The 72089-nt window shown below is 43.7% G+C and overlaps 2 protein-coding genes across 3 annotated transcripts; one reads left to right on the top strand and one right to left on the bottom strand.

Moving 5' to 3' along the window:
- The first annotated feature begins 5322 nt into the window (after positions 1–5322).
- On the top strand, positions 5323–20367 carry GOT1 (glutamic-oxaloacetic transaminase 1). The gene is made up of 9 exons (XM_042459668.1): positions 5323–5545; positions 12092–12273; positions 14202–14325; positions 14494–14606; positions 15548–15652; positions 16567–16717; positions 16987–17152; positions 17274–17416; positions 19322–20367. The coding sequence occupies exons 1-9, from the start codon at positions 5422–5424 to the stop codon at positions 19459–19461; spliced, it is 1248 nt and encodes a 415-aa protein (XP_042315602.1). The 5' UTR covers positions 5323–5421; the 3' UTR covers positions 19462–20367.
- Positions 20368–22054: 1687 nt separating this feature from the next.
- CNNM1 (cyclin and CBS domain divalent metal cation transport mediator 1) lies at positions 22055–48811 on the bottom strand. Of its 2 annotated transcripts, XM_042460818.1 has the most exons (13): positions 47150–48811; positions 40535–40678; positions 39125–39265; positions 38287–38456; positions 36456–36555; positions 35160–35207; positions 33383–33445; positions 28628–28794; positions 26052–26232; positions 25123–25239; positions 24901–25017; positions 24475–24583; positions 22055–22779 (listed from the first exon to the last, which is right to left on the bottom strand). In XM_042460818.1, exons 1-12 carry the CDS (start codon positions 48741–48743, stop codon positions 24504–24506), a joined length of 2922 nt encoding a protein of 973 aa, XP_042316752.1. In that variant the 5' UTR covers positions 48744–48811; the 3' UTR covers positions 22055–22779; positions 24475–24503. The 2 variants fall into 2 exon arrangements, with proteins under 2 accessions (XP_042316752.1, XP_042316753.1); XM_042460819.1 differs by lacking the exon at positions 33383–33445 and having other exon boundaries at positions 22056–22779.
- Positions 48812–72089: the final 23278 nt, after the last annotated feature.

The raw sequence follows: 72089 nt of genomic DNA, 5'->3' as shown, positions 1-72089 counted from the left end.
CAAACAAATAGGTTCTAGAACAGATCAAACCGTAACTATCCCTGGAAGCCTGGATGACTAAACTGACACTGTTATACTATGGTCACACTCACATCATGAGGAAAAATGAATGATTAGAAAAGACAATGATACTAGGAAAGGTGGAAGGCAATGGAAGGAGAGGAAGACTATATGCCAGATGGTTAGTTTCGATCATGGAGGACACAGGCCTGAGAAGAGAGGATGAAGGCAGGGGGCCTTGGAAAAGTCTCATCTACAGGGTTGCCATGAGTTGAAGTCTAATGAAGGGCACTTAACAACAGCAGAGATAGGCAGAGTTTAAAAAAGCAGGCCATTTACGTCTTTGCTTGGCTGACCAAGCAAAGCTCATACAACAGTGCCCCCCTGTGGCCTTACAGACATGACTAAATCTGGAACATGCAGAACATCAGTATTGAATGATGATGTCTATGTGGTATATAAATAAACTGTATGTGATAGCAGTAGCAATAGCATTTACATTTCTATACCGCTTATCAGTGAACTCGGCACTGTTGTATCTCACCATTGCACTACCCTTCCATAGTGATGGGTTTGTGTGCTCCTGTGAGGCAAGAGGCTACGCTGACAATAGCAATGTCTGGTAGGGTTTCCCATGTCAGACAGGCTTCTGTTGAGCAGCCAGACTAAATGAGCCAAACAGCTACTGAGTGGCAGCAGTAGTGGAGGGTGACACTGGTGGAGGACCTGTCAGAGATTATGGTAGTGGCAACACAGCTGACTGTTGTTAGTACAGTACTGTGCAGAAGGAGGCATGGTAACCCCACTTTGAATGTCTTTTACCATGAAAACTTTATGATGAGAAAATTCAAAATGAAACAAGGGATAGCGTTAGAAGATGACACTCCCAGGTTGGAAGGCACACAGCAAGCTACTGGGGTACAGCAGAGGACAACTATGAGTAGAGCTGTGGCTAATGACACAATTAGGGTCAAACCAAAAAGATGTTCAGTTGCTGATGTGCTCAGATGTGAAAGAACGATGCATATTATAGGAACATGGAATGTGAGAAGCATGAGTCTGGGGAACCTAAACAGAGTAAAACTCGAAATGGAATGTATAAACATAGCAATAGGAACATTACCAATTTAAGCAGCAGCACCAGAAGGAGAGTCCTGGGTGTGACTGTTCACCCGATTGGGGGTGGAGGACCTATTCATATGGTCCGCCCTCGAAGGCTGATGGAACCCATTAGAGGCCCTAGAGGGTTTAAAGGCTGGCAGTGCCAGTGATACTGTTGAAACCTTGGTTAACACTTGGAACAACAATTTTACCAGGGCTATAGACACTATCGTTCCCAAGCGTCCTTTCCAGCCCGCCCTTAACGGCAACCCCTGGTATATTGAAGAGGGTTGGACAGTGACTTGAGCATGACTTGCAAAGATCTCGACTCATACCTGTCAGGACATGCCATAGGATTTATCTTAAATCCTATGGTGTGGTGATAGATGCAGCTAAGAAGTCTTTCTATTCTGCATCTATTGCGTCTGCAAAGTCTCGTCCGGCAGAGCTATTCAGGGTGGTTAGGGATTTAACTCAGCTATCTCCAACCCTGAATCCTTTGCTAGAACCTACAACAGCCTGCTGTGACGCTTTTAATAATCACTTCGCAGACAAAATCTCTCAGATAAGAGCCAACTTGGATGCCGGCTTTCAAACTGAGTTATTAGGAGAGGTATCCAGTATCTCCGCCTATACTGTTATTCTGGATCAATTTGAGTTTGTCAGTACCAAAGATGTGGACAAGCTTCTTGGTTGTGTGAAAAAGACGACTTGCTCTCTCGACTCTTGCCCATCTTGGCTGGCTGTCCAGGGGGGTGATGCCATTAGGTTACTATTAAAGAACATAATCGACGCATCCTTTAGGGAGGGCTATCTTCCATCTTGCCTTAAGCAGGCAGTGGTTAAACCACTTCTAAAGAAGCCTACCCTTGACCCCTGGACAGAAATAATTATAGGCCTGTTTCATTGTTGCCATATTTGGGAAAGGTAATTGAAAGAGCAGTCTCCATTCAACTCCAAGCAATCTTGGATGAAACGGATTATCTAGATCCATTTCAAACCGGTTTTAGGGCAGGCTACGGAATTGAGACGACCTTGGTCACCTTAGTCGACGATCTCCGTCTGGGCACCGACAGGGGAAGTGTGACCCTGCTGGTGCTCTTGGACCTCTCAGCAGCCTCTGATACCGTTAACCACGGTATCCTTCTGGAATGGCTGAGAGAGTTGGGAATTGGAGGCTCTGCTTTGCAGTGGTTCTGATCCTACCTCTGGGGCAGATTCCAGATGGTGTCGCTTGGGGACAGTTATTCCGTCAAGAGAGAGCTCAGGTTGGGCGTCCCTCAAGGTGCGATTCTGTCCCCAATGCTGTTCAACATTTACATGAAGCTGCAGGGTGAGATCATCCGGAGACATGGGGCGGGGTGTTATCAGTACGCTGATGACACCCAAATATACTTCTCTATGTCTAAGACTGATGCAGTGACTAAGGAAGGCATCTCTCCTCTGAATGCCTGTCTTGAATCGGTAATGGACTGAATGAGGGAAAACAAACTCAAGTTGAATCCAGGTAAGACGGAGGTACTAGTAATAGGGACTCCCAATCCAGGAATGGAGTTACGTCAGCCAGTTCTGGATGGAGTCACATGCAACGGTCAGGAGCACTTGCTTTCAGCTTCGGTTGATATGCCAACTGTGTCCCTTCCTGGAGTGGGAATACCTTGAAACAGGAGTACATGCACTCGTAATCTCTCATCTTGACTTTTGTAATGCGCTCTACATGGGGCTACCTCTGTGACAAGTTCGGAAACTTCAACTGGTACAGAATATGACAGCCAGGCTGGTTACTGGCACATCTAGATTTGCCCACATTACACCAGTTTTAAAATCCCTTCACTGGCTGCCTGTTAGTTTCCAGGCAAGATACAAAGTATTGGTTTTACCCTTTAAAGCCCTACATGGATTGGGTCCTGACTTCTTGTGGGAACGCCTTCTCCCATATCATCCTCCCTGCACTCTTCATTCTGCTGGGAAGATTCTGCTTCAACCAAAGAGGACTAGTCTTTTGGCAGTGACCCAGCGTTTCTTTTCAGCAGTTGCTCCTAGATTCTGGAATGACCTGTTGGATGAGATCCATCAGATTACCACCTTGGAAACCTTTAAGAAGGCTATTAAGATGGATCTCTTCCAGCAGGCCTTTCCAAACAAGGTCCACCTCTATTTTCCTGCTCCTCCCTCCTCTCCCCTTTTCTCCATCTCTTTTTCCATCCTATCTGGTCCCCGCTATACATTTCCATTGATTTTAACTGTGATTTTATACTACTCTTTTAATATCTGTCTGGTTTAATCTTTTTAGTATTACCATGTTTTTATACTGGGGGGATAGGGTTTTTTTAGAATTTTAACTGTATTCTCTTTTATTGTTGTAATCTGCTTGGATTCCAAGAGATTAAGCGGAATAATAATAATAATAATTAGCAAATGATACCATGCTACTAGCAGAAAATAAGGAAGACCTGGAACAATTACTGAAAAAAACATATCAAGGAAGAAAGTGCAAAAGCAGGTTTACAGCTGAACATTAAGAAAACAAAAACAATGACCACAGATGATTTACATAACTTTAAAGCAATGAAGACATTGAAATAGTTCAAGATTTTCAATACTTATCGGCTCTTTCCATCCTAATGAAGACTTCTGGAGAAACTGAAAGTTTGTTCATACAATTATTTTCTGTGGAAAATGGGATTTTTCTTACACACAGTATAACACAGCCCCCCCCCCCCCCAAGTGATAATAATCTAATGGCAATTATTTTTCTCTGCTGCAGGTAAATAATACATTGGCACCAGCAATACTGTCATAGTATGAGATTAACTACAGTATGTGGTTCCTGAACCTATTCTCAGTCCTGGCAGCCAAATGAGTTCTTGGCCTTCAAGAATACATATTGATTCATCTGTCTTTTTCAGCACTTGAGGGGATTGAAATCTGGTTTGCTTAAAGCTGTGTGGATTGGACTGAAGTTATATCTCGTCTGCCACTCTGCTTGAAACAGTTTATAAAGAAATGGTTATTGGGTGTCATTTTCACACTCAACTGGTTTGCAACTGGAATGTTTTTTAATACGTAACTGTCATCCTTGGGCCTGTGAGGGAGAGAACAGGCTGGCCCGAAGAGACAGTATTCTTGGCTGTATATTATATTGTAACATGTTTAAAATGTATATTCCCTTTGAACTTGTAAACCGCTTTGATCTCCCAGGAAAAGCGGTATAGAAATAAATATTTTATTTATTTATTTTTATTTACATATAATCCAGATATGATGTGATTGAGGCAAAAGTTATTTTTTTAAAATACCAAGGCGTAAATACAGAATTGTAAATACATTTGCACACATTGTATCCTAGCATTAGTCCAGTTACGTTCCAGTCTGAACCTCTCTGTTCTTGGTGCATTAATTAAATTGTACTTTGTAACAGTACTGAGGAATGTCTTCAATGACTGTGGAATTGTTCTAATTTTGCAGTTTTGTGGGCCACATTGTGTGCTGCTTTGTGTCTCTTTTGAAACGCCAGCAAATGAGTCATTTTTGAGGATTTTGTAAATAGTTTCACTCATTGCATAGTTACATATTTTTGGCCCATTTTACAAATTCAGACTACATTCCTGGCTCCCTGTGTATCAGGGGGAGAGTGCTGGGGAGGACCTAGGAAAACAAATGACAGTCCTTGCCCATAGAGAATCACTGGGGTATCCACTGCTGGGGAATCATGGCTTCCCTTTGGGCAAGTGTGGTTTCTCCATGGGAAAGGACTGTCATTTGTTTCAGGACGTCCCTGCTGGGGTTTCCAGCGGGATAACCTACTAGGCTGCATCGACACTGGAGAAATAACCCGGTTTGGCACCGCTTTAACTTGTTGTCTGGCTCAAGGCTATGGAATTCTGGGAGTTGGAGTTTGTTGTGGATCTCTGCTTCGCTCTGGGCCCTCAACAAACTCCAACTCCCAGAATTCCATAGTCTTGAGCCAGACAACAAGTTAAAGCGGTGCCAAACCGGGTTATTTCTCCAGCTACAACCGCCTTTGTGACTCGCTACCTCCGTTTCCTCTCCTAACCCCGCCCCTGGGAGGCCGTCATTGGCTTAGCCTTCCCTCCCTTCAAACCCTTCGCGGCGTTTGATTCGCCGCTCCGGTTGGCAACCTGAACGCTTTCCCCTGATTGGCTGTTGCCCGGGTAGTCCCTCGAGAGCGCCTCTCTGATTGGTGGATACGCGCCCTTCTCTCTCTAAGGGGAGGCCGGGGCCTTGTTGGGCCGGTGAAGGTGACACTACACTCTCCTCAGGCAGCGCTCGGCCCCGTCCTCCTCCTCTTTCCCAGCCATGGCTCCCGGAGCAGCGTCCATCTTCGCCGCCGTCCCTCAGGCCCTTCCGGTGGCCGTCTTCCAGCTCACGGCGGATTTCCGCGCAGACACTGACCCTCGCAAGGTCAACCTGGGAGTGGGAGGTGAGTGAGTGGCCCCTGGCCCTGAAGCGCCTCTTCAGGCGAGGCTGCAGGTTGAGAACGCTTTGGCCGCATCCACACTGCAGAATTAATCCGGCTTGGCACCACTTTGGCTGCGCCCACACTGTAGAAATAATCTGGTTTGATACCACTTTGGCTGCATCCACACTGCAGAAATAAAACTAGTTTGACACCACTTTGGCTGCATCCGCACTGCAGAAATATGTAATCCGTTTTGATACTACTTTGATTGTATCCACACTGCAGAATTAATCCAGTTTGACACCACTTTGGATGCATCCACAGTGCAGAAATAAACTAGTTTGACACGACTTTGGCTGCATCCACACTGCAGGAATAGTCTGGTTTGATACCACTTTGGCTGCATCCACACAGCAGAAATAAAACTAGTTTGACACTACTTTAACTGCCATGGCTTCTTGAGCTCCTAAATCAAACCATAAGCATTAGGAAAGGATGCAAATGACAAAAGCCTAGGGCTGTGCCAAGGCCCAGTGGGACCTTGAATGTCTCCAGCCATTGGAAATAAAGAGGAGGGTGTGGGGAGCAACATAGGATCCAAGAGGGAACTGATATGGATCTGGCTAATGTAGACTGATGAGAGAAAACTGGGGGTTGGTTTTTCGTGTGCCTTCAAGTCATTTCCGATTTATGGCAACCTATCATGGAGTTTTCTTAACAAGTCCCATCCTCTGAGGCTGAGAGTGTGTGACTTGGGTTTACGTGGCTGAGCCATTCGAACCCTGGTCTCCAAAATCCAAAAAGTTTGCTCTAGTTGTAGGATGGCTTCCATCCCTTTTTCTTAGCGGGATCCTCAAATGATAGCTATGGTTCCATGCCAAGAAAACTGCCATTGCTGGATTTGTGTTTGCCAAGCAGCTGTTTAATGTCCCATAGTTCTCTCGGAAGGAAAGAGAAAGAAAAGGATGGGATTTCTACCCAAATATATAGCCAAATGGGTCCGTTATAAAGGGGATTGTGTTGTTATTAGATGATTACACAACAGGCTGATTCAAGCCTACCCAAAGACCAGCATAATCCTGCTGAGAATGTTGAGAGAATTAATTAACTCTGTTTTGTTTTTGCTTCCAGCTGAAAATGCTTTCTCTGTTTTGTTTTTTTTTAAATTCATATTGATATCCTGAAGTGCTTGGACTTAATCATACAGTCTCTGAAATATTCTGTATCTTGTCTGGTGGCTCTTGAGTTTAGGAAGAAGATACACATTTGAATGCTTTCCGCTTATGCATGTCAAAAATGGTTCAAGGCTCGATAATCCCTGTTCGAAAGAACACACAATCAAAATGTAAAGGCTCCTGAACTGGGCCTTGGCACAGCCCTAGGCTTTTGTAATTTGCATCCTTTCCTAATGCTTATGGATTGATTTAGGAGCTCAGGAAGGGCTGGCTGTAATTATAAGGTTCAGCAGAGAATGTTAGCCATCTGTTTTGCTGAGAACTGGATATTTCGGTCCCCAAAACAGGGACCAGAATTTTAAGTATTTATTTGGGGGGGGGGGGGACTAGAACCATTGAGTTGAAGATGGTTTTGTTGGCCATCTGGTCAAATTTCTGTTTGATGCAGGAAATCTAAAAACAACAGTATCTCTAACATCTGTCAATGGTCTGCTGGAAGACCTCTAGTGATGGACAGCCCATGAATCACTCTTTGATTGCTATGGCTCCTTAAAGGCTGGAAAAGCTTGCAGAGCGTCTAAGAGTTAGTGTTACTCCCATAATCCCCCAGCCAACATGTGTGTTTTTCTGGAAACTATAGTTCAAATTTTTCCCCAAGATTGGATTCCCGTTGAACTGATCTTTGAGCTATCATCTCCAACCACCAAGGATTTTAGTGTTGCCGTGCTACTACCAAAAATATTCTTCCCAACCTTCACAAGGTGCAGCCCATCTCTAGCAACTAGTCCTTTGTCTAAGTAGTGAAGACCACCCCAGAAGCCAAACCTCTCCACCTACACCATCTACATAGCCAGCCATTCAGTTTTAATATCTTCTTGTTCCTCTATCCTTCACGGGCAGAATTGACGAGAATACCACCTGTGTCCCAAACCCCTACAGTTTTGAAGAGTAGTTTGGCAATGGGATTGATTGTCAAAAGAGATAGCGGAGTCTCCTTCTTTGAATGTCTTCAAAACAAGGCTGGACAGCTACCTGCTGGGGACGCTTTAGTTGGAGAGTCTGAGATTTAGTTGGATCAGGGGTTAGGTGGCCCCTGAGGCCCCTTCCAACTCTATGACTCACCACAGCATGAGTTTTCTACCGCTTTATTTATTTTTTATTTCTTTATTCTTTCATTATTCTTTATTCTACAGAAGTCAAGATTTATATAAACGTGGAATAACTTAAGTCCTATTGGTTTCAATGGACCTGCTCTAAATGTATCTATGGGGCTCTACAGACAGCCCAAAAGGAGCGGTTCTGTGCCGCCCCTGGATGTGTGGGGTTGGGGATGTGGCAACCGGACGCTACGCCTCCAGTGCGCTGGGGAAAAGAAGCCCTTAAAAGGAGCTTCTTTTGCTGGCGCTACAGGAGCACCATAATGGTCGTGCCATGCCCTCATGATGCTCCCCATGCATGGCGCTGTTTGTGCACCATGCATGAGTGACATCATCATGGCGCGCCCCCAAGATAGTGCCCACAGTGCACGGTAGGGCTTGGGAGCATGCAGACCGATCCCTACTTTTGGCCCCAGGCCTATGTCGAGAGGCAACTGACTAATAAGCTCATGTGAAAGACCCATTAAAAAAAAAAGTGTTGGAGCTACTAGCAATGGGGCTATGTGTTCCAAGGATGGATGCCTCAAGGTGGAGTACTAGATGTCTACTGGAAATCTGAAACAATATTGCTGTGGAAACTGGGTTGTGTACCCTGCCCATAGTCAAAAGACCAGTGGTGACAGATGGAAAGAAAGGAAAACTATGAGGTAAAAGAAGAGGTTGAAATTGCCAAGGGGAGATGTGTTTTAAATTGTTTTGATGTGCTTTTTAAATAGAATTAGTTAATTGCATTTAACTTTTGTAAAATAGCATTTTAGCTGGACTTGATTTTACATTTTTGTAAGCCACTTTGAGTCCCATGTTGAGAGAAAGGTGGAGCATTAATGAAAGTGTTTAATTCTTGATTTGTGACTATATCGAATCCCTTAAAAGAAGAAGTGGCATCCTTTTCATGCAGTGTCAATCCGACAGTCATCTTGTTAATTTGGTTTCCTGTCTGTTCTCTACTGTCTCAGTTAGTCCAAGTGCACCTTGTTCTTTGGACTTATTTCTTGTGCTTTCTATATTTGATCCCAACTGTGGCCTTCATGTCTTGGCTTCCTTCAGGTGTGGGGCTGTCTGGCACCTGCTGTTCTTATGACTGGTAAAGAGCTGTCAGGAGATCTGGGCTGATATCCAAGTTACTCTTGGGTCAACCCGTATGACCTTGAGCATATTATTGCCTGGGCATTGCAGAAACTGTGGAGGGGACTTTATCCTGGGACTAAAAGACAAAGTACAGACTGAGCATAGAATTTAGTAAGCTGCTTGTCTTGTAGGTTGTAAAATATGGAGTGATTTGCTTGATAACTGTCTAGCTGCTCCTCACTGCAATCACTCACTTTCTGCAGCGCTCAAAACAGAACAATTCTTAGACCGCTGTTCAGCAGTAAACTTTTAGCTCTGTCTCTGCCAGTGTCATCTGGGGACACTTGTAAGTTGTTGCTTATGACCTTTCTTGTCTATCCTCCATATCATATGCTCAAAGTTTGAACCATTCTTTCTTTATAATAGTTCGAGTTGCTGACTTCAGGCGTCTTCCCCATGTTTTTGGCCCCAAGCTCTCATCCACCTCTAGAGCCTTCCAACTTGTTAGAGCCTTATCACATGTGAAACAGGAGCTCCAATTTGAAGCAAGGGGGGGAGCAGAGTCACTTTGGATCCAAGGCAATTCACGTGATGTATTATCATACCTGAGGAACGAAATTGTGGTCTCTACTTGAGCAAAGCGGAGCCAGTGCACATTGTATTACCACACCAGAGGGATTCAACGATTCGAATTGGCACCCTTGCGCATGCTCAGTGAGGCTCTGGACGCTGTCATCCTTCCCTGCCCCCTCCTTAGTTGTCATCCTTCATTGGGGTGAAGGAGCAGGCAGGGGGTGATGGGACAGGTGGCAGGATGCAAGAGGGGGTGAGATCGGGGTGAAGGAGCAGGCAGGGGATGATGGGACAGATGTCAGGGTGGCAGAGAGGGCGAGATAAAGATGAAGGAGAAGGCAGAGGATGATGAGACAGGTCGCAGGGGTTCACTGGGGGCGAGATCAGGGTGAAGGAGCAGAGGGGATGATGGGACAGGTCCTCGGAATGACCCCCCCCCCATAGAAAGCAATCATGTCTGATAATACATCACGTTATAACGTGAATACGCATGGCTGGACCCGTAGTGACTCCGGATCTGAGCTGCAAAACCCCTCGTGTGATAAGGCCCTTACATTTTGTGACCAAACAGACATTTTAATAGCCTTTTCCCACAGTAATGAGGGGCTTGAATTTTAATAAAATAAATAAATAATAAATGCTTTATTTATATACCGCCCTTCTTCCAATCAGGGCGGTGCACAACACAAATACAGAGGCAATAAAAAAACATACATTACACCCACCTGCCGGCCAGGGGGGGGGGGGGGGGGGGGGGGGGGGGCTAACTAGAACTTGTATCGGGGAATGCTCGCTTAAACAGGAAGGTTTTCAGATCCTTCCTGAACTGGGCTAGGGAGGTAGCCGAGCGGAGCTCTATGGGCAGCGTGTTCCGGAGGGTTGGGGCCGAGATGGTAAATGTCCTCCTTGCTGTGGAGGCTAATCTTGCCCCAGGTACCCTCAGTAGCTGCTGCCCAGATGTTCTGAGTGTGCGGGGCGGATTGTATGGGGAGAGGCGGTCCTCAAGGTATCCTGGGCCCAAGCCATGTAGGGCTTTATAGGTTATAACCAACACCTTGTATTGCGCCCGGAAGCGAATAGGCAGCTAGTGCAGATCTTTAAGTACAGGTGTTATATGACTGGCTCTGGATGTACCAGTAACCAGTCTGGCTGCCATATTCTGTACCAATTGTAGCTTCCGGGTATGGTACAAGGGTTGCCCCATGTAGAGCGCGTTGCAGAAGTCCAATCGAGAGGTTACCAGAGCATGTACCACTGTTTCTAGGTCCCCTCGGCTCAGGTAGGGACGCAGCTGGCGAATAAGCCGAAGCTGATAACAGGTGCTCCTAACCGTCACATCCACCTGAGATGTAAGGTGGAGCGACGAGTCAAGGAGCACCCCCAGACTGCGTGCAGAGTCCCTCACGGGATGTTCAGGACAGGTGGAACCACCGCCATCCCTGGGCCAGGAGAACCTATCACGAGGACCTCCGTTTTCTCTGGATTCAGACTGAGTCGGTTTTCCCTCATCCAGCCCATTACTGACTCCAGACAGGCCACGAGAGGAGAGATGCCATCCCCGGTCACTGCATCAGTCGGAGACATAGAGAAGATTATTTGGGTGTCATCAGCGTACTGATAACCCCGCGTCCCATGTCTCCGGATGATCTCTACCAGCGGTTTCATGTAAATGTTGAAAAGCATGGGAGACAGAATGGCTCCTTGAGGGACCCCAGATATAAGGGCCCTCTTGTCGGAGCACACGTCTCCCAGCTGCACCATCTGGAACCTCCCAGAGAGGTAGGAACGGAACCACTGGAGCGCAGTGCCCCCGATTCCCACCTCTACCAGGCGCTCCAGAAGGATACCATGGTCTATGGTATCGAAAGCCGCTGAGATGTCCAAGAGCACCAACAGGGACACGCTTCCCCTGTCGATGCCCAGACGGAGATCATTGACCAAGGCGACCATGGCCGTCTCAACCCCGTAGCCCGCCCGAAAGCCAGTTTGAAATGGGTCCAGATAATCCGTTTCATCCAAGATCGATTGAAGCTGGATTGCAACCGCCTTCTCGATCACCTTCCCCAAAAATGGCAATAGCGGTACTGGCCGATAATTATTATGCATCAGGGGGTCGAGGGAGGGCTTTTTTAACAGCGGTTTTACAGTGGCCAATTTCAAGCTGGATGGAAATTGCCCGTCCCTCAAAGATGTATTTATAATCCGGTGTAACAACGAGGTTACCACCGGTCCCCCCTGAGCCGCTAGCCATGAGGGACAGGGATCGAGAGAGCAGGTTGTCTTCTGAACACTTCCAAGGATCTTGTCCACATCATCGGTACTAACCGACTCAAACTGATCCAGTTTAATGGAGTCCACGGAGGCTCTGGATGCCTATGCAAAAGGCATAGTAGCTATGCAAAAGGGACTGTGGGAATTGTAATGCATTGGAGACTCCCTATGTCAGAGCAGATACACTGCTGCAAAGGATTTAAATAAAAATTGGCAATTTAGAAGAGAAGGAGAGCTCTGTCTTCAGTAAGCTGTACAATACTAATGTTCATACAAGTTCAAATGTGTCTAGAATAGTAATTCCTGCCCTTTCTGTCCAACAGCTTATCGCACAGACGAGGGGCAGCCATGGGTCTTGCCGGTGGTCCGGAAGGTGGAAATGATGATTACCAAGGATACCAGCTTGAACCATGAGTACCTTCCCATCTTGGGCTTGCCAGAATTTCGTGCCAATTCCTCACGAATTGCCCTTGGAGAGGACAGTCTAGCTATCAAGGAGAACAGGGTTAGTCTGAAGAAGAAACTCCTGTTACTCATCTATTACAAGGGGGAGCAAAGTGAGGTGACATCTTCTAAGTGACATAGTCGAGGTTAGGAATATTGTATGTGGCTTTTCATGCCATGCTGTGCAGTGGGAACCTCTGGAAGCTATAGCATAGGTACTGATGGACAAGTACTTTCCTGAGGAGAAAGGAAGAACTGTTGAAACAAGCAGGCTCCAGGTAGGTTTGGATGGGGACTCTGGCTTTCCAGTTCTGGATGACAACATCTGCTGTGCTGGATAGGGCTTCTGGGAGGTGTAGTATAAAGCATTTGGTGAGCAGAGGTTCCTTCCCTCGGTCTATACAAAGTGATACTGGTAGTGGTTGGCCATGTGATGTGCTACTGAAGGACAGAAATGGGAAGGTACAGATAGAATCATAGAGTTGGAAGAGACCTCCAAAGGCCACCCAGTCCAGTCCCCTGTCATGTAGGAAGACACAGTTAAAGCACTCCAGACAGATGGCCATCCAGCCTCTGTTTAATAATCTCCAAAGGAGGAAACTCCACCTCACTCTGAGGCAGCATGTTCCATTATTGAACAGAAGGTTTAGGACAGGAAGAGGCAACACTGCAGTATGTCCTGTCAGTCTTGTATCTGTTGGTTTCATTTTAGTTGGAATGAAAGAGAAAGGGTGAAAATTCAAAATGACTTTAACAGATTAGAAAGCTGGGCCAAAACTAACAAAATGAATTTCAACACAGAGAAATGCAAGGTACTGCACTTAGGGCAAAAAATATGAAATGCATAGATATAGAATGGGGAACACCTGGCTGAATGAGACTACATGTGAAAGGGATCTAGGAGTCCGAGTAGACCACAAGTTGAACATGAGTCAACAGTGCGACGCGGCAGCTAAAAAGGCCAATATGATTCTAGGCTGCATCAACAGAAGTACAGTCATCCCTCCATATTTGCAGCTTTGATATTTGCAGATTTGATTATTCACGGATTTCATTAATATGTTCTCTCTAGGACTAGGTCCTCCAGTGCAACTCTGTGGTCAACTTTAACTAAAAGTTGCACTGAAAGACCATTTGTAGCTACTCCAGTGCCATTCTGTGGTCAGTGTATGTTGGACATTGACCACAGAGTTGCACTGGAGGACCTAGAGATTCCTAGAGAGGTGTCCTCTCAGGTAAAAACAGTGTTTTTGTTATTTGTGGTTTTTCCATATTCACGGGGGTCTTGTTCCCCTTACCCTAGCGAATAAGGAGGGACAACTGTATAGTTCATGGGAAGTAATAGTGCCACTCTATTCTGCTTTGTCAGGCCTCATCTGGAATACTGTGTCCAGTTCTGGGCACCACAGTTCAAAAAGGATGTTGACAAGTTGGTGCATGTCCAAAGGAAGGTGACAAAAATGGTGATGGGTCTGGAAACAATGCCCTATGGGTATGTTTAGCCTAAAGAAGGGGCAGTTAAGAGATATGATAGCCCTGTTTAAGTATTTGAAGGGATGCCATATTGAGGATGGAGCAAGCTTGTTTTCTGCTGCTGCAGAGAATAGGACCCGGAACAATGGATGTAAGCTACAGGAAAAGAGATTCCACCTCAACATTAGGAGGAACTTCCTAACAGTAAGTGCTGTTTGACAGTGGAACACATTCTCCTTTGGAGTGTGGTGGAGTCTCCTTCCTTGGAAGTCTTTAAACAGAGACTAGATGGGATGCTTTGATTTTGCGTTCCTGCATTGCAGGGGGTTGGACTGGATGGCCCTTGTGGTCTCTTCCAACTCTGATTCTGTGATTCTAATTTGGGAATGGCTGAGAATCCCACTGCAACAAAAAAGGAGATTATTTGTTTCTTATGGGAAGCTGAATCCTTGTTGTCAGTCTGTCTGGCATAAAAACAGAGTCTTCTTCCTAACAAATCTTTTCCTTTTATTTCAGGTGGGAGGTGTCCAGTCCTTGGGAGGCACAGGGGCACTTCGTATTGGAGCAGAGTTCTTGAGACGCTGGTACAATGGAACCAACAACACATCAACACCTGTGTATATCTCTTCTCCTTCCTGGGGTGAGTACTGAGGCCTGGCTTGCATCCTTGGCATGGTATGGAGTAGAGAGAGGGGTGGCTGGGGTCTCCATCTCCAAACATATTCCCAAACATTTCAAAATATATTCCATGCTAGGCAGTCTAGCCCTCCATGGTTGAACAACCGATGCTTCTGTTTCCTTTCCACAGAAAATCATAATTCAGTCTTCACGGATGCTGGTTTCAAGGACATCCGAAACTATCGCTACTGGGATGCTGCAAACAGAGGTCTAGACATCCAGGGATTTCTGGAGGACCTGGAGGTGGGTCATGGTGTCCTATAAGTTGGGTTTAAACTTAATAAGAGATCTGAATTGGGATTCCAGGTAGGCTTTTAGGCTTGATCAGATATGGAAACTTCCTGTGGTATAGATGTTGTGTAGAAGCTACATTTCATAGACAGCCAGAATAACTTAGTTCATTGTTGTAACTAGTGTATTAGATTTGAATTAGATTAATATTTGGTTTCGCTAGGAGAATCTTTATCTCTTGCCAGCTAGAATGCTCAAGCCTCATGCATTTGCTGGGAATCAAAGCTGTGGGCAGAGCTGAAGTGTAAACATCTGTGTATGGACTGTGCTTCTGATGCCTTCTGACCACATTGTGCCTCATGAATAGCCATTCTAGAAAGTTATGCCTCCAGTGTAACTTCCAGTCTAGAGCTATAGCCAGGAAGGAAATGTGGAGAGCTCTAGTTTTAACCATAGAAATGCCGGAGTTCATTTGTTTGGATCAGAGTCCCACATTAGTGGATTGAAAAGAATATAACAGAATAATATGCATGTGGGAGAGAGAGTGGTGTCTGTGAGGCTTACCCCATTTAATATTTTTTAAATACAGTATCCAAGGATTTTAACATCTTACTACCTACCTTTACATGGTTGAAACCTATCCAAATACTCCTAGGGGGGCATCTACACTGTAGAATTAATGCTATTTGATACAACTTTAAGTGCTATAGCTTCATTCTGTGGGATCGTAGCATTTGTAGTTGTACAAGATCTGCCAGAATGCTGATGCCTCATGAAACTACAAATCCCAGGATGCTGTAGGATGGAGCCATGGCAGTTAGAGTGATGTCAAACTGTGTTACTTCTACAGTATAGATGCATCCCAGTTTCATTCATGGTGCATTATTGAGCCTCAAACATGATTGGTTAGTGCTGCTTGGTTCAGATTTGGTTCTCTTTCTTTTTTAATTCAGAAAGCTCCAGAATTTTCTATCTTCATCCTCCATGCTTGTGCTCATAATCCAACTGGCACAGATCCCACCCAGGAGCAATGGAAACAAATTGCTGCTGTTATGAAGGTGAGTTCACTAATGGAGCCAAAGAAGATCAGTAGAGTTGTGTTTGTACTTCATGCTGTTGTGTCTGTGTGGATATGTGTATAAAGTCATGCAAAATGTACTTTAATGTTGTGGCCTGTATGAATTAAGCCAGCGAAGCTAGCTTTCAGCTTTTACATAATTTAATGTTGCTTCTACCCATTAATAAACTGAATTTCTTCATGCAGGGATCCCAATGTGTGGAAAAGCAGGTTGGGATGTGCTTCTAAAAGCATGCACTTGTGAAAACAAAGTTTCTACTGAGATTTAGACAGAGATCTGTGCAAGCTGTGTTAGTTTGCTAACAAAACCAGGTTCTGTTTTTGATAAAAACTGGTCAAACTAGCTGAAAGGATTACTGGCTACACGGGGAAATAGCTTGCTTGGCATAAATCTGGTGATTAGATATATTTACTCTAGACTGGCTAGCAATGCCTTTTACATATAACAAAGATTAGAAACTGCTGAAGCTATGTAATGGGTAAACAATGTATGGCTAGGTAATGAGATTCCCATTTACTTCTGCTTTATAACTTGTTTTATTGAGGGCTAGAGCCTTGTTTAGTTTTCCTGACAGTGGTTAAGAAAATAAAGCTTTATTCAGTTATCATGGGTCCAAAACACACTGCAGAAATAATCCAGTTTGAGTCTGCTTTAGCTGCTCTGTCTCAGTGCTAGGGAATCCTGGGAATTGTAGTTTTGACAGACATTTAGCCTTCTGTCAGAGAACTCAGGTACTACAATAAATTACAATTCCCAGAATTCCCTAGTGCTCAACCAGGGCAGTTAGAGTGGTCACAAATGGGATTATTTCAATGTGTTTTGGACCTTAGTCTCAGCCTGTTTTCCATAATACAGTGAAGCCTGAACTCCTTCTATCTTTTCTCTTTATGCAGCGCCGATACCTGTTTCCATTCTTTGACTCTGCCTACCAAGGCTTTGCCTCAGGTTCCCTGGATAAAGATGCTTGGGCTGTGCGCTACTTTGTTTCAGAAGGCTTTGAACTCTTCTGTGCCCAGTCCTTCTCAAAAAATTTTGGCCTATACAGTAAGTACTCAGTACACTTCTCCAGATGTAAACAGTTTTGTCAGTGGGACAACCCTGCTGCATCTTGAAAAATGTTATTCTTAAAAATTTTATATGGTATGATTTTTGATATTGTAAGGCTCACAGGAGACTTCCTCTACAGCTGAAAGGTGGAATATTTACAAATCAGCTTGCAATCTAGGAAAGTGAGGCTTGCTTCTCACTCCATGGGTTTTTATGTGTGCAGCCTGAGGCTTATAACAGCACTTCTCTTGGCTTTCTTTTCTCAGATGAGCGTGTGGGGAACCTGACTGTTGTGGCAAAGGATGGAGAAAATGTGCAGCGAGTTTTATCCCAGATGGAGAAGATTGTCCGCACTACTTGGTCTAACCCGCCTTCCCAGGGGGCACGCATTGTGGCTACAACACTCACTTCTCCAGAGCTTTTTGCTGAATGGTAAGACTCACCAAACCAAGACTTAATAGGTGTCAGGACTCACTATCTGGGGAGAGCTTATAACCTAGCTCATTCCTGTTTGTATGAGACTGGATCAAGCTCAAGCGTTTTTCTATGACAGGAAAGAGAATGTGAAGACCATGGCAGATCGTGTCTTGCTGATGCGGGCAGAGCTCAGGTCTCGGCTTGAGGCCCTACATACACCGGGTACATGGAATCACATCACGGAGCAGATTGGCATGTTTAGCTTTACCGGCCTCAATCGTGAGTACAAGTGTGGGGTGGGCAAGGGAGAGCAAAGGAGAGAATCAGAGAGGGAAGGATGTTACAAAGAACTGAACAGCTGTTTGGATGATATTTCAGATCTTGGAAAAGTCCCTTTTTTGGACTGAATCCCCCAGTCAGCATGATCACTGGGAGCTTTGTTTTCAAATTTAATGTTTTCCTATCTGATATTTCTATGGTCCAAAACACACTGCAGAAATAATCCAGTTCGAGACCGCTTTAACTGCCCTGGTTCAGTGCTAGGGAATTCTGGGAATTATAGTTTATTGTGGCACCACAGCTTTCTGACAGGGAAGGCTAAAGGTCTCTCAAAACTGCAGCTCCCAAGATTCCCTAGCACTGAACCAGGCAGTTAAAGTGGTCTCAAACTGGGTTATTTCTGCAGTGTGTTTTGGACCTATACTGGATAATGTTGCTTCCCCAAAAGTCCAGTCAGCTGTCTTATGTAGTTATTCATTGAACAAGGCCCAGTACATACCAGCCCTTTGTGGCATCATGCCCCGCAACCCTAGCATGTGACGATGTCGCAGCTGCACAGCACCATAAGCATGGTGTGCACAGCTATGACGTCGCAGCAGCACAGCATCCAAACAGCGCTGCACAGCTGTGACGCCATCACGCTGTCTCTGGTGGTTTAGGAGCCACTTCCACACGCTCCTTTCTTGCTGCGCAGCAGTATCACACAATTTGGTTGCTGCTGTGCTGCTGCAAATTAAGGAGGTGTGCCTCCCCGGCGCCTCTTTTTGGCGCACTGTACCACATCCAAGTTTGCATGCATGTTCGTATTTGCACTTTTTAAAAAAATCCTGGCTTATCAGAGATGAGACATGACACTGAAGCATTTGCCATGGCCTCACTAAGATCCATCATTTATTGTGATGTGTGAACCTGGCAGTTTGGTTTGTCTCTTCCTCAACAAGCCACAGACATGACCCATGTTTATTCTTTCTTTGTTGTCTGATTAAGATGTTGTTCTAAACAGATGATGGGCAAACTACTTTAGGTCCAGCGCCTGCACAAACCCACCAACTTTAAAGTGTTGCGCTCCCACCCTCAAGATTTTATTTCCCTCCACTTTAACATTTTTTAAATATTTATTCAAAATGCCCCTTTCAGCCTTTAATACGAATTAGTCAGTGTGGTAGTCAGTGAACTGCTGCTGGTTTATGGCGAGTTTCCATTAAAGAAACTGTTGTAACAAATGGGCACAAATGCAGTATCAGTCCATGGCACATTAGCCAGAAAATAACAGTACCAGTTCTTGGCATACTATTACTACTACTACTACTACTACTAATAATAATAATAACAGAAGTAGAAGTAGGTTATCAGAGTCTAAGAAACACTACTCTTATGGGTATTTAGGGTTTTGCAACAGTTTCTGGCCTGATTTATTTCCAGCTTTTAAAAAGCTGTCTCCTCGGCCTAAAATAATTGGATGGGATTATGGTGAAAACATCCTCCATGTCTCTAAGACATTTTTTTAAAATTTCCAAATGGTTGGGTGTGTGTGGATAGATAGGCTGAAGGATGCTCCTAACGCAGACTGGAGGGGTCATATGTGACTTGCTGCCCCCCTTTCCACATTAAACAAACCAGGGATTGAACATCTGTGGTTTGTTTAGCCACTCACACTTGTATTGGGAACAATGGGGCAGTGCAGCACATACTATGGTATGTTACATTGGAAGACAACTGCTGTGAAAGAAGTTATGTGTGGGCATGAATATCACTTTTTGAAGTGTAAGTAGGTCCTTCCCTTGCTCTGCCTGTTTATTGAAGGCTTTTCATACCGTGACCTTGGCCATAACATATGAATCTTGGTAGATGTTGCTCTGGGTTTTTTGTTAAGAGTTCTGATACTTATTATTCCTTCTTTTCTAGCTAAGCAAGTACTATTCCTGATCAAAGAAAAACACATCTATCTGATGGCTAGTGGCCGCATCAATATGTGTGGTTTGACTACAAAGAATCTGGACTACGTTGCTGCTTCCATCCACGAAGCTGTTACCAAGATCCAGTAAATCTGAAGCCAGACATTGCATGCAGTTGTGTTTTAATGTTCCCCTCGTGTTTTGGGTTCTTTTGGAAACCAAGAGTAACTGCTGGAGCACAGGAATTCAAACAAGAGGTATGGCCAGGGTTCCATAGAGGGCCTGCTTAATTCTTTCTCTTCCCACCACTTTTCTGTTTAAAATGATTCCTTTTCTTGACAGATCTCTCTTCCCTTGCAAGGGCAAAATTAGATGAAGGGAAGGAACTGCAAATAGAAAAGTGGCCAGAGGGGAAAGGATTAAGTAGTCCTCTATATTTTTCCTTGCCTTCTTAAGTTGGAAGCCTCATCAGAACAGTGGGAGAAGTTACACACAACTGTATGTAATAGTTTGGTCCTTAGCAACATGAACAACTGACTCCTTCCATCTTGTAACATGTAATCTCATGAGCTCATCTCCCTCATCTCTATGACTCAGTTGGGATTGGGAACAGCAATTGTGTCACCAAAGTGTCTAACTGCCTTTTAATGGCCCTATTTTGTGTGTAAGCATGCCAGTGGGAGAGAGCCCAGCTCCAAGTTTCTCTTCCTTCTGCATGCAAGCAGTTAATTTTGCACACCTAGTACTAGTAGTGACTAAGTCTAGAACCCAAGCACTTGGCTTCTTCCACCTGCCATGTCTGTTATGTCCATTTGCACTTTATGTTAACCAACCCTCTCTGGCCTACAGCTGCTGCAGCAACAGAACAGCACGTTGTGGGATAAAAACCAAAACAGTTGGTTTTCATACAGGGGCTGCAGACTGTGTGGGCTACTTCAGGGAGCGAGGCTGGTGCTGCCTCCCTTGGTTTCCAGCCTTGCATAAACAAAGATTGTAATCTTAATAACTGTACTTTGACTCATTAGTGCAAGAAAATAAAAACATCTCTTCATGCCACTATTTTCTCTTAGCCAACATCAGAGCTTGGTAGGTGAAAACAGGAACAGTTGCTTAGTTTGTAGAGAACTACATGGGATTCTGGGCTATTGCTGAAACAACTCATTATTTCATCCTGGCAAGTTGAGGTCTGAGAACAGGAAGTGGATCTCACCCCCAGCCATCCGCTTCCTATAAAGGCACAAAGCAGTTCCTTGGCTCAAGTTGCGTCTCAAATTGTCAGGTCAATATGTCTGACTGCTGTTATTTCCCAAGATGCATTCTGTGCATATAAACCCTTTCTAATCACCATCTTAAGAAAGCAGTTTGTTGCAAATGGCTAGCTTATTCATAATAGAGTGGTGAAGATAATGCTTCCAGAGCAAAGTTACCGCCTTAGAAGAACCTTCATAAACCAGCTGAAGCTTCAGTGTTAAGACTTTGTCAAAAATGTGTTCTGCCTCTCAGTCTTCAGTATCATTGGTTCAGATGAAGTTAGTGCTTTTCTGTAGCCTCAACTGCAATGCTTCAGATACAACTACACTTGCATAGTACATGATTGCAGCCATTATTTATAACAACTGAAGCCACACCAGATGGAATTTATCACACGGGAGGAATTTCTCTTAATTTCGAATGAAAAGAAAGTGAGGCCATTTTACGTGAATTTGAATTGTGAATTTGAATTGTGTTCGAACTGACTTCCCATTGCCCAAAAATAGCTTGCCATTGCCTCAAATTGCATGTGATCACCTCTCACACAATAAAGTGAAACCCCATGATTGCGTTCAGACTGACTTCCCATTGCCTGAAATTGCGTGTGGTAGTCTATCACACAATAATATTAAACCCCAAGATTGCGTTCAGATTGCCATTGGATTATACTTCCAATTTCCCTTGTCTGATAACGTCCTCTTTCTCTTTCTTACTGCTTAACCTCAGAACAAGTGAGGTTTTCATAGCTGACCTAGTGTGAATACAAATAATATTTCCAAATAGCTTATGTTTGCTCAGAGAAAGGAGAAAATCCTAACATCAAAAGCAGTTTACAACTGTCTGATGTGATGTTCTTGTTCAGCACAACAACCAAGCCAAGTGTGATTGCAAAAAGGTGCCAGCATAAATTTCCTCTCTGGTACCAGAGAAAAAAGTGAAGATGTATGAGCTGAGGTAGACAGTATTTCATGATAATAAAGTAGGATTTGCAGGCCTACCAAAGACAATATTACAATGCTATATGGACACAGGTGGTCCCCTTTGAACTCAGGTGAGGCATACATCTGCATAAACTAGAACTTGCAAAGTGAGCTTTTGGATTAGACTACCCAGAAATCTGTAGTCCAAACAGCTTTTCCAAGCTCCAAAGTCAAAGGACTGTGCTGTTCAAGGTGAAGACAATGCCTTCTATGCTACTGCTTCAGTGTTAGTACACAAATTCCACTTCTTTTTTTGGTGGGAAATGGAAGCCATAATGAGGCACAATGTGAGTCTAGCCAGTTTTCTAGAAGAAAAGAAGTAATTGCTTTTAGGACTTTCATGGTGCTATTCAGTCCCCCCCTCACTAGCAGAAATGCTTGGGAAAACATGCTTGAACCAGCACATTTGTCAAATGTCCAAAAGATGCACTCAGTCTCCAACTTGTCTGCTAGGTATCTGGGATATAAGCGCTTGTTCCTTTGGCAATCCCTTGCAACATTTTATTGGGCATTTTCTCCTTTCCCCTCCCTCAAATACATTCTCAGAGCTACACATGAAAGGGACTGGTTTAATGTAAAACAAGTACATTTTATTTCTCCCTTACAGACACCTGCTGTCAACACTTCTTCTGCTCTGAACTGACTTGGAGGTCAGGGTTATTCTCTAGGGTCACACACCCGTGTCTGTGTTGTTCAGAGCTCACAGGTGAGAAGGTGATCAGTGCACTGATCTGCCCTTCAGACTGCCAGCCCAAAGCCAGTTGGTGCTGGATACAGATACCAATGGGTCGGGCAGGTTTGGGTAACGTTCAGGTGTATATGAATACAGAGAGTGTGTGGTGCGAGGCTGTTGCTGCACAAACATGCACTGGGGTCCAGTTGCTGGACCATGCAAAGGAAGAATAGGCACTTCCAACAGGAAGGAGGGCTGGCTGGGTACCCCCCCTCCTTCCCTTGGGCATTTAACCCATGGAAGTTGTTGTGAGATGGTGATGACATTGCCCTGCTATGCTACCCACAGGGATCATACACACCCAGGATTGGATACTCTCTTCTCATTTCCATCTTTTGCTGAGCCTTCATGCTCAGCTCTCTCCACGTGCTGGTGCCACCTCTCGAGCTCAAAGGGCTGCTGTCTGGCTCACAAGCCCTAGAGGGAGGGGATAGTTAATGTGAGAGAGAAGCTGGTGCCACCACGCACACATGAATCTTGTCAGTCGGCTGTCATGCTGCAGACCTGGGAGAGAAAAACACTTGTTTAGCAATGTCCACCTGCAAATGGCTCTTGGCTTTGGCCACAGTACTTCACGGAATCCTATACTGAAGGGACAGGATGTGCCCAGCTCCATCTCTCACAACACTTAAAAAATATCACCACTGGCCGTTAATAACCATGGTCTGTCAGAGGTTTCAAAAGATACAAGACAACGAATGGAAAGAATAAGCAAAATCATTGAAGAAACCTCAGAGCTGTTGAAGATCTCAAGTAACACCTCTTAAGAGAATTCTGATCTACATCCATATATCTGAAAGCAATTAAATGTGTCTGTAAAAAAAAAAAAATCACCACTGGCCTATCTGTGCACAGATGCAGGAGTGTACCCTAAGCACACTATTTCCTCTTACAGCAAAGTCAAGTGGCTGAGAGCCTATCAGGAAATACTCTCACTCGTGTAATGGTAGCTGCTTCTGTTTATTCAAGAGATACCCCAAATATGCAGAAGCAGAGGTGTTGGGGTTTTTTAAATGTGCACACACATCTGCAAGAAAAAGATAAGAAACAGGAACCTCTAAGCTTATAGAATGGCAATGAGAGGAAATAGTCTTTAAAAAGCAGCCACAAGAACGTGATAATCATTAAGTATATAATTAAGAACAATCTGAAACATGCAATACAGTATTTGTGTTGGGGAGGGCAGAGGAAGAAAAAGGAATGACCTGCTTGAAATAGGAGTAAGAATCATACAGCTCTCCATATGCTGGACTGTAACTCCCATCATCCCAGCATAGCTAATGGTGGGAAATATTGTGAGCTGAAGGTCAACAATACCTGGATGGCTATATGACTTCCACTCCTGTGCTAAAGCCTCTAACAGTTTATAAAATATTCAGTCATGGGGATGGCAGCATTTACATTTCTATACTGCTTAATAGTGAGCTAAGCCCTCTCTAAGAGGATGGAAAGCTGAAACATTGTGGCTGCAGCACTAAGAGCTACACGGGAACACACAGCATTCCCATCTAGAGAGTCAGATGATGGGTTTATTTAGTCCAGTGTTGCCCATTTTGACTGACAGCACTTCTCCAGGGCTTCAGGCAGGATTTCTTCCTAGACCTACTTGGATATCACTGGTATTCTTTGGTCATTTCCTGTCCAATAACCAGGTTTGACTCTGCTTAGATCAGACAAGATCAGCTGTGTTCAGGGTGATATGATGGTGACACAGCAAATCCATGGGGGATGAGGAAATGTCCTTCATCTGTTCCCTCTCCTGAAACCACTGCTTTTCTTTCAGAGATGCATACAGCACCATGAAGCTCCTGCCAGGCTTTTTGAAGCAATGCAGATAAATGTTCTTCAACAAAGTGAGGATAAACTGTAACATTATGTTACAGTTTCCATTTGTTCTGTTCTTAATATAATAGCCTCAGCCTGATTTTGCTCTAAACTGTACACACAAGAAAAAAGAGCCCCTTAAAAATTACATGAAACATCATGGAATGTTCTTGCGCTAGTAATGCATAGCTTTTTCAAAACAGCAGCAGCACTACTGCAATATGTGACCGCCTAGTAAAGGTGTGCTGAGTCATGTAAGAAATGCACAACAAGATCATTTTGTGTATACACCTATGTGCACCCAGCTTGCAACTGGAATGACCGGTTGAGGAAGAGACTGGTACTATCAGGCAAAGAGCAACAAATACCACTAACCTGTGGGAGGGGCAAAGCCATAATGCTGCTCATGTGATGAGAGGTGTGAAGGTGGTATTGTCATCCGAACTCTTTTCGCTGTCTGCTGATGGCTTTCTTCTCCTCTCACCTGCAATATCAAACAAAACAATGGTTGGGTTGGGCGCTGCTGTTGGGGGGTGATGCTCTGCTTCAAAGGCCAGCATCACTGGGGGAACATAACACTCTTCAGCATCTCTTCTTTCCCCCTTCAGTGTAATGCAAAATGTTCAAACATTGTAGTCCCTAGTGGATTTGGGGTATCGGGGGTATATCATGAGCCTCACAAAGGCAAGGAAGGCCTGGCATTGGTAGCCAGAACAGCATGCCTATATATCTCAAATATGATTTATGTGTCACAGAGCCCTCCATTTAATTAATCATTCCAGGGGCTCTAATATGACTCACTAAGGGTCCGGAGTAACTTCTTGCCCAGGGGTTCTTCAGGGCCACTTGGGGATGTGGTGAACTCCATTTCTCTGTTTGAGCCCTCAGGTTCCAGTCTGACAACGTAGCCTTCGTTTTCTGCAAAGTAACAAGAGTTAACTTTAAAGGTTGGATCTGTTCTGACAGCTTTGGTTTCTTGTTCCTGCCATCCCAAAATGTTTTCATTGCTCTTAAAACACTCACTTTCTTGTGTGTTGGTGTCTGTGCTCCCTGGAAGTTCCTCTTGGATGTAGGGGATTCCCTCAATGTGGAGGAACACAGAGTCTGTAGGGCTCTTTAGATGCCCATCTGACTGGCTAACTGCAGGACACAGATAGATAATACACAAAATGAAGTGCAGCATGGTATATATAACAGCTTTTCAAATACATGTGTGACAGGAACACGTGAAGAGTGGACTGCATGATCAAACACCACTACCACAACCAAACATCTAACTTAAAACCTCTTTCTATTTGGCCTGGTTTTAACAAACTTAAGCCAAGATCCTACATCACTGAGCACAGCATAAAAGTTCCACAGGCAGAACTATGTTATGGATCCCCTCACTGCTACCAGTATTCACTGTTTCATTGTATTGTTTCATTGCAATAAGCCTCCCTTCTATTCTGCATCAGATTACAGGGACATAGCCAGATGCTTCTCCAGTACTCCCAAATATCAGCCACTGGGTGGCCGTGGAGTAGGGTTGTTACAGTGAAATGCTAAGTGCTGTTGGGGGGAGTCACTGTGGAGGAAGGAAGAAGATACCAACCTCTGCAACACCCCAAAAACATGTAAGCAAATGTATGTTGGATTTATGTTTGCATACATCACTAAGGGATACTGGCCTTACAGCATCTGATATAAAAGGAGTACAAAAGTAATTTCTGATACAAAATATAAATTAAAAAAAAGCACATTCATGATGATCTGCAAACTGTGCATTGCACTAGTGGCTGTTAGTGGATTCAATTATTTTGTTGGAACATACCTCAGATTGCTTGGGAAACATCATTTTGGATGATACCGCTCAGACACCCACAGCCAACATAGCCACGCCAACTATTGGCATCCTGCTCACCATAATGCAAGAGAAGTAACTTCCAGGTTTTGATATCTGCAATACTTACCCACAATGCTGCTTCGTTCCTGCAGGAGGAGGGCAGGATCATCCTTGGGTGTCAGTGGAGTGCCTCTGACTGTGGGAGCCTTGGTAGAATCTCCATCATTGAAAGCCTCTATGTCAGGGGTCTGGGGTGAGCTATCCATGCGGCTGGCAGCCAGGGCATTCTGGTACTGTTGCCGAGTGATCTAAGTCATCAAGCCAGAGGAATTGAGAATGACACCTTGTCTTGCCAGTTCAGTTGTTCGAGGTCTTTTAACATCTGCCTTATCCTTTCTACATCCCCCACATGCACATCAAACATTGATTTCTGGAACTTTTCTCATTTACCATTGCATCTCTCTTTCAACACATCAGAATAGTGGTACCAAAACCACAGCCAACTGCCCCTAACAGAATGTCTAATGACCAGGATTGAATCTATGTTTGCAAAGGCTCTGCAATACTTCACTGTTGTCAGTTTCAATTTTGATCCTTACATTTAATGCTTTACCCCCATTTGATCCTCAATCAAATGCTTGTCTCATCTTCTGTTTTGCATTTTTCAAGTTCCTCCTCAATGCAACTTTTTGTCGGCGATCCATTATTTTCCTCTCCTTCTTCAATATCATTCATCCTATCTGAACAGATTCCTTTATATAGATTCCTTAAACTGTCTTCCCATCATTAAACTTGTTCACAAATTTTTTTCTTCTACAAAACATTCCATGGCCTGTTTCAAGTCTCAATAGAAATTCAACATCTTTCACCCAACTATTTGTACTCAAAAAGTTGTTTCAATGCATCACACTGATATTCTGCCCTTCCTTTTCCTCCCTGCGACTTAAGCCAAGAAATATGATTAAACCCAAGGTTAACACATTGAGTTCATGACCAAACACTGATTTGTACCCAGGTCCCATATTTTAAATGGAATATTCCAAATCTCTGTGTTTCAGGGCCAATGATCCTTTCAAACTACATACTGATAGGGCTATGATTCCACTTTAACTACGATGGCAACATCTTATGGAATCCTGGGATACATAGTTTAGGGAAGGGCATTAGAATTTTCAGCCAGAAGGTGCTAGTGCCTCCCAAACTACAAACCCAAGCATTCCATAGGATGCAGCCATGGCAATTAAAGTGGAACCATAGTGCTATATTTGTGTAGTAAGAAAGAGCCCCAACACTCTTAACTCAGGGTTAGTGGTCCACAGGCCTTCCAGATGTTTTGGACTACATCTCCCCACAATGTTACCCATTGGTCATGCTGCGTTGTAGATCGAAATATCTAGATTACTAAAAGCTTTTCACCCTTACTCTGACCTGAAAACTGCACTAATGTTCATTAGTTGTAATCTGGAGAGGAGCAAAAAAGAAATTGTTTTCTCCCCTAAAGGATCTCAACATTGCCCTGTCATCACTGCAGAAAGCAGACTTATATGTTAGCATTTTTAATCTGGGCAAAATGGACACTTGTGATCTTAATTTCAGGAAAAAGGTCTGACTTTAATGAACTCAGTTTCCCTATTATTAATGGAACAACTTTTGAAGTATTGAAACTTCACAAACAGAAAAGCAGAGAATTCTATTGTGTAACAGCTGTTGGTATGGTATCCTGCACATTATCAAATGTGACACCTACCACTACAGACTAGGCAATTTAGCAAGGTGAAAGGAAGTCTATTTATGGCACAACAGCCAAAAGGCTACGTAACCACACTAATCTCGCCTTGGCTGGGTTTTCATTTCTCCAACAATTACAAGTTCTACAACACAGAGGAATGAGGTCTATAATCTGAAAGGTTGCTAAGCAGAAAGTTTGTACTCCACTAATGGATGAAAGAAATACACAAAAGAAGAGGATCTTTAAAGGACTAAACTTTGTTAGGGGCATTGCTAGGGAGAATGGAACTTGCATTTTACCATTTTAAAAAAGGTTCTTCGAAGTTGATGGTACAGCAGCTTACTCTACAAAATTCCATTGCTCCATTATATCACATCACATATACTATATCCTTTCACATGCTGAACCAAACAGATGCTGTGACACTTCCTAGCAGATGATTGGTAGCACAGCAAAGGATAGGTTAGTACACTTATGGCATATCACATTACCACATTAATGTTGTGAGGGGAGAAGTTCATTTTTAGACAGCGGGTGACATGTAGAAGGTACTTGGGAGGCAAAGTTGGCCTCTGGATCCCCACAGTTTGCCCACCCTTGAATGATAAAGCTTCCTTATTCTTTCCCAAAAAAATCATCTCTAGAAGCTCAAACTGCCAATTCCTATGTGATGTGCTAGCCATTAAGAGCCTTATTGAATTACAGAAGTAAAAGCGGCCCTTTTGTTGCCCTGGAAAAATCCATTTGGCAAAATCATCATGTCATGTCTTTCCATGTTTGTCCATCTAACCAAAAATATTACCTCCCCAGACTGGATTCACAACACCTCTTTCATTCTGCACAATACTAAATTTATTCCCAGACTTGTATATCAGTGGAAGTCACACTCTTGCACATGGGGCAATTAATACCACATAGCTCAAAGGTATAACCAACAGTCAGCACCTGCTTCTGCCATCCCGTCCCGCAGATACCTTGACAAACTGTACATCACAGAGTATGTGGACAGAATAATCTGGTGTATAGATGTTGTTGTTGCTGCTACTGTGGAGTTGGGTGCTGCTGCCACCGTAGTCATTGCGCTCTCTGATGGGGGACTCAGAGCGATTTAATCCACTGCAACGGGATGGCGACTGGTTCACTAGAGATAAAGCGGCAGCAGTGAGCAAAACTATCACCCCTCCTGGCATTCAAGATACAATACTACCATTCAGGACCTTTAAGTGACAGAGAAATACTGCCCTTCCAGACAAGTGGATGTTAAGGCTGCATCATTAATACTTCCAAAGCTTGACATTTCAGTTTGCAGTGATGGTCAGTGATGGCTAGTGGTTTCCATGAGCTGGTGAATTGTTCCATATTTTAGTTTGAACTTTATGCAAGATGCTAGGACTATTTGGGGATAGGGGAGAGCCTCCTGGATAACATTTTTACTACTGTATTTGCACTAAAACCCAGAGCAGATTCACCACTAACCCAGAAACCATCAGCCACTTATTTTGGCTTGCTTTCAGGGATCTCACCATACACATTAGGACAGCTCTTGGGGATACCAGCATCGCTAAAGAAGAATGAGTGCTGAATATTTGCTGCACAACAAACTAAGACGTCTTGTGTGGCTGTAGCAATGGCTGAGAACACACTAAGCAATGGAGCAGGAAAAAGCAGCGTGCTTTATACAAGAGTGGAGGAGAGGGTTAAAACCAACATCTGTCTCAAGACACACACAAACACATGCTGCATTTTTCAAGCTGACTGCAGAAAGGCTTTTCAGAAAGAGTATTAGCAGAGGGAAAATTTGAAGGATTATTCACATGGTGGGAATTCAGGTCACCAGTATAACTATTTGTTGATCAAAAAATGGTAGAAACAGAACTGAGAGAAATTGATGGCACCATCCTGCTTGATGTAATGTTTAAAAAACAGGGCTTTTAACTGGAATGGATAGCACAAACATTATTTTTCATTTTCAGCATTATTTACTGATGCCCTCTATAGAAAAAAGAAGCATAATCCTATACAAATTTAAGTGGCATCTTTAACTGCAGGGCTGTACTGAGCAAAGTCAGAGAACAAGCAATAGCTTGTTAATCTCCTCCTCTCACCACAATGTTTTGTCTGGATCAAGATGGTCAAATGGGGAGCCACAAAAATTTGCAGCATACTGTCACTTCCTAAGTTGTAGGCTTCTGTTTGGGACTACAGCCAGCCTGTAACAGGAACAGGAAATATTTTAAAAAACCAAAACCTTGCGGCTGATTTGTTCAGAATTTTCAGGGGCAGATTTTTCAAAGGGCTGAGGAAAGAAGGGACACTTCCCTCACGCCATACAGAAACCTTCTTCCATTTTATTACTATAACAGGGGTGGACAAAATGTACACTAGGGTCTACTGGTATATCTTGGGGTGATTGACAATAGATCAGTAGGAGATTTCAACTCCCAATAATTTAACAAAATCAACAACTGAACAGTTTTCTTTTTATTTCTTAAATCAGATTGACCCAACAAAGGCTTGAGGAAAATAAAGTGTGAACGTTTATATGTAAAAGGACCGTGAGCTTTCTTATGGGACTAAAAATGAATGCTCAGGCTAAACATGTGGCCAGAAGCACGAGAGCCCTTAAATCTAAGTACACAGAAGGACACTTCTCACCACCATTTTATATCTAGAAGAGGGGTGGGCAAATTGTTGTCCGCAGGCCATATGCGGCTCCCACAGTTGTTGTTGCCATTCTCAAGGGTCCCCTTGGGTGAAAACCGATTGACCATTTTGATGCAACTTGGTCATTGGGACAGGGAACTCAGCCTTTTTTTTAAGGCCCAGGCATATTTTTTATAAAAATGGATGAATGCTCTCTTCTGGCTTTGCACTCAATCAAGATCCTACTGGCAAAAAAGAAAAAAAGAAAGGAAAAAAAGGAGGAGGGTCTCTGAAAATGCCTTGAACTCCAGCAAAGGCCCTGGCAGGTGCTACTGGCTATTTTGGACAAATGTGGTGGTGAGTGTGATAAACACAGGCAGAAGAGTAAGGTCCTCCATAGGGCTACAGCAGCTCCCCAGTCTATCCTAATCTATCCTAATAGTTGCCTATCCTAATCTAGAAATGCAAAGAGACTGGTGACACCTCAAAGAATAACCGGTTTATTATAGCATAACCTTCTGATGGCTATAGCAAGGTTGTACTGCTCATGGTATAAGATTATGTGTAGCTCATTATTTCAGGAATATGAAATGTTGCCCTGAATTTTAAGCATACAGGCATACTTCAGCTAACAAAGCCCCTGACAAAGTAATTATTTTACACAAAGTCTTTCTACACCCTTTCCTTCTTATTGTCTATCTCAGTGTTGGGCAAATTTCATCCCATGGGTTGCATGCACCAATCCTAGGGGCTACAAAAACATTTTGTTTGCAAAAAATATTTTTCAAAGCATTTATTTGCTCCAGAATGCCCGAAATTAGGGGTATGGAAGGCATTTCCATTTCTAGGGCCAACATTTTTTTGGCATTTTTAAAGAAAAATTGCCTTAAAATGCCCCAAAATGTCTACCAGGGGCATGGCGTGTATTTCCACCCCATTCTGCACTCTCCAGGGCCAATTTAGGCCCAGGAGAGGCCTTCTTTGAAACCCAAAACATGACAAAAGTGTCCTCATACACCCTACAGGTATTTGGGGTTTTTTGCTTTTAGCAGAAGTAGGTATGCTTCTCCAAGATTTCCTAGGGAACTAATATGATCCCCGAGCTTTCCACAGATGCCCACCCCTGGAAATTTATTTATCTGGAAAAATTTTTGCAGTATCAGTATCAGGAGGATGGTGTAGGAGAAACTCAGACTTTTGGTGTCCCATTGCAGCAGCAACTTTTACACAATAAAAGTTTGAGCTGGAGAAATAATGGGATTTGGTTCTAGCTGACCCTACTGCAGCTGTGTGTGCTTGCCTACAACAGTCAAGGTAAACATTAGCTATTTCCGCAAGCCGTTTCTGAATATACATGAACAGCAAAACAAAGAGAAAAGTGGATACCAAATATGCCTACCTCACCAGTTCTCACCAGCATGTTAAAGAAACATAAATCTGTACATTTGGCCACTAAATGGAAATCATAAATAAGTGGAGACTGCTGAAAGAAAAGCTCAGGTAGAAGTATTTTGGAAGAAGCTAGATGTATTTTGGAAGGTTCAAAATGTTTTTCTTTAGTGCTGTAACTCTCACCTTACCTGGTTGTTTCATTTCACTTGTGCATATTGGCAGTTCTGAATAAAAGGTTTGCTTATTTAACATACTGAACTGCTCTTCTTTTATGCAGTGTAGGAACCTATCCCTACTCTTTCCGTGTTGTTGCTGTATCTGGTGTCAAATTTTCTGATAAAGAAGTAAAGCCCAGGAACACACTGACTTTGTTAACTGTAGTATACCTGTACATACAGTACACATGGTATTTTCTCTTTTATTCTCCCTACTGGCTCCCTTTGATTAATTTCATATTTTTACCCTTTATTGCAGCCCTATCTCACCCTGTTTTTGAACATTCTTGAAATGCAAGTTCTTCACTGCATAATTCCCTTGATTCAATCCTTTCTTGTTATTTTTATTTTAAAACAGTTCCTTCTTACTCTAAACCTCATCTTTCCTTCTAACATACTCACCCTAATAAGAATAACTCATAAGTAAAATGGCACTAGTTAGGGACGTGGGGGTGCATTGAGTCCCTCTTCCTCCCTGCCTGCAAGTAAAATAGCACAGGGCAGGGAGGTGGGGAGGGGATGTTCAGTTGGGTGTCACCCTTCTTCTGGAGTATCATCCAGTGCATTCTGCGCTCCTGCACACACACACACACACCCCTTAGTGACACCACTGGTCCTAAACACACTTTCCTGGGAATAAATGTCAATGAATAGGACATACTTCTGAGCACAGGATAGGCTTGCAGTTTTAATGACTGTTATGCAACAAGTCATGGAGACCAGAATCCATTAGATTCATTAACTTTTCTTATAGCAAGCTTTCCAAAAATGACTGCACAGCATTTTTCTTATTAATGCTTCCTCTCCTACCTTAAATCCATAATATTTGAATTCTTGGGTGTTTGTGTAAACACATACATCCACAGTTTTCATGGCTAATACTCCTCTCACTCCCACCCTCAAGTTCCTGCCTCTCTTTCTCTGGGTCAATTTCCACCAAGTAGGCAGCTTCCTCTCAACCGAGGCACCATCCACACGGCTCTTCATGAAGTGTTATCAAAACGAAAAAGCATGCAGAACTGCAAAAGTGAGTCTCAGATCAATCAGTAGGGGTTTAATCGTAGGGGTTTAATCCTGGAATCATAGGGGTTTAATCTTTCTTTGGATCCTGTCAACTGCATCTATTCCTTTAGATCTTTTAAGAACATACCTACCATGTATGCCCACATTACCAACACAAATGCATCTCTCTGTATAATATATCTCCTGTATATGTTAAACACGAGAAAGTGGCCATCTCTGAAGCATCAGATACAGAATACTGAGTTATGACTGCTGAGCAAAAGCATACATACACAGCTGTGTGGAAGCACAGCACATGCAGCAGTACATACAGTGTTCAGTTTTGCATGCATGCAGGATAGCATAGGGTGTGCTCTGGAGTACTCAGGATTGGAGAAAGGGATTATAAATAAGCACATGCCCAGAATCACGAGGCAGCAGAATGGGAACCTTGCCAGGTGTAGAGTATGCAGTTACCTGGGGAGCCAGCCAAAGATTCCCCTCTGCTGAAGGCGAAGTTTCGGGACATAGACACAGGCACTGGAGTAAAGGACCAAGATTGGGAGACAAAAACCAAGGGCAAAGGGGGAGGAGGAGCAAGGGAATGTATTTTAGAAGGAACAGAGACTGAACTAGGCCAGGTAGACAAGAATAGGTTGGCTTCATAGTGCCCTTAACAGCCTGTCCCTGGAAAGATGGCATGTAATTAGTGCCATCTACTGGTGATGCCTGGAGTTGGCTTGTAATGAAAAAGATGCTCTTTCTCCCACTCCAAAGGAAACATGTAAAAATACCCACTGGGCATATCCTGCCAGATAGAGGACAGAAAAGGACCTGTTAGTATCAGTATCAGCTGCCACTTTCCACAAGTGACCTTAGCTTTTTAAAGATTATATTATAGAAGATCCATTTCCAGACTACTAGGGTTTGGGGGAGAGGATGTGAACATACTGCAGATCCTGAGAAGTTATGTAGATGTGCATGTCACCCACAATCTTCTCAGGGATGTAAGATTTCATTTCACAACCCCACATTTAATGTTATGACAATGGAAAAAGTGGATTTAATAAATGCTTTATGAACATTTATAGATCCAAGGTGCAACTCCAGGCATCACCAGTAGATGGCACTAAGAATACACATGATGGAATACAGACAGCTGAGAAGCCAGGGTTATTTCGGGGAATACACAAGAGATTATGGACCAAAACTTTAGGGGTCATAAATGTTAGTAAAATGGGATTATTGTGGCAGTAATGTCTTGATGTCTATTATTTCTGATGTCTTTTTCATTCCTCATAATCCTTTTAGATGCCTGGTAAGGCTTTCACCTGCTTTGCCAATGTTCCAAAGGTGTCTCAAACTGTACTTATGAGTTGCGCACTGTGGCCTGGTGCAAGGAGTGGAAGGGTATTGTGTTATAATTCAGGATGAAGATAGACAATATCCACCTCACAGGACTCCAAGTATTAAGCTGTGCAATATATGCCGATAACCCTAGTATAAACAAAATTGTTAGGAGTGTTACTCCAAGCTAGCTAAACCAAAGGAGATGGCATTGATGAAAGCTTAATAAAGACTTTCTAGATTAAATAACTTGATATGGTCGTGGACAGCATCCTAAAATGGTGGCATTTATCACATGGCCCCTAAAACGAGCCCAGTGCGTTCTAAACGTGAACGCACACGGGCGCACACGGAACGCGATGGGGCCAAGAACCCATTTTATTGCACGCTGGAATGCCGACTTTGCTGCCGGCTGTTCCAGTTGCATCCCCATTCCGTCCCAGAGGGCGCCATTTCTGGGAACTGTTTCTAAGCGTCCCCAGAAATGGCGCTCTCTGGAACGGAACGGGGACGCAACTGGAATGCCCGGCAGCAAAGGCGGTGTTCCAGTGTGTGATAAAATAGGGTTCTTGGCCCCATCCCGTTCTGTGTGTGCCCACATGCGTTCACATTTAGAACGCACTGGGCCCGTTTTAGGGGCCGTGCAATAAACTCCGGTGAGTTCAAATCAGTTGGAGGAGGTAGAATGTATAGAATAGTGCATGGGAAAGTAACTTTTTTGGACTACAGCTCTCAGAATCCCCTCAACCATCATGATCTCTGGAAGATGTAGTTCACAAATAGTAACCTTTCCAAGATCTGGCATATGCAAGTCCTAGGCTAGAAGGGGAAAGGGTCAGAAAGGAGACAGAGTTGGCAACTCCTCACTATTAGCAAAAGAAGAGGTCAGAAGGAAAAAGATACATACACAGGACCGATGACCCAGCCAGACTGCTCATTTTGCGTGCTTCGTTATCTGAAAATAAAGGGGGAAGATGGAAGGTGAGTCCCACTCAAAGCTTTGCTGTGCCACCCTTCCCTGTACAGGGAAGACACACTTTCTCAAGAGAATGAAAGGTCAGGAGGGTTATGCCAACTGCAGATGAATGACACCCCATGCACCAGCTCAGGCAGATAACATGTTTTTATTCTCTCTTGCAAGGTCTGCTTGCTTACAAGGATACGACAGTGTCCTCTGGAACAACTTTTCCTCCCAACCTGTGACCATACTTTAATATTATCTATGTTTCAAGCCTAGGCTACTACTGGGAAGGAAATATATTGTGCATCTTCTCACACACATAAATGTGGGGTATGGGCAGGAGAGGGTTTCTTCTAGCCCCCCCCCCAAAAAAAAACTATGGTCTAAATTAAATTGTTTGTCCAGCTGAATCAATGGAACTTACATAATGGTGATTTAACATTCAGCAGTTGATTCAATGGGATTATTGTAGTTAGGACTAATAACTGGATTTAGGTTGTCAAAAATATTTTCTCCAAAAATGCAAATGGATAGCTAAGAGATTCTGAAGCCTACCAACTTCCTAGAGGCAAGTGTCTTTTTGGGATGCAGTTGGTCAGGCTGACAGGAGGCATCTGGTAAAATTGTAGTCCAAAAAGTAATCTTTACAAACTCTGTACATAACCTGCTTCACCATTTTTTCCAGCAAAACTCTTAATTGTACATGTTTACAGAGATATGGTACAGAATTAAAACTCAACATAGAATTTGATTTCAGGATAACGTGAAGCCAAGACACCCTACTCAAAATATTTCTGGCCTTCTAACCGCAGGGAAGATTTTGCCTAAGTATGACAACTTCACATGTTTTCCAATAGATTGAGGCCTCATTCCCACTTACAGATAAATCGGTGTGCAAACTGAATCGATGGATCAATTCGACATCGGATTGTGGTTTACACTACACTTGCTCCGATTGCATTTTCTGTCATCAAAATAACACACTTGTGGTTCGCATTCATGAATAAATTGATTCAAAATGATTCGGCACCAGCCGGCCGAAGGGCAAATTTGAATTGATTCCAATCCACTTGTGGTTCACACTTGTGTTGAATCAATTTGGTGAAAAAGATGCAGAAAAAAAAATCAGCGTCAAAAAGACGTAGGTTAAATGGGTCTGATGCATGGCCATCCTCACTGTAACACTTCAACAAATCGATTTAAGTGGGAACCAGGGTTGTTTGCCGTCCTCTAGATTTTTACCTGCACAGACCCCAGCCATGACGGCTGGAACACCATAGTATGTGAATGCTCCATTCTCAAAACGCAGTCCTTCCTTTCCAACTTCGACCTCCACTCTTCCCTGAAGAAACAAAAATAAAGAAAATGCTATTCAGACACTCCTAAAATTCCTGTCTCCACAGCTCTGGGCCATGCTTTTTTATTTTACTTTTTAAAGAAAGCACTGCTTCCTAACACAATAAGTTAGGGCAAAACAAAAGGCTGTTTAATCACCAGATAGGTGGGTATTTCCCCTTAATGGCAGAAAATAGGAGTGGGCAGCCAAAATAGGGAGGGAGGGACAGCAATCAGAAGAGAAAGCCAATGCTACTCCATGAACTAGCCCTCCTTAACCCCCAGTCAACCTTTAATATCAATATTAAAAGGGATGTTTGGGTCACATAGCCACTGAAGATGCCCAATGTGAGGAAATAGCCGGCCCCACCCAAATAAGGAGATCCAGTAGGCTAAGCATGGAAGCCATAAGTTCAATGAGGCTGGAATCTGCATAATCCCTTCGCAGAGGAGTGTGATAATTGGCACACTCTTAGGTACTGGCCAAAGGTTGGAAATCAAAGGGCACTTCCCTCTAGAGATGACAACTCTTTGTGTAAGACATTTGCACTGATTGCCCTGCCATTTCCATACATCCCCTGGCCATTTGTCCTCCTAAACTCCTGAGAAACTGCCCCAGAACACATTTTACCCTATACATATGCACCTTCAATTTGGCCTTAATTAAATTCAAACAGCCGCTCTGTCCATTTCTCCATTGACTCCTCAGCACACGCAGGCCAAACCCAGTCCTAGGCTGCATGCTGAGCCAGACTCATTTACTTTGTCCCCCGATTGGAGCTCCAAGCCTGAATCTGGTAAAGTATTGCCCTCTGCTAAACTCTCTAAATCATTAGCAACTATCACCTTTATATTGCTGGTTCTTGTATGTGTGTGTGTGTTTTGTGTGAAACCTGATTTCTCCCTTTGCTGAAGGAGATGTTGTGTTATAGATATAGAGTGATAAACATTCAGAGATGGTTTTCTAGTTCGTTCATTTGAAACAGAACCTACAGCACATAGTATTTTGTGGCTGTCTCTCACCAAATACTAACCAGAGCCGACCCTGCTTAGCTTCCAAGATCAGATGGGATCTGGTGTCTTTAGGATATTTAGGCCACTGGATAAATATTAAAAAACCAGTGAAGGAACACTTCACTCTCCCAGAACTCTCTGTCTCTGACCTCAAGGTGACCATCTTAGCAAAATAACCCTCCAAAGACATATTCTCCCTCATATTCCCTTCACACGAGCAGGTGTACTAATATCCGCCAGGGTACTGAGGCATCCATGGCAGCCCTCTCAGCTCTTTATTGTTTTTGCTGTAGCAGACTTGCATGACCCATAAACATGGAGCAAAGTAGCCATGTTCCTTTCCCTAGGCCATAGCACTTCTAAATTCATGCTATTTATTTATTTAAATAATTTATATCCCATCTGTCTTTCAAGATGGAACTCAAGGTAGCTTACAATAATTTTTTAAAAGATCAAGCTAAAACATTAATCTACAAAAGTTAAAAGAGAATGCACATACACACACACACACACACACACACACACACACATTAAGGGTGTGCTGAGGTGCCCCAAGGGCCTCAGAAATGACTGGGGGGGGGGGGGTTGCACTTTAACCATTTGTCATCTAAGGTAATAGATAATTTCCCTTTTAAAAAATATTTCTATCCCACACTATATTAGAGGATCTCAGGGGACAAGAGGGAGATAAAACTGTGGATTTCTGCTAGCAATCTTGACAAACCTGAAGGATGAGTACAAAGTAGTCAACTGGCCGGTTGCGCTGATAAAGGTAATGCTCAGGTGCTCGCTTGTTCTTGTGATCAAATTTCATCTCCTGGATGACATTTGGGTGTTTGAGCAGCCGAAGCAGGATCTTATCAGAGAGATATGGCATCTTGAAGGGCTCCACCTCTACAAGAGAAGGGGAGGGGAAGATGTACAGCTCTGTAAGTACGACTGATACCTTCTATAGTGGGCCCTTGGTATCCACTGGGATTAGGTTCTAGGATTCCCTGTGGATATAAAAATCCGTGGATGCTCACATCCCTTTAAATACAATGGGACAGAAATTGTGCTCTTTATATGAAATGACAAAATCAAGGTTTGCTTTTTGGAATTTATATATACATTTTGACATTTCAAATTGTGGATGGTTGAATCCATAAATAAGGAATCTGTGGATACAGAGGGCTGACTGTATAACCTTACTTGAACCCATAAGGATTGTGAAATGTGGTATGAAAAAGCAAGCAAAGGGGAGAAATCCTCAATGACAGAGGCTGTAGGTGGGGAAAATGGTACCTATGGCAAAATGATACTTCCCCATTCATTATTATCCCTCTCCAGAAGAAACTGGAGGATAAAGATAGTTCTCCATTGTACCACAAGTTCCCAGACAGGAGTTGGGAACCAGAACATAAAGGTAAGCGAGTTGAAGTGAAGTTCTGCACTAAAACTGGGTAGAACAAGAGGATGACTCCTTAAAGTATACAGCTGCCATGCATGCCATCAGCACTGGCCAAAGGCAGTGAATGATCAAAATGCCAGGAGAAAGAGAGAGCATAAGGAGAACTGGATACCGGTAGCCATGAAACGGTGTGTAGCCAACAGCAGCTGTGGAGAGATCTTCACCTTCATCTCACTATCAGAAAGACGGAAGATGGAGAAGTCATGAGGTTTTCTACCTCGATGGGGTGCCCGCTCCTTCTTTCTATTGTCAGCTAACGGTCAAGACAGAAAAGCTATAGTCACAGTACAATCTCTTATCTACAAATGACACTACTCCTTCCCTTCTCTCCCCACACTTGGAAGCAAAACTACTAACTTGTGTGTAACCTTGTCTAAACTATTTTATACACATTGCCCTTTGAATAATCCTATTCTAGTACATTAACGAAATCTCCCTGTGCCATTAAGAAAATCTGTAATCAGTCAACCAAGGCTGAAACCATTGACATACGTATCTAAGAGCAACCTCCATGCTAAATGAACTTCAGCCACCTGCCACACTCTTCCTTTTCTTAAGTTAAAATAAAAACTCAGGCGGGTTACAAACCGCCACTTGGGACGTACTCAGGACGTCCCAGTTTAAAAAAGGGGCGTCTCTTCCAGACGCCCCTCTTCCTGTTACGGACTCTGTCCGTAACAAATGGCGGCGGCTGTTCCACATGGCCGCCGCCATCTTGACGTAACGGATGCTGTGCGTCTGCACGTCGCGCGGCACTAATGACGTCGTGAGTGCGCCATTGGCGCCTTGTGGCATCATGAGCACAACGCCAGAAGAAGCTCCATTTTGGAGCTTCTTTTTTGCTCCGTAAGGGAGCCGCGCGGTTTGGCTGCGGCGGCTCCCTTGCGGAGCAAACAGCAGCGCCGGGAGACCGCCGCAAAACGGCGGTTTGTAATGCCTCTATCCTTCTTAACCTCTTATCAGATAATGCTAGGTGTTGAGAAACTCCTTCCTTTGTGGTGGAAGACTACACAGCTGCTTTAGGAACTCAGTCTGAAATATGTGGGAATTTGGGGGCTGTACAGACAGCCCCGAAAGAGCAGCATGCAGCCACCCCTGTTTCAGCCAGATGGGGGCCACGGCAACTGCATGCTGTGGCTCTGATCTGGCCTTTGTAGGGTGCAAGAAGGAGCTGCAAAAAGTGGCTTTTTTTTTGCGCCCTGCAAAGGATGCGATAGCCGTTTTGCCATGGCTTAGCAGCACTCCTTCGGTTCTGCGCCATATGTATGCAGCGCCAGAGAAACTATGCTCCAACTTCGCCCCCAAGCTGGCTCAAGCTGGCACAGAGCCTTTAGAGGAGCCAGAAAGGAAGACAAGCAAAAACTGCTAAAAGCCACATGGGAAGGGATCCGTGCAATTCTCATGGCCCCTGCTCCCCTCCCCCCACACACACACAGTGATGTAGTCTATGCCTTTAGTTACAGTACATCTCTGTGTAAATGTGTGTCTGTGAGTGAAACAGCACTGTTCCCCTGATACTCACTATAGAGGTCTGTCTCATCCAGAATCTCTGATTTGATGATCTCTTCAATCACATCCTCAAGAGTGACAATCCCCATCACCTCATAGAAGGGGTCTCCTTCCCCTTCATTATTTACCCGCTGCACAATTGCCAGGTGAGATTTCCCTGCAAGGAGAGGATGGACAGAAAATTATTATTTATTATTTTATTATTTATTTTATTTTATCCTGCCTTTCTCCCAAAGTGGGACCCAAGGCGGCTAGAAAAAAGATGAGTAGTCACTCTACTGTGGCACCCACCACCCCCAACCAAAATAGAAGTGAAACACTTGAATGCCCATTGGTTCCATAGACTGTAGGATAATACCTCCCCTTCAAATGAGAACCCAAAGCTAAAGCAGTCCATTTTACCCTATCCCTAGCAATGATAAATGTGCACTCTCAGCCTAAGCAATGAGACTTCATGGGACTTTATTACACCTTGAAACTCAGAGAAAGGAGTTTTTACTTGCCATAGAGTGATGGGATTGTAGACTGAAAGACATGGGAGATGTTATGATACTTGCTGTTGGTAAGAGGAAGTTCATAACAATGAGAAAGGAAAGGAGAATGTCAAGAAATTACTTATTCTGTGACAGCCCAACACATTCAGTCAAGGCCTCTTAGCAATGAGCCCAGCTTCCCATACTGCTATCACAGAGGAATCAAACTATCAAAGGGGCCAGAAACTTAAGGAGTATTGGTCAGCACTCTAGGCCTATGATGGGAATGATGTTAGGTGTCCAGGCAACAATCTTGACTGCCAATTATCAGGTTTGTACTGGAGTCTGAGCTTGCAGTGTCAAAGCACAGGACTTTCTAATTAGCAATGGACAATTACACCGTTTGTCACTCTCTCAAGTTTCCCTCTGAATTTAGCAACAATTAACACCATAACTAGTGGAGGGGATGGATTTTCCCAGCAACAGTAGATGGTTGTGTGCTATACACTATTCTGGGGTCACTTAGTCTTGGAACATTTAAAAACATTTAGTTTTGCAAAAGCTGAAGGAAGATTCATTCATTCATCCATTCATTCTATTGAATTTCTGCCTTTCTCTCATGATGAGATTCAAGGCGGCTTACAACAATTTAAAAATTTTTAAAGATGAGAACTACTAGAACTTGTTTGCTGATATGGATAATGCAGCTAGCTGCATTTTTATTTTATTTTCCTTAGGCTTGAGATTATAGATCTGATCATGATGAATGTCTGTTTTTCAAAAGCTGCAATTGCTGTCAATGTTTTCTAGATCCGAAGATGCTTATAGCAGCAGCAGCAGCGTCATTTCATATCACCTAAGCAGTCTCTAAGCGGTTTACAACTGTAAGCCAATTTCCCCCAACAAGATGGGTACTCATTTTAGCAACCTTGGCAGGATGGGCCTGAGCCCTGGCTGGTATTGAACTCGCAACCTTATGGTTTGTGAGTTAGTGGCTGCAGTACAAGCATTTAACTACAGCGCCACCAGGGCTCTATGAAAGACTTACTCTTCATATTTACATTTTTCAAAAATATGCTTAATAAAAGCTAAAAGAGCACCCTGCCATTTCGTCTGTTTCTAAGGATCTTCAGTTTAATTACCTAAATTTCAGTGATCTCTGGCTTAGTTTCCAATGGTAAGAACATAAAATGAAGGGTCCTGACCTTTGCTTTACTCATCTATTCATCTACACTTGTAATTACACCTAATTATTATGGGACAATATTGACAGCTATGCAGTCATTTAGGAACAACTTTCCAAACGGGCAGCTTAATTAAATGTGGAAAAATTTGTTAGGAAATAGCACTATGGGGGGGAAAGCAAGCTGAACATGACTAAGCAAGATTTTACTGCACTGCATGAACAAGAATAATGAAGACAAGACAACAGATACAATACTCAGCACCCACTAGATTTCAACTCACACACTAAGACTAGCCTTGAATGCTACTTGGATGTCAGTGGTGCTTAGCCTTTGCTCTCTGCTGCTAATTACTTTTGTTGCCATTCTGAGGCTTTGCAAAAATGACAGCATTCAAAACTGTAGCATCCAATGTGAATCCATTTGCATTAGCACTATGTAGAGATTTAACTCTGATCATTCAACTGGTTTATATAACATGGTTTATAACTTCAGAGAGGTATTATGGAGTCACAATGCCCTCTATATTATTATTGATCCCTCTATGCCAGTTCTGGAAAACCACTAATGTGTCTTTCAGCCTCTGAACTGTTTCAGCTTTACTGCAAATATATTATCTAGAAAAGTGAAGTCTGTGGTTTTTGTAGGTTTTTTGGACTATGTGGCCGTGTTCTAGAAGAGTTTATTCCTGACGTTTTGTCAGCATCTGTAGCTGGCATTCTCTGAAGATGCCAGCCACAGATGCTGGCAAAACATTAGGAATAAACTCTTCTAGAACACGGCCACATAGCCTGGATACCAGCCATGAAAGCTTTTGACTTCACAAAGTGAAGTCTGTTTCACACTACACAATTATATCACTTTATACTACTTTAATAGCCATGGCTGCATCCTATGGAATCCTGGGAGTTATAGTTTGGAGAGTCACTAAGAACTGCGATTGAACATTTTAAATATCTCACATATCTACAATTCCCACAATTTCATAGGATGGAGCTATGACAGTTAAAGAGTTATCAGTGTGCCTTAACTGTGTAGTGTGTGAGAGAGCTGGAGTTTTAAAAGAAGGAGAGCAACCCTTCCCCTACATAATTTCTGTGCATTATTTCAGCTGGTGCAATGTTAGCACTCGCTATCACAAGGTTCACAATAAAATTGTGAAAGCTGGTGACCCTGAACAACATCAATGAGCCTTAATGATTTCCATATGGCCAAAGCAAAGCTCAGCAGTGTCAGGGGAGCCTGTAGTGCACACCTGGAGATTAAAGAAAGAAGCCAAATTCAAGACCCAACATATAATTCCCCTGCCTTTCAAGAGGGCAGCTGCTTTAGATTGTATGCATCTGGCATATCCAGCTGCAACTCAGCCAAATGATTCCAGCATCGTTCAGGGATGCTTGTAGCTAAACAGAACCACTGCTGGGTATCATCTCAAATGTGGCATTGCGTTGGTCCAGTGTGCTCGCATATGCCCAAGATCATTATTTATGTATCTATTAAAAATACATTCCACCTTTCTCCTAAGCATTCAACCCAAGGGATGTGCACAGTGCTCTCCTGGAAAATCGGCCTTCATAGGAAAATAGACTTTTGATCTTACTTCAGAGAGGCTTTGAACACAATTTTTATGTTTATAAAGGGCAAGGATAAGCAACTACATAGAGGGCAGGGACCAATTCCCCCTCAACCCACCAAAGCATCTTCCATCAACCCAAATGCCTCTGTTTTCCTTTACAGCCCTTCTCAAAATGACAGGAAGTGACATGGGGCTGCTGAGGAAAACAGTTATTTGGGGGGGGGGGTAATACAGGATTCTGGGGTGCTTCCAGGGGTATTTTGCATAAAGTACATTTTGGAGGGGCTTTCTGTATTGTTTGGGGACAAAAATTGCCTAGAAACTGTGCTGAAATTTTCAAAAAAACAAATTTGTGAGTTGGGGGGGCTTTGAGGGATTGGTGGGGGCCCTCCTGGGTCATAACTTTGGAGTCCAGGGGTTGCATGTGTCACAGCCACAATGTACTCAGAAGAGGGTGATCAAAATGGTGAAGGGTCTGGAAACAACTTAGTGAGCTGAGTATATTTAGCCTGGGGAAGAGAGTAAGAGATGATATAATAGCAATGTTTAAATATTTGAAGTGATGTCATATTGAGGATAGAGCAAGATTGTTTGCTGCAGCTCCAGAGCCTAGGGCTCGAGACAGTCAGGTGAAAAGTGGCGTGCCGGCGCCGATTCTAGGGTTCTGGAGCGTGCAATCAGTTGTTACAAGGCAAAAATATGGGATGCAAGCATATTTCTGGAAAAGTTTGCAGAAAAAAGATACAGTTTTGGTCCTGCTACTTACTGACTTGTCCACAATCCAAGTTGAGTTCATGCCTGAATACATGCCCATCCTTCTCATTAAGACAGATGCTGTCCAGACAGTTTTGCCAAACATGGTACCTGACAAATTATTTGTCTTCAACTCCCATCAGCTGAAGCCAGCAGGGCTAACAGCTGAAGAAAATTGTGTTTTAAAACATCCAGCAAGCCTAATGCATTGTGGCCTAACTGCTGTTGTCTGTTCTGAGTAGGTTAGATCTAGTTAATCAATGGAAGTTACCTACACATTGACTCAACATTCAGCAATTGAAAAGAGCACACTAGTTGTAGATAACTAACCGTATACTAGCGCATCTGTGTTGATACCAGGAAGGGAAATCTAAAAGTTCACTAATCAAAGAGCAATGGCCTTACCGTCCATCTCTACCTATCACTCCAGTGCAACATATGCCCAAATCCCAAAGGGATGCTCCGTCACTAACTGCAGTACACAAATCCAAATTAAGGTCAGTGTGGCCAACAAACTGCCTGTTTTCTTGGCTACCATCCCTAAAACAAATTCACAAACTGGGGTTGTGGAGAAGAGAGGCTTTCCCACCTAAAGCTTAAAACTGCAGCCATGGGTTGTACTACTACCAATTCCCTGCATCTGCTTTCCTGCTCCCTGTTTCACATCTAACATACATAGTTCAAGAAAAAAAGATGTTCAGTGCAATACGTGAAAAAAACATGAGAGTAGCCAGGACTGGGTGAGCTGCTCAGGGCCATGTTGCTACCAACAGGATATGTATGTAAGGATATGTGTGCAGACCCTAGAAAAGTTATTTTGGAAATATAAGTTCCAGAATTTTCTCTGGAACAGTATGTGTGTGGGATGATGCTGATGCTGGGGTTCAACAAACTCTCTACTGGGGAGGGATCATACATCATTTAGAAAACATACTTTAATTTCAGGTGGTCAAAGGTTCGATCCCTTACATCTCCAGGTAGGGCTGGTCAGGGATTTGGTGACCAACCCTACCTGAGAACCTGAGGAGTGCTCAATGAAGACAATATGGTGGGCACTTGGTATCTGCTGAAGTTTGGTTCCAAGACTCCCCATGGATACCAACAGCTGTGGATGCTCAAGTCCCATTGAATACAATGGCATGGTAAAATAGGGTCCCTTATATAAAATGGCAAAATCAAGATTTCTTTAAAAGATTTTTCAAGCTGTGGATGGTTGACTGTGGATAAGGAATCTGTGGATGTGGAGGGCTGACTGTACTAAGACAGATGAACCAGACTTGGTATAGGACAACTTCATATGTTCAAGGCAAAGTCCATCTTCTATTATTTGTCTTGAGCAGGCAGATGATGGCACAAGGATTTCTCTTCACAACAGTTAGCAAAGGCAGAGAAGCACTATGCAAGCAGAGAGTCCCTGTGCAAGGGGCATAGAAAGGAAAATGCATGGACCACTAGGCTAGGTCACAGACAACACCTTGGCCAGCCTATATTCATTCATGGATGGAAATGGAAGAATACCTATAAACTCAGTATCCCCCAGGCAAGCAGCTTCACCAGGACATCTTGGACACCCATCCTAACAGTTTAGGAGGGAGCTTTTGGAGTGTCCAGAGATTAGGAGAGAGTTTTTTGAGATTAGAAGGGAATTTTTGGGTTGTTCAAAGATTAGGAGGGAGTCTTTGGAGATAAGGAGGGAATCTTTGGAGTATCCAAAGATTTAGGAGGGAGTCTTTGGAGGGTCTGGCAGCTAAGAAGGCCAATGAAATTTAAGGCTGCATCAATAGAAGTATAGTGTCTAGATCAAGGGAAGTCATAGTGCCACTATATTCTGCTCTGGTCAGGCCCCACCTGGAATATTGTGTCCAGTTCTGGGCACCACATTTCAGAAAGGACATTGAGAAACTGGAGCGTGTCCAAAGGAGGGCAACAAAAATGAGGAAGGGTCTGGAAACCATGCCCTATGAGGAACGACTTAGGGAGCTGGGGATGTTTAGCCTGGAGAAAAGAAGGTTAAGAGGTGATATGATAGCCCTGTTTAAATACTTGAAGGGATGTCATATTGAGGAAGGAGCTGACTTGTTTTCTGTGCTCCAGAGAACAAGACCCAGAACAATGGATGCAAGCTCCAGGAAAAGAGATTCCAGCTCAACATTAGGAGGAACTTCCTGACAGTAAAGGCTGTTTGACAGTGGAACACACTCCTTCCTCTGAGTGTAGTGGAGTCTCCTTCCTTGGAGGTCTTTAAACAGGAGCTGGATGGCCATCTGTCAATGGGGATGCTTTGACTGAGAGTTCCTGCATGGCAGAATGGGGTTGGACTGGAGGGCCCCTGTGCTCTCTAACAGTTCTAGGATTCTATTATTCCAAAGATTAGGTGAGAGACTTTGGAGATAAGGGGGGCATCTTTGGAGTATCCAAAGATTAGCAGGGAGTCTTTGGAAGGTCCAAAGACTAAGTGGAGGTTTTTGGAGATTCGGAGGGAGTTTTTGGAGGTTCCAAAAGTGGGAGTGCTAGAGAGTGGCCTTCCCCCCTCGGTCTCCCCAGGCAGCGGAGGCCCTGGGCAGTGGGCCGGGGGGGGGGGGCGGGTGCCGGGGGGCTCCGGGGCGTGGGGGGAGGGGGGGGGGGGGGGGCGGTGCTCTGACCCTTCTTGAACTCCTCGAGGAGGGCGTCGAGGCGGGTATCGTGGAAGACGCAGTGGAGGGGCCTCCGGTAGAAGCGGGTGACGGTCTGGAGCGGGGTGCAGTCGTCGGGGTCGACGAAGGCCAGGTCCTTGACAAAGAGGAGGTCGACGATGTTGTCGCGGCGGTCTCCCTCGTAGACGGGGATGCGAGTGTAGCCCGAGCGGAGGATCTCGGAGACGGTGGCGAAGTCGAGCAGGGCGTCAGAGCGGAGCATGAAGCAGTCGCTGAGCGGGGTCAGGATCTCCTCGACGGCCTTGGTGCGCAGCTCGAGGGCGCCCTGGACCATGGCCAGCTCCTGGCTGACCAGGTCCCCGCCTCCTCCTTCTCCTGCTCGGCCGGGAGAGAGGTGCCGGGGGTCGGCGGCGGCGCGGAGGGTCTCCAGGAGCCGCTCTCGGGTGGCGGAGGTGCTGAGCTCCTGGCGGAGGGCCCAGTCCAGGAGGCGGCTGAGCGGGTAGCAGATGGGGAAGGTGGCGGCCATCAGCAGCCGGGTCAGGCAGAGCGTGTGGGCCGCGATGGCCAGGCCGTGGCGGGAGCAGACCGAGTAGGGCGCCACCTCTCCGCCCAGGAAGACCACTCCCGTGCAGAGCAGCACCGGCAGCCAGGGCACCCCGGCCTCCGAGGGCAGAGCAGCGGACGAGGAGGAGGAGGAGGCCGTGGCGGCGGCGGCGGGCATCGGAGGTCCGACGGAGCCGCAGAGCCATCCGGCCAGGGCTGCGTTGGCGCCTGCTTGGCCGAGGAGGAGGGTGCAGAGCAGGAAGGTGCCGCTGCCGCCCCGGCCCCGCGCCGCCGCCTCCACCTTCCGCGCCTGCTCCCTCTCGGCCGCCGAGCCGCTGTTGCGGAGGACGCGCAGCTCCACGGGGTCCAAGGAGAGCACGGCCAGACGGAGGCCGCTGAAGAGGGCCGACAGCCCCAGCAGCGCCAGCGCTCCCAGCCCCCGCAGCCAGACCGACTCCGGCAGCGGCACCAGCCCCAGCGAGGCCCCCGAGGCGCCCGGGCCCGGCTCCACCTGCAGCACGAAGCCCCCCGGCGCCCCGTGCAGCTGCCACTGCTGCCCGTCCCAAGCGCACAGGCCGAAGCGCCGGCCCCCGGCCCCGGCCTCGCCTTTCCGGGGCTCCCGCACTCGCACCTCCGCCAAGGCCGAGCCCACGGAGCCCCCCGGCAGCAGCGGGCCCAAGATCTCCACCTCCGAGGCCCACGAGCTCCGCTCCGGGCACCGCTCCGCTTGCACCGGCTCCTCCACGAAGACCAGGCGCCGCTCCCGCGGGTGCCGCCCGCCTCGGCCCCCGGGGCTGCCCATGCTGCTGATGCTGCTGATGCTGCTGTTGCCGCCCTCCTGCTCCTGCTGCTCCTCCTCGGGGCCCGGCTGGAAGTAGAGGCGGAGTAAGAAGCGGGAGCCCTCGGCCGCCCGCAGGGAGCCCCGCTCCAGCCACACCCGGCCGGGGCTGGTGTCCTCTGGCCTCAGGCCCAGCAGCCACGCCGCTCCCCCCGGAGGACGAGGCGGAGACAGGGAGAAGAAGAGCAGCAGCACGGCCCCCGAGCCCGACCCAGACCCCATCGTCCTCCTCCTCCTCCTCCTCTGCCTCCTAGGCACCGGCCCCGTTCCCACGTGACGCTGCTGGACACGTGTCGGCGGGGCCTGCGCGTCGGCCTCCTGCCCTGATGCTGCTGATGCTGCCGCCTCCTCATTGGAGCCCTTCAAAGTGGGATTCCAGAGAACTGCATCCTTCGCCCTCTGATTGGTCGGGAGGGCATTGTGACGTCGCAGGGTGCTTGGTAACCAAAGAGCGCAGCATCCTCATCTTCATCCCAAGCAACATCACTAGAGCAATGGAGGCGGCTCTTAGCAGCGCATCCTTATCTCCCTGGAGGCCTTTCTTGGCTGCCCTGGATATCAGTTAGGATGCATCCGCACTGGGGGAATAACCCGGTTTGGCACCATTTTAATGGCCAGGGCTCAAGGCTGTGGAATTCTGGGAACAGTCGTTTGTGGAAGCTCTGCTCTGGGGCCACCACAAACGACCATTCCCAGAATTCCCTAGCCTGGAGCCATGGCCATTAAAATGGTGCCAAACCGGATTATTTCCTCAGTGCAGATGCAGCCCCTTCCTGCTAACAGTTTCTTCCCCATCCTCAAAGGAATCCTTTGAGGAAGAAGAGGAGGAAGATCCGATAGATAAAGCTGTGTCTGGAAATTAATGCCCAGGGCACAACGATGAGCAGATGAGAGTGAGAAGGGGTAGCTTTTTGTGGGTCTTTTGGGCTACATGGCCATGTTCTGGAAAAATCTATTCCTGACCTTTCACCAGCATCTGTGGATGGCATCTTCAGAGAATGCTGGCATGGAAGTGAGTGGGATATATATATATATATATATATATATATATATATATCAATCAATCAATCACACTGTATGACGGTGGGTTGAGAGGAAGTGATTTACATGCAGGGATGGTGTGTTGGCCATTTAGTAAATTCAAACAAAAATCCACCAAACAGCGATCCCTTTATTGGCCAGCCCAAAATGCACAATATACTTGTTGCAAGCTTTCCAAGCTCCATGGATGTCTTCATCAGGCAAGAAGTTACCAACAAACAGGAATAAAAATAGAGATGTTAGTAAGATGCTTGCATTTTGTTGTTTCTGTCCTTGGTTAAGATGGCATGGGGAGGGTATCTTTGGCAGGCTGGCCCCTCCTCTTCTGGCCATGCAGCAATTGGGCAAAGTCCAGGAAATTTAAAGTCCATTGGCATCTCAACAAGGACTCCTCTTTTGCAGTCCAATCTGTCTCCATTCCTATGAAGCCACAGGCCTCTTTGTAGGCAGAGGACAATGGATTCCTCAAAAAGCCTCCATGTTTTTGCATCAGGAACATTTTGGCAAGTGTTGAGCTAAAACATGCCAATTCAGTCCAAATATGAAAAGAAGAAAGATGCTTTACCTTGGTTGAAGGTCCCAGTCCGCTGGCTCACTTATCAGGGTTTCCCTGTTGTGGTATCTCACAATCCAGAAAACATGCAGTGTTGATCTGTTGTTGAATGCCAGATGCTGGCGAATGGACTCTTCCAGAACACAGCTAGGTAGCCCAAAAAAACCTGCAAGGATGTCAGCTGTGAAAGCCTTCAACTTCATATTGATAAGGGCTGGATTGGAAGACGGTGAAACTGAGAGAAAGGCACCCCCGAGGATTTCAGGGCCCAGGCAGATTCATATGAAGAGATAAATTCTGTCAGATTGTCTGGACCTAAGCTGTATAGGACTTTCTAGATCATAACTAACACTTTGATTTGAGCCCAGAAAGAGAAACGATTGTGTCCTATCCACTAAACCTGATCAAACATCAAAGAAATCCATGTGTCACACTGATAATATTAATGAATGGTGCCAAGGATGGAGTAGCCCTGGATACATGTGCCTGTGCTGCTGGATAGATGGATTGATGCCCTTCTTGCTATCCTGGCTTGCAGGATCTAGCTGTGCAATTCCTTAGTCCTGCCTCCTGGAAACTAACAAGGAGAGGAAGTCCTGGGGTTATACACTGAAGTATAAGAGTGGGGATTTCTCTGCATGCTCCTCACAACCCCCATTTTGGAAGAAAAGCAGAGTATAAGGAAATGCCTGCTATTCTTTGTAATAAGTAATCAGTCACCATCAAGTACGGATCAGAGATAACAGGGCTTCCCTCTGCATGCTGTGCACCAAACTCATCCTGTAAAAAGTGAGTGGCCACACTTTTGCTGTTCCATGGTGGAAGCTGCTTCACCCCAAGTTATACCATATATTCCCATAAATCCCATACATTCCCTATAGTACTTCTATGTTTGGTATTGCACTACTTCAGCCTCTAAGTGGCACCATCCTTGCAACCAACACGATTTCTTTCAGTGGGATGCTGCCTCTCTTTGGATGTTTAGAGAAAGCTTTTAAAATTTTACTTTCTCAGTATTTCTTGCCTCTGTTGCTTCTTTTGTGGAGATCAACAGAGGTCTTAACTCCCTAAAAAGTACTACTGGTTTAGCAGCTGGGTGGCTTATTGCAAGTGGCATCTGCCTCTTTACAGTGCAACTGCAATTGTTATATCTTCATGACTGGATTAAGATTCAAGTAGTTTGTGTTCAATCTAAACTGGGTAAACTTTTTTTTTTCCTTTATGGGGAGTGGGGCTTCAGATTTTCCTTGGGATTTGTGTACATATTTATGTTGCTGATCTTTCAGTTGTCTCTATAAAGTCTTATTGTGCCATTTCATTGTAGTATAGAAGTTACCCAGAGTTATGGAAGATTATGTCAGTGGGATGTAACTTGTAGCATGGGCTGCCATGGTTCATAGAATCATAGAGTTGGAAGAGACCACAAGGGCCATCCACTCCAACCCCATTCTGCCATGCAGGAAATCTCAATCAAAGCATCCCCGACAGATGGCCATCCAGCCTCTATTTAAAGACCTACAGAGAAGGAAGGAGAGTGTTCCACCATCAGACAGCCCTTACTGTCAGGAAGTTCTTCCTAATGTTGAGGTGGAATCTCTTTTCCTGGAGCTTGCATCCATTGCTTCGGGTTCTAGTCTCTGGAGCAGCAGAAAACAAGCTTACTCCCTCCTCAATATGACATTCCTTCAAATATTTAAACAGGGCTATCATATCACCTCTTAACCTTCTTTTCTCCAGGCTAAACATCCCCAGCTCCCTAAGTTGTTCCTCATAGGGCATGGTTTCCAGACCTTTCACCATTTTAGTCGCCCTCCTTTGGATACGCTCCAGTTTCTCAATGTCCTTTTTGAATTATGGTGCCCAGAACTGGACACAATATTCCAGGTTGGGCCTGACCAAAGCAGAATATAGTGGCACTATTACTTTCCTTGATCTAGACAGTATACTTTTATTGATGCAGTCTAAAATCGCATTGGTCTTGTTAGCTGCAGCATCACACTGTTGACTCATGTTCAACTTGTGGTCTACTTGGACTCCCAGATCCCTTTCACATGTAGTCTCATTCAGCCAGGTGTCCCCCATCCTATATCTGTACATTTCATTTTTCTGCCCTAAGTGCAGTACCTTACATTTCTCCGCGTTGAATTTCATTTTGTTAGCTTTGGTCCAGCTTTCTAGTCTATTCAGGTCATTTTGAATTTTGTCCTGTGGGGTATTAGCTATTCCTCCTAATTTGGTGTCATATGCAAATTTGATAAGTATGCCCCCAATTCTGTCATCCCAAGTAATTAATAAAGATGTTGAATAACACTGGGCCCAGGACAGAGCCCTGTGGGACCCCACTGGTCACTTCTCTCCAGGATGAAAAAGAGCCATTGTTGAGCACCCTTTGGCTTCGTCTGGTCAACCAATTACAAATCCATGTGACTTTTTGAGATTATGGAATTGCCTTTTAGATGTTCACAGACTCTCTGTTTAATGATCTGCTCCAGAATCTTTCCTGGTATTGATGTCAGACTAACTGGATGATAATTGTTGGGATCCTCTTTTTCCCCCTTTTTGAAGATGGGGACAATGTTTGCCCTCCTCCAGTCTGCTGGGATTTCTCCAAGAGTTCTCAAATATTATTGCCAATGGCTCCAATATTACATTTGCCAGCTCTTTTAATACACTTGGATGTAGTTCATCAGGTCCTGGAGATTTATATTCATTTAGATTAACCAGGTATTCCTGTAGATTGTAAGCCTGAGGGCAGGGAACCGTCTAACTAAAAGGATTGCATGTACAGCGCTGTGTAAATTTACAGTGCTTCATAAATAAAGGTTAATAATAATAATAATAATAATAATAATAATAATAATAATAATATCTGTTCACTTATTCTGTGCTGAATTTCCCCTATTCTGTCCTCTGTTTCATTTTCCTCAAATTGAGCAGCCTTTGCTTTTTCTGAGAAGACTGAAGCAAAGAAGGTGTTGAGTAATTCTGCCTTTTCTTCCTGGTTGATGAGGCTCTGAGTACATCTCTGATGTTAGACTGAGTGTCTATTGTTCGAGGGCCACCTTAGCTAAGGACAGAGTGGCTTGTCATCAGAAGGATATCCACCAGGTTAAAAAATGGCCGTAGGAGCTATACATGAAACAGCTGCACTCAGTAATGCCAGAACCACCCACACTGATGCTTGAAATCACAGATTTTCAAGGTACAATTTCTAGTTGCGAATTACAGGATTTGTGACAAACTGTGTCACAACCAAAATTATGTAGTTGTTTACAAGTTTAAGTGACATGATCATTTAATCTGGAGGAGATCACAGTCAAGATGTACACTCATAAACTGCAGCAGTTGAACTACTGATGGCACATTTGGCATTGCATCTCATATATTGCTGTACAATTAGATGATGCATCAATTATTGTTGCTGTTGTTGTTGTTGTTGTTGTTTGTATTCCGCTTTTTCACAGAGGAATCAAAGTGGATTCCAACAGTATAAATAAAACATCAAACAATGAAAAATTACAATTTAAAAACCCCAACCCTCCCCCAATGATAAAAACAGCGATCAACCTATAAAAAAACATTAAACATCAAAAAATTTAAAACTATCCAACATTGGTGATACCGTTGCTTTTCACAGAATTTATGTGAAGGCATCTTGCCTTCAGACATGATAACTGCTCCTTTTAAGGATGCCTTGAAAGACTATTGTAGCTCAACAGAAGCTTGGTGTTAGAAAGGTTCCTTCTGCATACCCCATTTGGGGTACAAATATTTTGTTATAGTGGCAGTTACAGAGAGGCCAAAAAGGATGAACCTGGAAAGGTCATGATGACTTTTAAGTAAACCTCATGAGTGGCGCACAGACTTGGGGGGTGTGTGTAAAGGACTCATGTAACCTAATGGCTGTGAATATTGCTGCTTCTGAACCCCTTGCTATATGCATTTCATCTTGAAGTTCAAGGACATAAATCTGTCAGCCTAAAGCAGTACACCAACTTTATTGCTAGACCCCCATTGTATTTTCCTTGCACCTCATCCTATCCCAAACTCCATGGGGTTGTCCTGATCTTATCCCTTCTTAAATCAATATTACCTTTGTAACTCTGAGGTTAAAACCATCAACCAGCTTGGAATCACATTGTTTCTGGGATTCCTAGGAAATCAGCTCAAACTGCCTCAAGTCAAGTTTGGCCCATAAATAATCCTGACTGGGCACTCCCATTTTGGTCTCAGTTGGCATCAGGCAGACATGTTGTCAGATTTCAGATGAAACGCCTCAGATGAACTCAGTTCCAGGTAGTAAACTGAGTCCCATCCACTCTGTATCCATTCCCTGGGTTGGAGCCTGGCTTCTGGAACTGGTACGTATTGCAATCCTTTAATTTGCTATCCACTACCACCTTTTTATATATCATTTTGTGTGTGTGTGAGAGAGACAGAGAGTGCTTTGCATGTGTGTTGAATCCATCTTTTATGAATAAACTAAACTAATATGGAATCCGCCTCCGGAGTTCTTTGGGTTCAGAACCAATAGGCATAGAATAAAAGTCCTAGCAGGGTTGCCCTGCCACTCTTGCTACTCCCTATTGAGCTAAATTAATTTCCCCATTGAATTCAATCTGTGGGTGCCCTCCAAGGACCTCAGTTTTTGGATAACAAATTGGGAAGTTAATGGCAGACATAATTGCCCTAGCTTTCATTTTACAAAATTCATTCCAGAATGTACAAAGATTCACATCCAGTATAATCACAAAGTAACTAGAATTTATTAAAGCAATTCTTATTCATTTCAAAAGACTTCAACTTTCTTTGGGTTTTTATTCTGTGTCTCCATTGGGTTTTTCTTCTGTCTCCATGCTGTATTTTGTAAATAACTTGAAGAACCATAGGGTGTCTCCCTTTCTCTATCTTTCTACAAATACAAACCCAGGAGAAGTAGCAGGTTTTTTTTAAAGAATGTAGATGGCCTTAGACATTTTTATCAGAGCTTGCTGGGGTTGGGATGTTGGACTTAACTGCCATCAAGTCAACTTTAATTTATGATGACCCCATGAAATGAGAGATTTCCAAGTCACCATATCATCAACAGTCCTGATAAGGCCTTCGTTTCCTTGACTGAGTCCATCCACCTGGAATGCAATCTTCCTCTTTTCCTTCTGCCTTCTAGCTTATCAAGCATTGCTGCCTTCTAGTGACTCAAGTCATTCTCTCTTAGAAGTTTATCACATGGGAGGAATTTATCTTAATTTTGAATGAAAAGAAAGTGGGACCAGAACTCATTCATGTGAATTTGCTAGTTCAGTGAATTTACGTGAATTTGAATTGCATTTGAACTGACTTCCCATTGCCCGAAAATAGCTTGCCATTGCCTGAAACTGCGTGTGGTAGTCTATCATGCAATAACATGAAACCCCGTGATTGTGTTCGGACTGACTTCCCATTGCCCAAAATTGTGTGTGGTAGTTTATCACACAATAATGTTAAACCCCATGATTGCATTTGGATTGCCATTGGATTATACTTCCAATTTCTCTTATCTGATAAACTCCTTTGCCCCAGAGAAAAGCACTGGTAAACCTCCTCTGAAGAAATCTCCCCCCAAAAACTGAGAGGATTGCACTAAGAGCTGATTTGAAGGCATATAACAACAAACAATCACCTGTCCCCATTTTTAAAAATCCATCCTGTTTCCCTAAATTCTGTTTTTCAGTAGTGCTAAATCTTAAAGTTGTTACATACAGTATATTACTTTCCTCTTGAATTTCTATGTTAGTTTAAATTAGTTCTGTGTTTATGGACATGAGGAAAAGTCTATGGAGCATGACCAGTGCCCATAATATGAACTGGGAACATAGGTCCAATACTCAGGCTTTAGAGTCCTCTTTAGTCATAGAAGAGAGCTGAGACACATGATGTCAGTACCTGGGGATGACAGGCAAGATGGCACCTCAACCTTGCCTTGGTTGAGTGCTAGCATCAGAGAGGCCAAAAAGAAAAAAACAACGGGGGGGGGGGGGATTCCAGTCCTCTTCATCTTTTGTCATATTGTTTTTGTAACTCGGTAGAGGAAACGCAAAGAAAGGTATGATGAGACATCTACAGAGCAATGTAAAGGACAATTCAACTCCTTGTGGGATCCACCTCTCCCTCCCCCTCTTTAGTAGAAACTCCAACAGTCACCAACCAAAGTCGTGTAAAATTGTGGTAGGAGGTGAGGCAAACATAGAATAAAGAACAGAGTGCCTTCAATCGCATGTCAAAACCAGGGATATGTTTTCAAATAACATTTTGTATGCTTTTGTAAAAAAAAAAATATTCTAATTTTCTTTCCAACCTTTCACAGAAACTCAGTTTGAAGGGGGAGTTTAAACATAAATGTTTCCATTTTGTTTTGTTTAGGTTTTATCTTATATAATTCCATTGGACTTTGTAAAAAAAGGAAAAAGAAAGGAACTTTAAAAAAAACAGATCTTGATCTACTTCCTGCCTGCTCTTGGTGTGGGAATTATGTTGTGGATCAGATTAAAGCAGAGATGCCCCATAAAGGACACTTTCTGTATGCACATCCAAACAAAGTGCCCTTTTGTTTGGACTCAACCACAGGGCAGTTTGCCTAGAAATCCTTTGGGCAGTGCCTTACAAGTTGTAGGATAGATCTGAGAAAGTGGCCATGGACCATCTGTTCTCATGGGGAAGTTAAGCAGAGGAAGTCACGGGAGTGTGGCCCTCGGCCCTGAAAAGCTGCCCACCCTGGATTTAGTTCTACAATTTAAATATATAATCAGTGACAGATGGTAATATGAATTGCAGAAGGAGCTATTGTACCCCTGGACATTTTTCACATACCAAAAAGTAAAGAGCTTGAACAACCATTTTAAGAGATCACCTTACCACTTTGCCCAGAGCCCAGGATACAGACATTTCCAACCACATTACCTTTCGCTTAGGAAATCAGCAACAGCCAAGAAAGATGATCAAGAGATCAGCATGTAGCCAACACAGTTCATCAGATTTCCCTTTATATAGTTTTCTGCCTGGGAGGATTTGTGATGGTGAAGCCTCCACTTTGTAAATGGAAGTGTAGTGCATAGGGACATGTTGCATTCACAGCAGCTTGACAAACAAGGCTACATCATGTGTGCACAATCTGAGCTTCCCCATCTATATGCAGGTTGTTGTAACCTGCTTGTGACCTCCCATTTCCAGTGTAAAATGTAAGAGTGATTGGTCCATATGTACCCACTTCCATTCAAAAAGCCACAGCTTGTTCCATTCACATCCTGCCACAGATACTGGAGATACAAGTCTTAGGCAAGTAACAAAAGACAGAACAACAAGTACTAGTTGCTATGGCTAGATGCCACTTCCAGTATCAGAGGTGGTGTTTCTCTGTATATGTGTTGCTGGGGAGCAGGAATGCTCAGGTCCTGCTTCAGGCTTCCCATAGGGATCCAGCTGACTACTGGGGAAAGATAATGCTGGATTAGATAGGACTTGGGTCCGATCAAGCAGGATTCCCCTTATGTTCTAAATGCTTTAATCGTCTCCTGTGTGTATGCATCTTCTTGCAGAGGAGGGCAAAAACAATAAGTAAGCTTCTGCAATTGCTCGACCTGTATAAGTATTTGCGAAGCTAAGGCAAGAGGCAACAGACATTGTGTTTGGTTGAATTATGACTTTAGGTTCAAATCCAGATTAGTATTGTCATGAATTAGTATTGTCATGAATGTATTAATAGTAGAGGTATTAGGAGTGTTATGTTGGAGGAATTATGTGTGATCTATGAGAATTTAAAGCAATGAAAAGGAGCCACCAAATTAAAAGCTAAGTTATAACTGAAATCACTGCAGTTTCACTTAGCGCCTTCAAGGCTCCACTGGATTTGGTAATTCAAAAAACAGCATATATCTGATTATAATTCAGTAATACATATTTTCTTTTTATACACTGCAGTTACTGCTTTTGTAGTACTTTTGTACTGGGTAATATAGGTTGATGGTGATGTTCTGTTGCTCAGAGAATGCTTCCCTATATTAGAAAGCAAAAGAAACCATAGAGGCCAAGTTGTAAAACATTATGTGAATGTGTTGGAACTCACTTCCAAAAATGGTTTAGGATTCTGCTGCTGAAAGCACGCAACATCTTGCTTGTGATTAACACAGCTACCCAGGTGGAATTTTTTTACCAACTGAAAATTATTATTATTCTTAGCTGGAAAGGTTTTTTCTTGCTTAGCAGGAATAAAGTGTATTACTCTATTAATATATCCTCAGAGAGAACTACAATCCCCCATTACAAAAGACTGCTCATCAGACAGATTATTAAAAAACAAAACAAACCAACAACCCCCTGTACAGTGTATGCAAAAGCATAACAAACATATGTGAAGTAGTGTGAATTCCAGTAATGAAATGACTTCATAATGTTTTCTGCCAAACAAAGATTCTGTTGTGTAGCATGTGCGAGATTTACGTGTGCAAAAATATTATAGTCTCTTACCTGGAAGTAAGTCCAGTTAACAAAGTGTTACAGTATCTTCCTGCTAAGCAGGGAAAATTCTTTTTGAACTAAGTGGAACTTATTATTACTTCAGTTAAAATTCTAATAACTGCTTAAATGAGAGCATTTCTGTATAGCATTGTTTCTCATATTTAAATGATTTTAAATCATTTCTTTATTCTTAATCTGTCTAAATAGAAGGATTTCCAATGCAATTCTAGCACTGGAGCATTTACCATTTACTCAGTTTCAGTAGGCACTATCCACAACCTCCCAGGGAACACCATCTTTGCCACTATGGATGTGGAATCCTTGTATATCAACATCGCACATAAGGACAGACTACAAGCTGTCAGGAACATCATTCCACATCCTTAGCAGACCTAGCCACCAAGGTCTGCCATTTTATTCTCACACACAGTCACTTCACCTTTGGTAATAATAGTTGGCCCTTGGTATCCTATGGACTTGTCATCTGCAGATCCAAGCATCCATGGATAGCAAGCCCACATAGTTCCCAATGGCAGCATATGCACACCGTTACACCCCCATTAGTGACAGCCCCATTGTCCCATGAAGGCATGTGCACATGGGTTGTCCTGTCATTAAGTTTCCTTGCCCCTATTGACCACTGCATAGCCTTTCTCTTGGCTATCATGTTAACAAGGACTCCAAAAACCTGGTGGCAATGGTGCAAAATATTACAGTTTGAGTCTCCCTTATCCAGAATGACAAAATCTGATATATTCCAAAATTCAAAATTATCTACATGAGTGGTTGAGACAGTGGTTTCTGATGGTTCAATGCACACAGACTTTCATTGAATCACAGAATCATTGTGTTGGAAGAGACCACAAGCACCATCCAGGAAATCACAATCAAAGCATCCACGATAGATGCCATCCAGCCTCTGTTTAAAGACTTCCAAGGAAGGAGACTCTCTCACAATCTGAGGGAGAGTGTTCCAATGTCAAACAGCTCTTACTGTCAAGAAATTCCTCCTAATGTTGAGGTGGAATCTCTTTTCCTGGAGATTGCATCCGTTGTTCCTGGTCCTATTGTCTGGAGCAGCAGAAAACAAGCTTGCTCCATCCTCAGTATGACACCCCTTCAAATATTTAAACAGGGCTATCATATCACTTCTTAACCTTCTCTTTTCCAGGCTAAACATACCCAGCTCCCTAACTTTGTTTCATGCACAAGAGTATGAAAAAATATTGGGTATAAAGTTACCTTCAGGCCATGAGAATAAGGTATATACAAAACATAAATGGATTTAATGTTTGGACTTGGTCCCATCTCCAAGATATCTCATTATGTATATGCAAATCCCAAACACTTCTGGTCCCAAGCATTGTGGTTAAGGAAGCCTCAACTTCTATATTAGCTTTTTAAAATAAAAAATACATCCTATAATTTATTGTAATACTGGTCAGTGGCGTCCCTGTGGTTGGTGGCACCTAGTGTGGGTGGGAAAGCAGTGGGGTGTGGCGGACTGCCCCATCACTCTCTCTTCCTCTGACCTATGGCTGGCCCACTGCCCCCTGGCAAGACTGCTCCTGGGGTAAGTGAGTGTGCTGCAGCCTCCAGAGAGACATTTGGGGTCCAGCACAATTTCTCGAAGATTTTGCTCAATGAAGAAGGCAGTGGAGCTTCAAAAGCTTGCAACATGTATTTTGTGAATTTTAGTTGGCCCAATAAATGTATCACTATTTTGTGGATTTTGGATTTTATTGTACTGTAGAAATAAGGCAGGAATAACAGCCATAGCCCCATCCATTCAACAAAATCATGGGATTTGTAGTTTTGTGAGGTACCAGCACTGTTGGGCAGAGAAGGCTAAAGACCTTGTAAAACTACAAATCTCAGATTCCATAGGATGGAGCAACAGCACTTAAGGTGTTGTTACACTGCCTTATTTCTGCCTTGTTATGCATCCTTAGTCTTCTTTCCACCTATCATCACTAATCTGTTTTTTATTCCAATCAGGTTTGCAGGGTCATCTTCAGGGAGGCCCAACTTTCTTTTGAAAAACCTGAAAGAGAAAAGCAGGAGGTAGAAGGATTTGAGGAAGAGTGGTGGTCAGGTCAAACATGAAAAACAGGCAAGAAAAAGTCATGAGGAGCCAGTGGGTTTTTGGGTTGGTGATCATGATAATCAACCATAATAATGAAAAGATAATCAGGGGAGAGGGGTGATGCCCAAGCCTCACAAGACCAGTCAATCAACCCATCAGGCTTGGCAAAAATCAACAGGGAGGTCCAAAACCAGCAGATGCCCAGTGGGTATACGTATAATCCTCCATTCTGGCTGTGATCCTCAGATTATGGTCACAGGACAAGACTTTATGGGATGATGGTGAGACCGAAAACAAAAAGAAAGATGGGAAAAACTAAGGGCTCGGGAGAAGAAAATCCCAGCTTCTTTTGGTCCTCAAGTCTTTTCCCATGAGGCTCCAGGGGAAATGCAAATTAGGTTTGTTATAATGGGCTGGCTCCCCTTTGTCTTGTCCACATCCTCATCTCTCTCCCTTCCAATCATGTTTTCTGTTAGTAGCATGGTGTCATCCAGCTTCAAATCAATGTGGAACCCATAATCCAGATAAGAACACAGTAATACTCTCCTTCTCATATTTCCCAGGATAGCCATATTAAGTTTCTTGAAACCAACTCCATCCTGGACCCTTTCCAGTCTGGCTTCCACCCACAGCACTCTACAGAGACAGCCCTCACCAAGATCTCAAACGATCTATTGCGGGCCAAGGCAAATGGCCTCTATTCTCATTCTTCTTGATTTGTCTGCGGCCTTTGACACTGTGGATCACTGTCTCCTGGCTGATTTATTTTCTTACCTTGGGTTCTCGACTCTCCGACTGGTTTAAATCTTACTTGTCAGATAGATCTTTTGCAGTGGTCACGGGTGGTCAGACATCATCCTCTGTTCCCCTATCTGTTGGAGTTCCCCAGGGCTCTGTCTTGGGTCCCCGTCTGTTCTCTCTATACACACTGTCCCTAGGTAAACTCATCAGTTCTTTTGGTTTTTCCTATCACCTGTATGCCGACAACACTCAGCTATATCTCTCCACCCCTGACCTTTCGACGGGACTTGAACAGTAAGTTTCTTCTTGTCTGACTGCCATTTCTCAGTGGATGAGGCTTCGGCGCTTGAAGCTCAACATGTCTAAGACTGAGCTTCTTGTCTTTCCACCTAAACCCACCCTTCATTATTCCTTTTCTGTTTCTGTTGACGACACTTCTATTCAACCGGTTCATCAAGCCCGCAGTCTTGGCTTCATTTTTTACTCTTCTCCGTCATTTATTCCCCAGATCCAGGCCACCGCCAAGGCCTGTAGATTCTTTCTCCACAACATTGCCAAGATCTGTCCATTCCTCTCAATCTCTACTGCCAAGACTCTGGTCCATGCCCTAGTGGTTTCGCGACTAGATTATTGTAACCTCCTTCTAACAGGGCTTCCTCTTTCACACCTCCATCCTTTAATATCTGTTCAGTATTCAGCTGCCCGTATTGTCACATCTGCTCGCTGCTTTGACCATGGTTCTCCTCTTTTATCCTCCCTTCATTGGTTCCCCTTCCCCTTCCGCATCCAGTACCAGCTTTTGTTATTGACTTTCAAAGCCCTTCGTGGATTGGCCCCTCCTTACTTATCTGACCTTCTTTCTCCTTACATTCCTACTCGCACCCTCCACTCTTGTAGTCAAGGTCTCCTGTCACAGTGTAGGACTACCACTGCCCCCTCCCGAATTCGTCCCTTCTCGCTTGCTGTCCCTTACTCCTGGAACCTTCTTCCCCCACATGCACACCTCATCACTTCTCTACCCAGTTTAAAAACTGAGTTAAAGACTATATTTTTTAGAGAGGAATTCCCAGAGGCGAGCCCCTCTCTGACCCAGGAAGCCTCCTTTTAACCATTCATTAAGAAGCCAAGCCTTTCCTCCAGTCGATCTGCCTTGGTCCAGGCCTCAGAGGTGGAGAAGATCTGCTGGACCTGATCCCATTCCCCACCACCACTCTCTTCTCCTTTTGTGTCATGTCTTTTTAGATTGTAAGCCTGAGGGCAGGGAACCGTCTGACTAAAAGATTGTATGTACTGTACAGCGCTGTGTAAATTTACAGCGCTTTATAAATAAAGGTTAATAATAATAATAATAATAATAATAATAATAATAATAATAATAAATAGCCATACTATCTCAGATATTGATGATATAGCTATCTTGATAAGTAGCCCCTGAGAGCCACTAATGACTTAAGGTCAAACAACAACAACAACAACAACAACTACCACTCCTTTCCCATATGATTGGGACTCAAAGCAGTTTATAAATTAAAATGATTATGATATGGTTAAAAACATACAAAATATTGCATGTTTTAAAATATTAGAATGAATACACTGAGTTCAATTCTCATAGGGCTTGATTTCAAGACCCCTAACTATTCTGGTCATTCTCTGAATAAATTCTACTTTTTCAATATCCTTAAGCATACCTGGCAACAGTATTCCAGATGAGGTGTTAAGCCATCCAAGTTGGGGACCATCACTGATCTTGGAGCAGATGTAATACATATCCTAGGTTCAAGATATCAGTATGGATTTCCTTTCACCATACCTTATGTATATACAAGTACACACTGCTGCCATTCTTGCTAAGCAAGACATCCTCTCCTCCTGGTGGACTTGTCACCACCTCTGTTCCTCCATATGGGATAATCAGACTCAGAAACTGGTGGTTTGATGTTTCCAGATACCTTCCAAATCTTTTGGAAGCATGTAATGTTTTCTGTGGATATTACTGATTCCAGGAAGCTCACCACTGTATTAGTTTCCTTTCAAGGCACTGGAGAGCTACAGTAAGAGTCTAAGGGGAGGTGCTGATTGCTAAACATGATGTTTAAATTAGTGGAGGCAACAAACATCAGTCAAAGGGCCAGTTAGGTTCTGAGAGTGAGAGTGATGGGATTCTCCAAAGGCACTGTGAATAGGAATAGGAATAAGAATGCAAAGGTAGCCCACCAATCCATAAGAACAACAACAGCAACAACAAGTTTATTGATTAGTCAGCTGACCATATCAACAGAATACTAAATACAGTTTCAAAATTACAGCATATAAAATACAAGATAAAAATATCAGAATATCTGCACATATACAAAGATAAAACTGAGTCACACTTAAAACTCAAATAAGGGGTTAAAATGGACACAGACTAACTAAAAGCAAATTTAATAAAGTAGGATACAAAATAAAATAGTCTAAATAAGACTAGCTAAAACAGAGTGGGAGATAACAATGAAAGTGTTTAAATGAACTCATTGCCATGACACAAAACCACGTTTTGTACCATAAATTGATCTCTCAAGCAAGCAGCATTGACTACAAATTTAACTATCATAAGGAAAAAAAATCCAAAGGTAGGCAATACTTTTATTAGGACCAATCAAAATGCCACAAACAGCTAGAAAGGTTTGCAAACCTCTGCATTCTCCAGAACATTACATCAGGCTGGTTTGATGAAGCATTCAGGACTCAAAAGCACGCTTCTGTGGCATTTTGGCTGTCTCTAATAAAGATATCACCCAGCTGTAAAGTATGGCTTCATTCTCACCCTATATGCACCAAACAGCTCAACCTCTGAATGAATTCCTCTCCATCCACACAAAAGAATAAACAGGAGTTTGTGTAGGAAATGTTTCTGTGTAGTTGTGCTGCTGCCTTTTGTAATCAGTTCATCCTGTGCTGTAGCAACAGTTTGGTGAACAGATATTAGCAAGAAAGAATGTTTAGATTTTTAGATTAAGAAGCTTTTCTTTACTCCTGCATCTCAAGCTTCTCTTAGAAGGTTACACAAGAGCAACCCAGATTCCCCCACCTTCTTTTTTTGTCCAAGCTAGTGGGCAACGCTAATTGTAACTTTAATGCCTCCCCTTTTCAACTCCTCCTTCTGTGGTCATTATGTATGTGTGTGCATGCGTATGAATGAACATATACAAGCCCTCTTCCCTACTAGCTGTCTCTCCCAATTGAGCTGTACTGTATAGACTTTCTTCAACAAAGAAACTGCAGGCACAGGCAGCCTTGCTAAACCCCTGCACTCTTTTCATATCCCGATTCCCAAACCATCTGGATATGATCTACAACAGTGATTTCAGCACCTGGCTATTACAAGGATTGGGCTGTAGAAATAGTTTAGATAACTCCAGTGTAGCTGTCTCCAATGTATTTGAAGCTGTGAAGACATTCTGCTTTCTGCACAGTTCCTTGTAGTGATAACATTCTGAAGCCTGGAACACAAATGAAACCTGGATGGGCCACTTTTTGGGACTACAGCTCTCAGCATCCACCAAACAGAACAGCCACTGGTCATGCTTTGTTGTTGTTATTGTTGTTAACTGCCCTCAAGTTGTCTTTGACTTATGGTGACCATGTGGATGAGGTATCTCCAAGACCCCCTGTCCTCAGCCTCTCTGCTCAGGTCCTGCAGGCCCAGGCTCATGTCCTCCCTGATCGAGTCTAACCATCTGGTATATGGTCTTCCTCTCTTTCTACTGCCTTCTACCTTTCCTAACATTATCGTCTTTTCTATTGAGTTATGCGCTCTTATTATGGGGCCAAAGTACGACAGCCTCAGTTTAGTTATCTTGGCTTCTGGAGAAAGTGCTGGTTTGATCTGTTCTAAAACCCATTTGTATTTCTTCTTGGCCATTGTATTCTCAATACTTTTTCCAGCACCACATCTCAAATGAGATGATTCCTTTCCTATTGGCTTTTTTCACTGTCCAGCTTTCACATCCATACATGGTAATGAGGAATATGATGGCTTGGACAATTCTAACTTTAATGTCTTTACACTTTATGATCCTGTCCAGCTCTTTCATAGCTGCCTTCCACAACCTCAGTCTTCTTCTGATTTCCTGATGCAGTCTCCTTCCTTATCAATATTTGAATATTTTAATATGGGGATTCTTTGCCTATTTCAATTTTCTCATCGTCTTTGTTGGATTTCAGTAGATCTTCTGTGGTCATTATTTTTGTTTCTTAATGCTTAGCATTAATCCAATCTTTGCACTTTCCTCCTTGACCTTCTCCAGTAATTTTTCCAGGTTTTTGTTCATTTCTATTAGTAGTATTGTGCCATCTGCATATTTTAGATTATTAATTATCCTTCTTCTTATCCTCCTGCCTCTTAGTCTAAGCATACAGGTCTAGGCATATTTTCTGCATACAGGTTGAATAAATAGGGTGATAGTTTGCAGCCTTGCCTGACCCCTTTGCTGATTGGGAACCATTCTGTTTCTCTATATTATTTTCTAAAAGGGCCTCTTGTCTTGAGTACAGGTTGCAGATCTGGACAATCAGATGTTATGGCACTCCCATTCCTATAAATGCAAGCCATAGCTTTTAGTGATTTTTTTCAGTCAAAGGCTTTGCTGTAGTCAACAAAGCGCATGCAGATTTTCTTCTGAAATTCTCAGGTATGTTCCATGATAACATATGTTTGCAATGTAATCCCTAATGCCTCTTTTGGTGATGCTTATTGGAAATTTATAGAAACTGTTGTCCACAATGTAACATTTCGAAGGAGATACTCATAGCTAGGAAGGAACTACACAGGATTCTGAAGTGTAAAGATATATAATTGAATACTAGCTTGGATTAACATGTCAATAAATGAGTCTTAGAGCAAATCAAGCCGGAACTCTCTTTAGAAGCCAAGATGACTAAACTGAGACTGTCATACTTTGACCATATCATGAAAAGATTTGGTAAGATAGGTAACAGGAATAACACATCCCTGATGCATAGACTCATTCAATAAAGCCACAGCCTTACATCTGCAAAATGATAGTATGTTGATGATTGGGTGACTTTGAGGTCTATCATTTACAGTGTCACTATAAGTTGAAATTGACTTGACAGCAGTTACCAACAAAACTCAGCTATACTCCTATTCCCTCCTCATGACAATGCTTCTGCATAGCATACAGTCTGTTTTCCTGTTATTCAAAAGGCAGACACTAAAAATAATCCTTCTGATTTTAATGGGAGTGGCTATATCATACCTTTTGTTTTCAGTGCTGCCATAAAGGTGTTCAAGCTCTCACTTTGGGAGGTAATTCAATTGCCATTACTAAGCAAGTAACATACTGCCGTTTGTTCCTTAGTTTTATCTTAAGTTGGCAGCAAGCCATCATATCAGCATCATATGGAGGAATGTAACATCAGCAAACAATACCCAGATGTCAGTTCACAAGCAAAGACTGCATCACCTGAAGTACATGTGTGGAATGTGCCCCAACCCAGTAACATACTGTTATCCTTGTGCATTTGGACTAGAAAGTAACTACAGCTGTGTCCAATTGAATTTACACCTAAGTAAGGCTTTAAAGTGCTGCCTGTTTATCTTCTATAAATGCATAGATCTCTGTGGAACAGATTTTCTAGGCTGTGGGTTAGGGCTAAGCCAGAGGTATACATATAGAAAGAAGGCTGAAAACACAATAATTTGCTTTGAGTTCTTTTTTGAAATATACATGTGATTGCAGGCAGCATAGCTATGAAATAAATAAATGTGGGGAGAACATCTGGATGATACTCTTCTGGGCAAAGTAGATGGAAGTGGGAGCTGCTTCCTGTCTCCCTCTCTCTCTCTCTCTTTCTTTTTCCTCCTCTGCAGTTCAGCCCGCTCCGCATGGGCTTCTTCTTTTTGGCATCTCTTTTCTATGAGTCTTAATGAAAGGCCAAAGAAAGGAAGGAGGAGGCCCAATGATGGCAATTGGAAACCACAGCTCAACCACAACCATGACCCCTTGGCATTTAGGTACTGACTCATCTCTCCTACTCCATCCCACCCTGCTTCCTGTCTTTCTAGGTAAAAAGACAAGCAATCACCAGTCTTTTCCCATATGCTCTGGGCTCTGCAGTGAGAAAGGCCAGACAGAGGACAACCTTCCCGCCAGGCAGGCCATACTGAGCAACAGTATGTCTGTCTTCTCTTGGGGATCAGAGCCACAGGTACTACAGAGTCTGACTTGCACCTTGCCATCTCAAGCTAGCCTACTGACCTGAGATGCAGAACTTGGAAAAGTAACCTTTTGGGACTGCAGCTACCAGAATTCCCCCATTCAGCCAGAACAGCATTTAGTGATGCTTCCTGGTGAGTTCTGGCTCCCAACAGCACAGTGAATCCAATACTAAGGTTTAGTGTGAATGTTAAAAAGAGCTGTCCAGGGTGCTGAACCCTATCTCCCTAGGAGTGGATTCACTGCCCCACTTTCAACAGCCCCATTAACATTCCGAGTCAGTGTCCCACTGATATGCAAGCCAGCAGCCACATCCTACCTTAAAAATGAACAGACATACTTTGGCATTCTCTCTAAAGCTCCTGCCATAAGAGCAGTGGTACCATTAAGCTTGAACATTGGCGCAGAAGTCCAAAGTCCTTCTTGGCAGAATCAGCAACCAGTGAAGCAATATTATGCATTGCCATCTAAAAAGTGGGACCTATATATGAATATTAAGTCCTGAGTATACAGTATACAGTTACCAAACTGCTTGACAACTGTGTGGGATACATGAAGCAGCCATCTAATTCTGGCTACATAAGGAAGTATATGCATGAGTGAGAGCACAGAAATGCTTACCCTGCTCTGAGAGCTTTTGTGGCTGAAGAGTGGGGATAGAAATATTCTAAATAAATAAATAAATGTGGAGCTCTGCCTCCTGTTTTGCTTTTATATCTCTCTCTCACATATAACACCTATCCAAGTGGTTCTCAACTGCGACTCAGACTGAGCTCACTTTTCACACTAGGCAAGTATTTAAACTCAAAAGGAATTGTGGGAGAAGGCAAGGGACTGTTACGATAAACTCGGGTGGGGAACTGAGAGTCGTGAAAGGCCAGACAGTGGGGTGTGGAGTGGACATTGCCTTTGTTCAGGGCAAAGAAAATGCCATTTTGTTCCCAACTCTGGTCAAACAGTTTTGGTCTTTTCAAGCAATTTTTTTTAGAAAAAAGTTTGCTTAGATAGCGATATATTTACATAAACCTTTAAAACTTTTTTTTAGACTTTTCAGTTTTTTTCACAGAGTTTGGAGGTGGAAATTTCATTTCTACCACATGTAATGGGAGGTTGTGCATATGATTCTTGCACTATTGCAGAGCCCCAAACCTCACTGAAGACATGAAGTTTATTAAATATTCTTCACTTCCCTACTACACACATGCTGCCACTTCCTGCTGTTGTTCCCTATGTTTATGCCTGAAAATCCATCCCTAACTGTGGCACTCATTAAAACTGCAGGCAAGCAGGGAACACATTGCTTTTTAGCTAGCTGGCAACCTTATTTCAATGCCTGAAGCCACATTTTCTTTGAAAGTGGGGATGTAACCAGAGATTCTCTGACAGATAATTGGGCTCGATCTAGACAGGTCCAAGTCATATTTCTAGTACAGTAATCTGATAGTAGTAAATGGGACTTAGGGCATTCATAATTGTTTTAAGCCCCATTAATTTCACTGGATCTCCTATAAGTTTGGGTTTATTGGATTTCATAGACACATTATTTTAACGACAATATCTTGAGGTACTTAACAATGATTAAAACATACAAAAGTTAAAGACAAAAATGACATAAACAGTGTGTTTGTAATGAAGCAAACTACACATCAGGAATAATCAATTTATTCTATGTGTGTTAAAATCAACAAATTCCATACCATCCTTGTGAGCAGAGTAACATCTTAACCTGATTATGATAATAATTGTATTGGGGCAGTCCTCACTTCCATAGATAGGAGGCCACCCAGAAAAGCCCTTTTTCCTTATCACCAATGTATAAGCCTGTCTTTGAGACAGCTTTCAGATGTTGATTTTGTGGTATGTGTAGATTCATTTGCTTTTAATATGATGAAGTCTGAACCCAAACCATTAAATCATGCTTAGAAAGATCCAACATGAAATGTAAGTATCACGTTTTTATCTGCAGTTACCACCCATCTCAGAGACTTTCACAACAAATGTGTTTAGCAAAATTTCTGCTGGAGAGTATTGCAATGGTTTGACATTTCTGTGGTGCATTTCATGCACCACGTCCTTTCCAGCACATATCTTATTTATCAGGAGGAAAAATTACATTTCTCAGCGTTAATGGTACAGCACTTTACCTGGCGGGTTTTTGAGTGAAAATTGTCTCCATAGTTTCTCTGCACTTATACAAAGATTTACTTCCATTGTTATTAAGCTTGCAGTCTGGAGTGGGTAATCGTAGCAGATCTGGGGACCAGGTTTCTGCTCTTGGGACTCCCCAGGTACCATATAGATGGCTGGAAAATGTCAAATAGACAAATAATGGAAGCAGGCAGCATCACAACTTATTTGAAAGGTGAATTTATACCCTTGGAGTCTTCCAGGAGAAACAATTCACTCTGAGGAGGATGCATCCCCACCCCAGGGCAGTTTGAGGAGTCTGGAACTGCTGAGGGCTATATGCAGCTCAATGATGGTTGCAGTCCAAAGCAACTGCGAAGGCATAAATACAATGGGATTTACTTCTGAATAAGCACACCTATTAAATGGCTTCATGTTTGCCAAAGATGCCAAGGTATAATATATTAAAAGTGGAAGGAACAACTAGGATGAACATCTACAGGACCTTTGCTTATTTTGTGTACTGAAAATTCTTCCCAAGTGTTTTACAAATTCACACAGAAAGCCCCCTGTGTTGGGGTAGAAGCTTCTTTCCATTACTAATATTGCTGCACATTTGACTTGAATATATATGGTGTGATCTCAGGTCCAGGCAGGTTTTCACAGAAAAAAAAGTGTCATTGAGCTCTAAAGGACAGTTTCATAGGCCCTTTCCAGACGGGCCGTTTCGTACGTACTCTGTATGCACTAGGGCTGCCTGGGGGCATCTCTTTCAGGTGCCCCCAAACCTAGTACGTACAGAGAACATACAAAATGGCAGCACCCATTCTACATGGGTGCCATTATGACATCACGGCCACCTCCTCCAAATGGAGTGGCACGGATGTGACGTCCTGGCGCCGCAGAAGGGCGCCTGTGGTGACCTTTCCGCAGCGCTGGAAGGAGCTCCATTTTGGAGCTCCTTCCTGGTTTTGTGTCGCTGGAGCAACCTTTACATGGCTGCACCAGCAACACAAAGGAGAAAGGGGCTGAGTGGTCCCTTTCTCCATTTCCCCGCTGCTGTTGGGGTGTCCTTGGGGCTTGAAGCCCCAAGGACACCCCTTTCCAGGCTGTGGGGAAGCAGCCTTTTGCCGCTTCCCCGCGGCCTGGAAAAGCAGCAGATCGGGGCCTCAGGGCCTCCGCTGTGGCAGCTGAGGTCCCGATCTGTTGGGGAAAGGGGCGGGTACAGGCCACCCCAAAGGGTTCATATTTTACTACTTGAGGTGACATGGGACAGTTGAAAGGCACTTGAAGAAACTAAAATCACTCCCAAGTGAACACCCTGCAGTGTCTAATGCAATCTTGGAAGAGTGTTTTCAGCTTATGGAGAGAACTGATTGCTGGTGTGGTGGAAAAAATTGATTCAGAGGTGTTTATAATGCAGATCCCATAAGCCACACTCCAAGCGCAGCCCAGAAATGTATGGGAGCAGGGATGATCCATTTTGAATCCTTTGCAAGGAGTAGGTCTTTTGTAAAGGCAATGGATCTGAATTGCCAATTCACAATCAAGCTCCCTGGATATATTTTGCACTGCAACAGGCATAGCTCATCACAATACATTGTTGCTAGGGAAGTTTATCACATATCCCACACTGAGTTACTATGAAGATTTCAACTATACTCTGAGGAGACAGGGAAACATGTGGGAGTAGCAAGTAAGATAATTGTCCCTCCTAATCAGAAAGTGGCAGACCTTTATCCCTGAGAGGTGTCATGCAGTCAGAACTGGCTCCAATGGAAACTGCATGAAAGCCCAAAGAAGGGAAGCTCTGTTGTCCCAGACAACTACATGGCCTGCATAAGTGACCTGTCCACCAGATCAACCCTGTTGCTCCCTAGTAAGTTTCCCTAGTAGGTTTGCAGAAGCCTGAAGGCTAACCCCCTCTGGATGAAGTTACATGTAGCCCCTTCATTCACCTCTTCAGGTTCTATCTTCCCCCTTCCAACTCTCTTTCATTTCTCTTTTCTCTGGTTTTTCTACCAAGGCTGCCTTTTCTACCAAGGCTGCTTTTATGATTAAAAACAGCAAGCTCAGAAGAGGAAAGGGAAAGCTTATTTACAAGCCTAACAAAATCGTGGGCTAAATATTTACAGGGGAAAGACTTTAAAAGGAGCCAGGCTTTCAGAAGTAATTATGCTAATGTATGAAAGAAACAACCCATTCACACCGACTGGGTGCCAGATCCTCAAAACTTGAAGCTCTTGATTGGACTTGGCCCAAGATTATTTTATTATTGTTGTTGTTTTCTTTTGGCCCTTTAAGTC

The sequence above is a fragment of the Sceloporus undulatus genome, chromosome 3 (assembly GCF_019175285.1).
Source record: "Sceloporus undulatus isolate JIND9_A2432 ecotype Alabama chromosome 3, SceUnd_v1.1, whole genome shotgun sequence".
NCBI classification, from domain to species: Eukaryota; Metazoa; Chordata; class Lepidosauria; order Squamata; family Phrynosomatidae; genus Sceloporus; species Sceloporus undulatus.
The sequence above is the reverse complement of the archived record's forward strand: the minus strand, read 5'-3'. Positions and strand labels throughout refer to the sequence as shown.

Coding starts and splice junctions, on each gene's coding strand:
- GOT1 (XM_042459668.1), top strand. CDS start 5,422: ATGGCTCCCGGAGCAGCGTCCATCTTCGCCGCCGTCCCTCAGGCCCTT. Junction 15,653..16,566: donor AAATTGCTGCTGTTATGAAG/GTGAGTTCACTA, acceptor CTCTTTATGCAG/CGCCGATACCTGTTTCCATT. Junction 17,417..19,321: donor TAGCTTTACCGGCCTCAATC/GTGAGTACAAGT, acceptor CTTCTTTTCTAG/CTAAGCAAGTACTATTCCTG.
- CNNM1 (XM_042460818.1), bottom strand. CDS start 48,743: ATGGGGTCTGGGTCGGGCTCGGGGGCCGTGCTGCTGCTCTTCTTCTCC. Junction 40,679..47,149: donor CCTCGAGGAGTTCAAGAAGG/GTCAGAGCACCG, acceptor CTCTCCTTGCAG/GGAAATCTCACCTGGCAATT. Junction 28,795..33,382: donor ATCTTTGGCTGGCTCCCCAG/GTAACTGCATAC, acceptor CTTTATCTCTAG/TGAACCAGTCGCCATCCCGT.